Genomic DNA, 58,309 nt, shown 5'->3' with positions numbered 1-58,309 from the left:
ATGAAAGCAGTAGAGAAGAATGGAGAAAAACTTCCAACCAAACAATCATCAAAAAGTTCTTCCCATAAGAAGCCAACATATGAGCCACCTTAAAAACAAAGTTGATTATCCAAAAATAATAAAGTTACATTAAAAAAAATTAAAATTTTGATAGGAAAAAATTAACATCACTAAGAGCATTCCCATCAAAAATCTTAAAAAATTTAGCATTTAGCATCTAAAAAACCAACTTTATAACATATAACACATCACTTTACAATATACCCTACATTAAAACTTCTATTTTTTTAACACTTCATTTAAATATTCTTTTTTTATTATTTTTAATTCTTTCTCTCTCCCTGTCTCTCTCTCCTTTGTCTCTCTCTTTCTCTTCAACCCAACTATTCTCAGCACCATCGACCATCACAATACCAACAGTCACCGCAAAACCCACCACCCAACCACCCACCAAAAACTCACCACCTATACCACAACCACCACAAACCTACCACCCATGCCACAACTAACCAAAAAAAAAACCTCTACATCCACCTACCACATGACCTCAATTCACAGCATAACCCACAACAACCAACCACTAAATCAATCAACCCATACCTATAAGCCAAAGCCACCCCAATCAACTCATACCCACGACCATAAAACCACTAAAGGCTACCAAAACCCACCCACAACCCAGATCCGATTCTACGACCCAGACCAGATCAACCCATACCCACAACACAAAACCACAAAATAACACAACCGTTGTAATCGTGGTGGGCAACCTCACCTTCTTTACCGATCGTGGATGCTTACTGAGTGAGTTGAGTATCACCAACCATTCGTTGATGGTTTTGCCTAGGAGGATTCAGTGAGAGGAAATGGGGTGGGCCAAGGCGATCTTGAAAAGTGCGAGGCTTGCGGTGGCTCCGACGAGGCAAACCGTCACTATGAGAAAGAAGAAGACGAAGAGCATAGAGAAAAAGGGAGACGAAGATAACAAAGAGGCAAAGAGAAAAAGAAAAAGAGACCTGGAGAGAGTGAGAAAGAAAGAGACATGAGAATAAAAAAATACTTTTTTTTTTTACAATTGTACTACAGTGAGTTGTTATTGTTAAAATTTTTAGCAACTGAGCGATAGTGGACTGCTATTTATGATAGTCCACTGTAGCTCAAATCTTATAAAAATAATAATTTTCAATACTTCTTTAATTAAAATATCTTCTCTCTCTCTCTCTCTCTCACATTGGTTCTCTCCCTTTCTTCCTCTCTCCAATCCTCTCGCCCTTGCCCTCTCTTGCTCGTCCCTCTCTCTCTCACCGGTTTCTTGTAGGTGTGAGTCACAGTGCATTAGCAGTCTCTATGGGTCGCCTGGTCACGATGGGTCGTGGGTCATAGTTTGGTGGTGGATCGGATTTAGTGGTAGTTGAAATTTTGTGATGGTTGGGTTTTGTGTTTGTGATGGTGGTTGTTTTGTGAATTGGAGGAGGAAAGTCGAAGGTGGTGGCTGGGTTGTGGTTTTGTTTTGTTTGGTTATGGGTGGGTATGGTTTGTGGTGGTGGTGGATAATGGTGGGTTGATTTTAGGTTGGGGTTTACAGTGGTGGCTGCCTGGCAGGTGGGTGGGTGGGTGAGTGGGTTTTGGTTTATGGTGGTTGATGGTTGGTGGGTGCAGTTTGTAGTGATGGGTTGATTTTGGTTGGGGTTTACAGTGGTGGCAAGTGGGTGGGTGATGGTGGCTGGTGGTGACTATGGGTTTGCTAGGTTGAGAAGAAAGATGTGTGACTTTGTTGATGATCTTGGTTCAGAGAAGAGGGAGAGATGGGTTTGTGTTTTGGTTTTGGGTTTGTTTTTATTTGTGATTTTGGTGGTTAAGGGTTGGGTGGTGGTGTTGGTGGCTGTGGCTATGGCTATGGTGTGGGCAATGGAAGTGGATATTTATGGGTTGTGGAAAAGATAAGATTGGGAATTAAAAATAATAATAAACTAATATTTTAATGAAGTGGTAAAAAATATAAAACCTTTAATGTTGGGTGTATTGTAAAGTGAGTTGTTAAAATAGATAAAATAGGTTTTGAGATGCTAAATGCTAAATTTTTTGAGATCTTTAATGTGAATGTTCTAACCATAATCCCTAAAGATGAAGTAGTTGGTTGCTCAAAAACCCACTAAGAAGTTGACCAGTTTGGTGAAATTATTAGTGTCATCTAGAACTGTAAATGAATCAAGATGTTTACAAACAATTTAAGCTTGGCTTAGGGAAAGACTTGTTTTTCTATTTGTTTTTTTAGCAAATAAACCAAGCTTAAGCATAAGTTTAGGCTCGACTATTAAACGAGTCAAACATAATAACAAGCTTGTGAACTTGGGACTTAATTTAACTATGTATTCTTAATTTAACTATGTATTGTACGACATACAACAAGAGGCACATTTCCCCCTAGGCCCAAATCTGAATCGGCTAATGAACAGTACCCGGCCATAGGCCCACCATTCCTCATGGTTAGCCCTAAGCGGCCCACAGGCATCAACCCATCATTTAGGAATTTAATGCACGGCAAAATGGTCTTCGTAAGCAGTAGTGGGCACACCGTTGTTGCTCGGTTATACCTCAGCATGCCGGGAGTGCCTTGGGAAACCCCGCTGCTGAGCGATTTTCGGCGGCCAACACCAGTTCCAACATCACAGCTCTTATTCCAAACGCAGAGCATATTCTTGTCAAGAATAATTAAATTGGGCTCCACCCACACAAATGGTGCCAAAGGGCAATCATTGTTCAGCCCATTATTATCAAGTTATAAATATATGAAGAAAAGGGGAAAAAGGGGTTAGACACTTGAAAGGTAGGATTGGGAGAATAGCCAAGTATACAAGGGAAGGCTTCTAGTGAGAGAGGCTAGCTACTCTACCAAGCACTTAAGTGAATCTGCCCAAGAGCTACCCATTGTAGGATACTCAAAAACCCACCAAAACAAGTAAATTATGAGCCCAATTACTAGGTTAGCCCTTCAGTGGAAAATCGGGTATGTATAATTGGCGCCGTTTATGGGAATCTCTTACACAACTGTAGTTCCAACGGAATTTGCTTAACGGAAGATGTCTAATCATCGTTTAGAAAGCTATGCTAGTAGTGGGTGCGGGGGCTCGTCCTAGAGTTCTAGCTAGCAAGAAAGGAGGTATAAGCGAAATGAAGGCCAAAGACATGAGCGGGGTGAAGAACACTCTAGCTTGGGGGAGGAATTGTCGCAAACGTATTGGTCCCCAAGCAAGAGCATCATGACAAGCAAGATCAAGAGTTAGAGCGTCTACACAGGCTTGTAAAGGACCTGGAGTTTGAGGTACGAAGCAGGTGCCGAAGAAGGAATCATAATGACTCTCCTGAAGGATCAGTAAGTGTGGGGGACAGTCATGGAGAAGCGTCCTGCCAGTTTGGTTCCGATCGGTCCAGGGACAGATCACGGGATTTCGCTGATAGGGATTCAGTTTCCCTTGAACGACGTAAGCACTGGAGTGCCAAAATGGATGCTATGAGCCATGCATCGCACAGAGCGACCCAGTCACCGTTCTTGGATGAGATTGAACGAGCTCAAATGCTGAGGAGATTTAGCAAACCACCATTCATCTCGTACGATGGAAAGACAGATCCCGTTGAGCACGTCAATCATTATATTCAAATGATGTCTCTATACAATCAAAATGATGCGCTTGTGTGTAAAGTATTTCCTTCTAGCCTCGGGCCTACTGCTTTAAGGTGGTTTAATGGGTTAAGGAAGGGATCAATTCATAATTTTGGAGAGCTAATTCAAGAGTTCGGAGTCTGGTTTATGACATGTAGCTGGGTACTCCAGCCAGTGAATGCGTTACTCTCTATGAAGATGGGAGCCGGGGAAACTCTTCAGAGTTATGCTAGTAGGTATTGGGAGTTGTATAATGAGATCGGTGGAGGTAATGAAAAGGTGGCAGCAAGTACTTTAAGGCTGGGTTTGCCTGAAGATTCGGAGTTACAGGAGTCATTAACTAAGAGGCCTCCTGAGAATATGCGACAACTTATGAGACATATTAAGGAGTATAAAAGGCTGGAAGATGATCTGGAGCAAAACAAAGGAAATGCACCTATCGTGCCGCAATACTAGAAGGAGTCTCGATTAGGGGGCTTCTAGCCACAGGCTAAGAAGGAATTAAGAATTCAAGAGCCCAATGCCCATACTAGGGAAATCAATGTGGCGTTTAAGGAGCCCGTGCATAAGATTTTGGAACGAATAAAAAATGAGCCTTATTTTCGGTGGCTAAGCAAAATGGGGAGTGACCCAACGAGAAGGAATTAGAATTTGTACTGTACTTACCACCGAGACAAGAGGCACGCCACCGAGCAATGCAGGATATTGAAGGACCACTTAGAGGAAGGAATTAAGGATTCAAGAGCCCAATGCCTATACTAGGGAAATCAATGTGGCGTTTAAGGAGCCCGTGCATAAGATTCTGGAACGAATAAAAAATGAGCCTTATTTTCGGTGGCTAAGCAAAATGGGGAGTGACCCAACGAGAAGAAATTAGAATTTGTACTGTACTTACCACCGGGACAAGAGGCACGCCAACGAACAATGCAGGATATTGAAGGACCACTTAGAGCAACTAGTGAAGTCAGGGCACTTGAAAGAATTTGTCACGGAGCCTGGGAGTGGCGAAACTAGGAGAACCACAAGGCCGCAAGGGAATACACTTCCACCCCTATTAGGAGTGATAGAGGTTATTCATGCAGCCTCAATGGGCACCTCGGCAACCCGACGAAGGGGGGTGTTAACCGTAGTATCAGTAGAGGGCAGGGGCGGCTCTACGTTGTAGTCAGGTGGTTCAAATGAATCCCCTGACCCAAATTCTTTATATATATATATATATATATATATAATATTTTTATTAAAAAATGTTTTGAACCCCTGACAATACAAATTTTCACCCCCTCACCTTTAAACCTGACCCTTTTTATTTAAAGCCCAACTTAAACTCTAGGAAAAAAAAAATATCCAATAGAAAATTTCGGTTTTTAATTTCAGAAATACAAAGCCCATAAATAAAATTTTGAAAAATCATAAAAATAAGGCCAAATAAAACCTAGTAGTTGTCGCTGCGTAGCCTCAAAAATTCCCACTATCCTTCTTCACTCTCCAAACCCAAAGGAAAAAGGCTAACTATACTTCACACACAAAATCTACCACTGCTTAGCCCCACGATCTGTCGTCGCAGCCACTTAATTGCCCCTTGATATGCCGCCTGGATCTGGTTTTGAAAATCTATGTTCTTAATCGCCGCCTCCATATCTCTCTCTCTCTCTCTCACTGTGAGTGTGTTTTTGCTTTGTCTTTATCTCTGTTCATGTGTCTTCTTCGAAGCTCCACCTCTTACTCACATGTTTGATGTCTTGCCATATGGTGTATATGGGTTATAGTGTTTTGTATTTTTTTAATTGAGTTTTGAGCCATATACGTGTCTGATTGTGTAGTCACTGTTACTGCAGTTTCTATGAATTTATGTGTAGTCATAATTGAGTTTGTCTTTTGCACTTTGACTGTTTGACTGAATTTGTGACTTGTCAGTAGTTGTTAGCTATGTGGGTGGGTTAATACATTACAATAACAATATCAAATATTTAAAGAATTGTAAACTTATAAATTAAAAAATTGCAAAAAATCAATTAACAACAATAATTAATATGTTTATTACATTAGAAAAAAAAAATATGCCAAATGATCTTATAGTTTATTTTTTATTCTTTTGCTAGAACTATGGACAAATTTGTAATAAGTAAACTCTGTAGGCCGCAAGATTCATCTCTTACTCAAAATCTATCTTCTACTCAAGTTTCTTATTGACCCCCCTAGACAAAAATCCTGGACCCGCCCTTGGCAGAGGGTAACTGAGAAGACTGTCCACATGGAAAGAGAATGGAGCCTACTCAAGAGCCGATCGCGTTTAACAACGATAATTTAGAAGGAACAACTCAGCCACATGATGATGCGCTCACGGTTACCACTCGGATAAATGGTTTTATAGTTAAAAGGGTGTTTGTGGACCAAGGAAGTGGAGTTGAAGTAATGTATCCTGATCTGTTTAAAGGGCTGGGTTTGAAGACTAAAGATTTGTCCAAATATGACACACCTCTAGTGGGATTTGATGGCCATATGGTGGTACCTGAGGGGCAGATTTCACTTCCCGTGAACATGGAAGGAAAGGAGGTCATGGTAAATTTCATTGTGGTTAGTTCATTTTCTCCCTATACAGCTATACTCGACAAGCCATGGATTCACGCGATGGGGGCGCTATCGTCCACTTTGCATGTTAAGGCGAAGTTTCATACTGACCATGGTGTTGGAACAGTAAGAGGAGATCAGTAGGCAGCAAGACAGTGCTTAGTGGTGGTCGTAAATTAGGAGATAAAGCAAAAAGAATCGGCCGAAGAGGTCCCTTTATAGCAATTACAGGAGCCCTAAGAAGGTCAGGGGGCTGACAATGCCGAGGACCTGAATAGGGTAAGCATACTGCCTTGTGAAAATAGGAGCTTTCAAATAGGAACAAGTATGAAGCATAAGGATCGTGTGAACCTATTGTTGTTACTAGTCTAGAATCTGGACGTTTTTGCATGAAGTCCTTACAAGGTACCCAGAGTGAATCCGAAATTTATAACTCACAAACTCAACGTGGACCCATTGTTCCCACCTAAGAAGCAGAAGCCAATAAGATCGGCTAAAGAGCACATTGAAGCTGTTAAACAGGAGGTTAAAAAGTTGAAGGAAGCCGGGGTGATAAAAGAAGTCTTTTTCCCGGAATGGTTATCCAATACCGTGGTAGTGAAGAAGAAGAATGGCAAGTGGAGGATATGTGTGGACCTTATCGATCTCAACCGAGCATGCCCTAAAGATCCATTCCCGGTGCCGAAGATTAATCAGTTGGTGGACGCCACGTATAGACACCCTAGGATGAGTTTTCTAGATGCTTTTCAAGACTATCACCAAATTGCTTTGGCCACAGAGGACCAAGAGAAAACGTCATTTATCTCCCCTGAAGCTAACTACCACTACATAGTAATGACGTTCGGCTTAAAGAATGCAGGGGCCACCTATCAAAGGATGATGACCAGAATGTTTAGAGAGAAGATCGACAATACAGTGGAAGTCTACATTGATGACATGGTGGTGAAGAGCAAGGAAGTTCAAAGGCATGTCGATGATCTCGTTGATATATTTAAAGTACTTAGGCAGCACAAGTTACGTCTCAATGCCGATAAGTGTGTTTTCGGTATGGGGGCTAGCAAATTCCTAGGGCACATGATCACCCACTATGGAATACAAGTGAATCTTGATCAGATAAGCACCATAGAGCAGCTTAAGCCACTAAGTAGTCCAAAAGAGGTGCAAGTATTGACCGGGATGTTGGCTGCACTAAACCGATTTGTTTCAAAATCTGCTAATCAGTGCCATCCATTTTACCAATTACTGAAAAAGTGGAGAGGCTTTCAGTGGACCGAGGAGTGTGAGAAGGCTTTTCAGGATCTGAAGAAGTATCCTGATAAGTACACCAATATTTTTTGCCTCGGAGGCTGGTGAAGATTTGTTTATGTATTTGTTGGTGTTTGAGCGCGCAGTAAGCAAGGTATTGTTGAGAGATCCAGGAGTTCAAAAGCCAATCTACTACATCAGTAAGACCTTGGTCGATGCAGAGACAAGGTATTTGCCCCTGGAGAAGTTGGCATTGGCATTAGTGCATGCAACTAGAAATTTGCCCCATTACTTTCAAGCCCATACGGTGTATGCGTTGACCAAGTATCAATTCCAATCCTTGCTTAAGAGGTCCGATTTCACTGGCCGGATAGCCAAATAGGGAACCAGACTTGGTTCATTCAATATATGGTACAAGCCCAGAAGCTTGGTTAAAGGTCAAGTTCTTGCCGACTTCGTTGTAGAGTTCACCCCACGAAGGGAGTTAGGGATTGTATGCAATGTGGAAGCCCGGCCTTGGAGGGTATTTGTGGATGGTGTGTCCAGTGTAATGGGAGCGGGGGCTGGAATTGTTATAGTGACACCAGAGGGAATAAGAGTGCAACATTCTTTCAGGTTGGGCTTTAAGGTGTCAAACAACGAGGTCAAATATGAAGCCTTACTCGCTGGATTGAGAGTTGCTCTCAGCCTTGGAGTGACCAACCTAGAAGTGTATTCGGATTCTCAACTGGTAGTCAAAGTTTTCAGAATCGGACCAGACTAGGAGGTTGGACCATGGAAACCGGGAACCGGGATGAAAACTAGTTTTTTAAGCCTAAAGAACCAAATTTTTTGTTAATTCCGTGAACCCCTAAAACCGGGGTTGGACCGCACGAACCGGTGAGAACCGTGCGGTCCAACCCCTTAGCAATTAAAAAAAAAAAACAACAACAACAACTTAACACAATTTTATTCTACTTAATTAAATTATCCATCTCTTACAAGGAATAAAAAAAATTATACTTAAAATCCTTCAAAGATATTCAACTTTACTTCAAAAATTAATCATAAATTTTAATGTTTTCATGGTTATTATTTTATTTTATTAACCTTCTTATTTAATTATTAAATATATGCTTGAAAATCATTAAATTTCCCTCACATATATAGATATATTGTCAATTTTGCTAGTTTTATAAATTTAATATCTATATTTAGGCTTTAATTAATTATTAAATTAATTATGACGTTATCACGATTCGACCTCGGTTCGACCTCAATTCAATCTCAAAAACCTTAAACCTCTCTCTTTTACAATTCAATGAACGGTCCGGGTCTGAAAACCTTACTAGTAGTTAGCCGAATTGAGGGTAGCTTTGAGACTAAAGATCCTCGGATGATCAGTTACTTGAAACTAGTAAAGCAAACAATGAGTAAGTTTCAGAAGATGAGGTTGGTTCAAATTTCCCAAGGGCAGAAAAAGCATGCAAATTCCTTAGCAACTTTGGAATCATCATTAGTCGAGGAGGTGCCGCGGTTGATCAAAGTGGAGGTGGTGAAGGAGCGCAGTATTGACAAAAAAGTGAATGTCTGGGCCATTGCGGTATCTGAGCCATGTTAGATGGACCCAATTATTGAATTTCTGGTTGAAAACCGTTTACCAAGTGAAAGGAAAGAAGCTGAAAGGATGCATAGAGTTTCTGCTCGATTCTAGCTATCTAAAGATTGCAGACTGTACTAGAGATCTTTATGAGGACCCTACCTGTTGTGCCTCCATCCCAATAAAGTTAATGAGCTTTTAACCGAGCTCCATGAAGGAGTCTGTGGCAATCATGTTGGAGGACGGTCGTTGGCTCATCAAGCAATGATCCACAGTTTTTGGTGGCCCAAAATGCAAAGAAACGCTACCGACTTGTCCGAAAATGCGAGTAGTGTTAAAAGCACGCCCCGTTGATACATCAGCCTACAGGAAGTTTGAATCCCATTAGTAATCCATGGCTGTTTACATAGTGGGGGCTAAACATCATTGGCCCATTTCCCCAAGCTACAGAGAACAGAAGGTTTGTCTTGGTGGCAATGGATTATTTCACTAAGTAGGTCGAGGTTGAAGCATTAGCTAATATTCGGGATGTGGATGTCAAGAAGTTCGTGTGGAAAAACATAGTGACAAGGTTTGGAGTATCGGAATCCCTAGTGTCAGATAACAGGGTGCAATTTGATAGTAAAGTTTTCCATAAATACTGTAACGACCTCGACATCAAGAATAGATATTCAACCCCGGCATATCCTCAAAGCAACAGTCAAGCCGAAGCGATGAACAAAGTAATTGTTAATGGTTTAAAGAAAAGGTTGAAAGGGACTAAAGGACGGTGGACCGAGGAGTTGCCAAACGTATTGTGGGCGTACCAAACAACGCAGTGGAGGTCAACAGGTGAGACCCCTTATTCAACATACAGGTTGGAGGTAGTTATACCAATGGAAATAAGTTTGTGTAGCACCAAGTTCTCGGATTTTTCCTCGGTCAAGAGTGAAGAATTAATGTTGCAGCAATTGGATTCATTAAAGGAGCGTCGAGAAGCAGCAACTATTCGCAAATTATCAGCAGAAGTTGGATCGACAGTATAACAAGTATATGAAGACAAGGGAGTTTGGTGCTGGTGATCTTGTGTTACAGAAAGCAATGGGGAGTGCACAGGATATCAATGCCAGGAAGTTAGCTCCGAATTGGGAAGGTCAATACTGAGTCACCGCTATAGCAGGAGTAGGAGCAAAAGCATACTATCTTAAGGACATGGAGGAGATATCGCTTCCCCGGCCATGGAATGTTCAAAATTTAAGAAAGTTTTATCATTAACTGTGTAAGGCATAAGGATTTAGACTGTGTATGAACTGACATGTGAACGATAATGTATGTGTATGTAATGTTTGGAATTTGCTGCTTGTAACTACTTATCACGAAATATTTTAAGGATAGAAGCCTTAGCTTGGTTCGATCCCGGTCACTGACCAAGTGGAAACCTTATACTTGAAAATTATCTAAGGACAGAAACCTAGGCTCGATTCGATCCAAGTCACCGACCAAGTGAAAACCTTATACTTGAAAATTATCTAAGGACAGAAGCCTTGGCTTGGTTCGATCCAGGTCGCTGACCAGGTGGAAACTTTATACGTAAAATTTTCTAAGGATAGAAACGTAAGCTCAATTCGATCCCGGTCACTGATTAGGTGGAAATCTTATACATAAAATTTTCTAAAAATAGAAACTTTAGCTCGGTTCGATCCTCGTCACCGGTTAGATAAAACCTTAATCAAAATTTTCCTAAGGTTCGAAACCTAGATTCAGTTCTACCTTGGTCACCGACCAGGTGGAAACCATATTCCCTTTCTTAAGACAGGAATCTAGCCAAGAAAATCTCATGAAGTATAAAATACCGAGCACTACAAGCCATGTACATGGAATAAAGAAAAGGAAATAATCTAAAATAATTCAAGTTTAACAAGCCATGGTAGCATCCAGTATTTATCAAATAGTAGAAGTATTAGTTTTCCAAACTAGATAATCCTTTCTTGTCACCACATCCCGGTGACCATAGGCAATTAAAAGTAAAGCAAATAGAGAGAAATAACAATGGAAATAAATAAAAGTTTTCTTTTTTCAAGTGTTGGGATCGCATGGTTGATCTGGCTGAGCTGGAGTAACGTCCACGGCAGGTTGGGCATCAGGGTTTGGGAGCTGAGGTTAAACTGAACTCGGCACAACATTCGAGTCACTAGTGATCTCAAGATTGACCAAGTTAGCATGGGAGTCAATCTCCTACACCAACTCCCTCATACTTGGGGTATCTTCTTCTTCTTCAGCATCTGTGGGATTTTGAACTAGAGGAGGGGGTTTCGGGTAAGGGATCTTATCAGGATTTCTGAAAGGTGAATCTTCGGGCACTCCCATGGCCAATACTGCTGCCATCCATCCCTCACCAAACCCGTACCGTTGAGATTGGAACACGACTAGCTCGACTGAGCTCTCGACGTCTGCAAAACCTACGTTGTACCATTTGTTCTCACTCTTCTCCAGGGTGGCCTTTAACTCAACAATTTCCTTGTCTTTGGTCGAACTTATGCTCTCGGCCCTAGCCAATCTGAGCTCAACCTCCTCCAACTTGGCTACCATCTCTACCACCTTTTGTTCAGCTAGTATTCAGGCTCCCTCAACTGCTTTCACCCTCTCCTCAGCATTCTCAATGGCTACATTCTTCTCCCTCATTGTGGCCTTGGGAACTTCTTTTAAGGATTTTTCATTGTCAGCCTCCTCCACTACACTTTTCAGCCAATCTTCCACCATGTATGCCAGTTGTGCTGCCTAACAAGGTTACAAAGATGTGTTAAAAAAAATGAAGAGAAAAAAACCATAAAATACTAAAGCAACAGTTCAACAAGTGAAGGTTAAACATTACCGCAATGGTGTGCCATTGAAGTCTGACCGCTACTGCCTCATCATTACCGTCTGCGAAATAGCGCACATCATTTGGTAGTTGCAAAGCTTGCCCGAGACTCCGAGCAATCCAACCACCCTCCTCAACAAACCAATTCCTTATGCTAGAGGTCACGGGAAGAGGTTTGTCCCCGAGCATTAAAATGCTCTGCCACCCAGTAACAAGGGGCTGAAGAAGAAGTTACGTTAGACCTCACCTGCATGGGTGGAAGGGCACTTGAGACAAGCTCTCGAATAGTCACAGTAACTGTGGTCGGTGTAGGAGGAGTTCTCGGGGGTGCATCCTCTGGCCTCTCAGAAGGTTGACTAGCATTAAGAGGTCTTTTCCGACCTCGAGAGGCAAGAGGGGGAGAAACCTGTTGTTGCGCATTGGGTAGCCCATGGAGCAGGAACTGATCAATGGTCATGGTTTCGGCGTACCACCATTTCTTCACCTGGGTCCTTGGCTTCAGCCTCTGAAGAGTCAACTGATTCAACTTCTACTTGCTTAGTAGCCTGAACTCCTTCGAGGGGTTGCTCGACTGGTATATGCTCGACATGACCTTGAATGACATTAGCTGCTGATCTGTCCCTCACAGGTAGTAACGATCCCACTCTGATTAGCCGAGTATTGAGATCTTGGGCTTCACCTACTATTAACCCTGGTGGCAAAAACCCTCGGTGTCAGACGTCAATGTATGATAATAGAGGACTATCTACAGTCAAAGCCTATCCAAGATCCTAGTAGCTTGTGTAAACTGGAGTGCAATCGAAGATGAGGTGGGAAGCCTGCAACTGGCTGTCGTAATGTACGAAAATTTCTGACTTGAGCATAAATTTCAGGTCTCGTACATGCATTGCGTTGATGTCCAGTTTAAACTTTTTACTGTCTGCATCACAGTAAACAAGAGTTATAAGCACAGATAAATATAGAAGTAATCATAAATAGATGGTAAAACACTGCATAATAAAAACAAGTCTAACATGAACAGTACCGACCAATATCTCGGGGCGAGGTCGGGCTAGTGAGCTCATTAGCATGCCAATTACCGCTCACCCGAACAAATTCTCCAGCCGAGTTTCTGTTAGATTCAGGGAGGCATGATATTAACCGCACTCGAGTATCCCTAAACTTTAAATAGTACCCCGACCTTTCTTTACAGCACAAGCTGTACATGTAGTTTATATCAAGCTAGTCTAAGTGCAGCCTATATAAATGGTTGAGACACAATCCATAAAATCTAAATTTCCTAAGTATCAAGGGATCTACGGGAAACCTAACCCCACCCTCTAAAATAGACATTAAAGGGAAAAACACTACTTGAGGATGCCGCTCAAGGGTGATAATATCTTCATAACAGTATGCTACATTTACATCTGGAGGGATGGCAAACGTAGCCCTAAAATTGGCCAGGGCAGCCTCAGTTCTAAGAAGATGAGAAAAACCCATTTCTAATGATAGTATAGAAAAGGTAAGTAAATAAAGGTCAGGGAGTGAGCAAAGGGACTTACAGTAGGCTCTAGGAAATGTGCTCTCGATGGGAGAATACATGCTCGGTGATGATGAACTCAGAAAGATGAGTAAGTGAAAAGATGGTCTGGCAAAAGGAGGGTTATTATTTATAAGAGAGAAATGATTAATGAATGTTGGGGTGGGAAAACCTTTTCAAATCACTTTTTGTAACCTTCACACACGTGGCCTCGGTACGCGAACCATTAGGTCATAATTACCGTCGAATGTGATAGGTTGTCATTACGTTTATTCCAAAAAATTAACTGCCGTCTTTTCTTCAATTAATGACTGACGATTCACATCCTCGAGGAATAGTTAACAAGGTGACGTAGGTCCTTGATTCGTCCCCGAACACCAAGAAGGAATCAAAGGAGGCCTATTGTACAACATACAACAAGAAGCCCATTTCCCCCCGGCCCAAATCCAAATTGGCCAATGAACAGTACCTGGCCATAGGCCCACCATTCCTCATGGTTTGCCCTAAGCGGCCCACAGGCGTCAACCCATCATTTGGGAGTTTAATGCACGGCAAGACAATCTTTGTAAGCAATAGTGGGCGCATCGCTATTGCTCGGTTATACCTCGGCATGTTGGGAGTGCCTTGGGAAACCCCGCTGCCGAGCAATTTTTGGCAGCCAGCAACAGTTCCAACGTCACAGCTCTTATTCCCAACACAAAGCATATTCTTGTCAGGAATAATTAAGTTTGGGCTCCACCCACACGAATGGTGCCAAAGGGCAATCATTGTTTAACCCATTATTATCAAGTTATAAATATACAAAGAAAAGGGGAAAAAGGGGTTAGACACTTGAGAGGTGGGATTGGGAGAATAGTCCAGTATACAAGGGAAGGCTTCCAGTGAGAGAGGCTAGCTACTCTACCAGGCACTTAAGTGAATTCGCCCAGAAGCTACCCATTGTAGGATACTCAAAAATCCACAAAAACAAGTAAATTGTGAACCCAATTACTAGGTTAGCCCTTTAGTGGAAAATTGAGTATGCACATGTATAATATTATATTTTTGTATGTATACATACTTCTCTAAAAATGTACTTATATAAACTTAAGATTGGATTATTTAAGTTTGTAAATAGATTTATATGATATCAAATTATTATTTTTAATTTATTAATAATATATATAGTTCACTCGTACTGAAAATCCATAGATTTATGAAAAGGGAAAATATTTAGTCACGGTATTATATATGAGAAAAAAATTAAATAAATAGCTTATAGATAAACTCAAATTTGAATGTATAATATTGTTTGGTGTTATATTTAAAATAAAATTAAATGAAAAACCTAAACTTGTAATGATGGGCTTGACATAGACACATAGTTTTTTTTTTTCTTTTTTTTTGATAAGGACACATAGTTTGTTTACGGCCCTAACACCAACACCGTCCAATGAGGCCTCCATCAATGTGGCACCATCAGCAAAGGACAAATCAAAACAAAGGTTGGCTCGTAAGAACATTAAGCTTGCCATGCCACGTCACATTGTAACACATGGGCAGTAGCCACACAAAGGCCAAACTTGTCACCATCCGCCGTCACTGTGATATTGGTGACAGCTGGCTCCCTGACAGAAAACCGTCGCGAATTTGTAACATAGTCTGATCTAAATATATTTTATATATTTGAGGTTTTCTCTACCCTTATTTTTAACACATAAAAATTTGTATTTGTAAAATGATTATTATGTCAAGAATGCACAAGACGACATAGTGGTGATCTTAGATATCCTTAAACACAAGATATATATATATATATATATGTGTGTGTGTGTGCGCGCGCGCGCGCTTGTGTTTGTGTGTATTATTCTTCTACATCATATGTATTCCAACTTTAATTTATTTTAAGCAAATAATAATAATAATAATTTTACAACTTTATCCAACTTTGTTTGTGATTATTTATTACTAAAAATTATCATGGAGCACTAGATACTTAGATAGTTTATTGGTCCTTTGTCCCAAAATAAAGTTTTTTTATAATTAATAAATAAAATTTCAATCTTATTCTTTAATTTATTTAAAAAGTAAATATATATTTTTTATAATTTTAAAAAATACATTAAATGATGTTCTCTTAAAAAATTAAAATTTTTAAACAAGACCAACATTTTAAAATGGATAAACAGAGACCGTATGTATTAGTATATATGTATTGCGTAGGGCCACATGCACTGCCAATGTTACAGCATAATTATTGTCAACGCATGAAAAAAAAAAAAGAAGAAAAAAGAAAGAGAGAGAGAGAGTTAAAACAAAAAACAAAACAAAAAAAAGTTTGACTATTTGAAAAAAATTTGCTAGTATGTTTTGTCAACAGCCCTTATGATTCCAAAGAACAAGGTTTTTTTTAAACATAGTTTCTGACAAAGACATGCATGAATCATGATCCAAGAACAAAGACTTTAAATTCTAGTATTGTGGATACGTAGTAGGCACGGACTACTTGTTGATGTAAGAAGACGTATTCAAGTGATGTACAGCCAAACATCATAGCTTTAATTCAATACATGAAGACAGTACCCAAAAAATAAATAAATAATTAAACATAAGAAATCTACATTTTAAATTGGGTTGTTATTATATTAATAATTCATCTATTGGCTTGGTATGTCAAAGTTATGTATAAATTATTAAATTTTTTAATATTATTTTGAAATTCATATGTGAATAATTTTTCTATTGGCTTTAACCCAACACAATTTCATCTGTACTGATAGTAGAGACTGCAAGTTTAGAGTATTTTAAAACTCTCCTGCAATTACATCAATTGTAAGGTTAGATTATTAGAGAGTATGAAAAAAGTAAGAAGTCTTTTTTTTTTTTTTTTAATAAATTTTATAGATAGCTTAACTAATAAGTAATAAAGAATATTGCATTTTTTTTTATAATGTGGTCCCAAAAAACAACCTTCCTCCCATGGCTCTTTTTTTCCTCTTCTAAGTCCTCTTCACCTTGATGACGAGGGAAAGAGGGAGAGAGAAACATTTTTTCATTTTAAACCTTAAAATAAGGACGTAATTTTGGGTTAGTGTTATAATTGGTTACGCATGCGCTTACAACAATGTACACATATGATTAATGTACTACATCTACATGTGTTTGAACCCTAACTTAATAAAGTCTATCTACTAGTAAACAACTTGTAACTAACCATAACATTGCAAGTATTGTAATATAATCCAAAAAAACATGCATGGGAGTGAGAGGAAGCTGCCACAGAAATTTGGGAGTAACTGCATAAGGGAGTGCCAATTAAGTCTCCAATTAGGGATGAAAGTCCCATTGGGTCTCTCGATTTGCCAATCACGCTTCCTCCAATATTAGGGTTTGTCATATTTTTTTTAGTTTCTCTTGGGTTTCTAACATCAAAAATTATGCTTGATTATGTTTCTTGACTGTTTGACTTAAAAAATGCATGTTCATGACGATTGAATTATTAATTTATATTGAATTTTTTAAAATTTTAATTTATACTGATTAGTATAATATAATAATTAAATGTTTTCCTTTCATAATTTATTTAGTTCGATGACACTTACTAATCTATTATAAAAAACGAGGTTGTTTGTTTTAGGGCTTTTATTAATTGTTTTAGAGAATTAATTTCTTACATATTATATTGTTTAAATATTGGCAAAACTAGTTGACTTCACTAACTAATATAAAATTACTAATCAAGTTGCTCCTTTAGAAAAAATCATGAATTTATTATTTTTATTTATTTATACTTTTAACAAGCCGGAGGGGAAGATGCAAAGCTAAATTCTCGAGAACTTAATAGTACCAGAGAGTTTACAAAACTCTTGATTTGTAAATTATTAATTACACCTTTCAAAATATTAAATTTTATCCAAAATTATTGATTTGAAACAAGAAGTTAAATAATATACCATATTTAAAAGTTTTATAATTTCCCCCCTTAATTTGAAATTTGACAAGGCATTATTTCTTTATTCTTTAGATGGCAAAATAACTTTTTATAATAGTAAAGTTTTAGTTGTAATTCAAAATTAGAGTTTATCTTCAAATTATTTGGAAGAAAAATTCATTCAATTCACCATATAACAACTCAAACAACCAACAATGTCTACCTAGCTTGTAATCATATGATATATTTAATAAGTCATGTGTCACGCATCATTTGGGCAAAGATAGTAGTACCTCCCCAAGTTCTAAATTCTTGAAGTAAGGGATAAATGCAAATTCAAGCTGCAACGACAACATATTTAGTATGTAAATATTTTTAACCATCTAAAAAAACATGTAATTGGGGTTTTTTTCTTTTCTTTTCTTTTTAGAATCCAAACCCAGTTGCCAAGTTGTAATTGGGGTTTAGTAATGTTGATTTTTTATGATTATATGAATCATTAAATAATTGGTTGGGGATTTTTTTTTTTTTCATTTATAGCTAAAAATCAATGGAAGAAAAGAAATTTTTTTTTTTTTGGAGAAACAAGAAAAGAAATTTAATACAAGTATACAAAGTAGTATTTAGCCCCAAAAAAACACCCTATACAAGGTTCCGCCGTTACATAAAAGAAAAGGCAAAAAATAAGTACTAAATATACTAACTTTCTGAAAAGGTAAAGAGGATTAAATAGAGCGAGTGTGCGTGAATTGTGTACAAGAAGCGAGTAGAGCAAAAAGCGGAAAAACAATCCTCTGGTACAAATCACAGTACCCAGTAATATGATAAACTAAACAAAAATAGAGTTGTCCTTGACATCCGAGAAAGAAAGAAAAGCCCAGCCCTACCATTCCTATGAATTTCAAAAAAAAAAAAACGCACACACACTAAAAAAAAAAAAAAATCTGAAACCAGATAAATACAACAAGGAGCAACAAAAGTAGGTGTGTATTGGCCAAAAACCAAAGCCACAGAGCCTAAAAACCATACCAAAAGCCACAAGACAGAGAGAGAGAGAGAGCTATTTCTGTCTGTCTGTCTTGGGGTTAGGGGCTTTTTGATTAAGGCAGCTGAGAGTTTGTCAATCCCACTGCTCCAACGGACTTCTTCTTCTTCTTCTTCAGTGGTCCTCTTCCTCTGCCTCTCTCTCCAACCAGGTCTTGCTCTTTCTCTCTTTAGCTCTGTGACTCTGTCTCTACCTTTTTTGTGCTTTGTTTTTAAATTTTGGAATGTGGGGTCTGGTTTATACTTGGCTATTTGGTAAAAAAATATTGGAACTTTTGGATCTGGGGTGGCTTGTTTCCAGGTAATTTGTGATGGGTTTGTGTTTACTTTTGGTGTTTTTGTTGGTTTAGGGTTTTTTAGGTGATGGGTTTTGGTGCTTTTGTCATTTGGTGGTGATTTTGGTTCTTTTCACGGCTTTTTGCAGATTAAAAAGGTTTACAAAATTGACAGCTTTTTTTGGCTACTTTTAATCAAAAATGGGATTTTTTTTTTTGTTCCTTGTTGATATGGTAAAAATTTGAAATCTTCAATTCTGTTATGAGCTTCACTTGCAGCTTTACAAGTTCAAATTGATATTTTCAATGAATTTAATGTTATATCAGCAAATTTGCCTAATTGGGTTTTGTCTTTGTTTTATTTTTGTTGGCTTGTAATTTAATCTGAAAAAATAGATGATGTGAATCTGAACATTTTTGCATTGTGTTCCAGATCCGGGTGATCCAGTTGGGGTTGAAAAAAAATTCTCAGCTAAGGGTTCTAGATTTTGTTTTTTTTAGCTTTACTTCTAGTACCATGTGGTGTCGTATTCTTCACGGTAAGGGTTGCTGTCAAATTCAACAACTAGCTTTTGGAAACTTCTTTCAATTTTGACCTGTAAATGTGGGTTTGGTAAATGTATTTTTAAGCAAAGAGAAGAAAAAAGAGAAAAAGCCAATATTTGATTTGAAGCTTAGCTGAGATTCTGAAAAGGTCATTGGGATCAGAACCCATAACCATAGAAGCATAAGCTGGTCTTCTGATTGGTATCTTTGGATTTGGTTGGGGGGAGCAAGAAATTTGCAATGACTATTGGCAAGACCAACAGCAGTAGCAGACCATTCACACATCCATGCAATTGTTATAAAGTAGAGAGCTTGACTGAAACCATTTTGGATGCAAATCAGACCTCGAATTTGAAAGATCGGTACACTCTTGGGGAGCAATTGGGTTGGGGGCAGTTTGGTGTTATCAGAGTGTGCTCTGATAAATGGACTGGAGAGTTATTAGCATGCAAATCCATTGCAAAAGATAGATTGGTTACATCAGATGATGTGCGGAGCGTGAAGCTTGAGATTGAAATAATGGCAAAACTATCTGGGCACCCGAATGTTGTAGATCTCAAGGCAGTGTATGAGGAGGAACACTATGTTCATTTGGTTATGGAACTTTGTGCTGGAGGGGAGCTTTTTCACCAGTTAGAAAAGCATGGACGATTCACTGAGTTTGAGGCCAGGGTTCTCTTTAGGCATCTGATGCAAGTGGTGTTATATTGTCATGAGAATGGGGTTGTTCATAGAGATTTGAAGCCTGAGAATATCCTATTGGCCACAAAAGCCTCATCTTCTCCAATCAAATTGGCAGATTTTGGTCTTGCAACCTACATAAAACCTGGTACTCTCATTTTTATTTTTGTTTTCTTTGCAGATTACTGGTTTTTATTTTATATTAGTCAGTCTTCCCCTTAGAATCTGAGATATTCTGTATTCTAAGCATTTGGGTTCATTGAAGCAGGGCAGAGTTTGCATGGGCTAGTAGGGAGTCCATTTTATATAGCTCCAGAGGTACTTGCTGGGGGCTATAACCAGACTGCCGATGTTTGGAGTGCTGGGGTTATTCTTTACATTCTTCTTAGTGCGATGCCACCATTTTGGGGAAAGACAAAGTCACGAATATTTGATGCCGTCAGGGCAGCTGATCTGAGGTTCCCATCTGATCCCTGGAATCGCGTATCAGAATCTGCTAAGAATCTCATCAGGGGAATGCTTTGTACAGATACTTCTCAAAGGCTTACTGCTCAGCAGGTCTTAGGTAGGTTGGATACTCACCAAGTCATTGTTTGTTTAAGGGTAGTGGTGTAGTGTTCACTTTACTATCTGAACGTTCAAATTCAGGCACATTGTTTTGGATTCTGGTGACATTAGGAATGCAGAGGGTGATACCATTATAGTTATAAAGTTTCTTTAAGAACATCATTATTTCTTAAAAGCCAAAAAGTCTTTATTTGAAGCATCTAGAACTGAGGTAGAGGATCCAGACATTTATATCTTGAGCACATCCCAATCCTATCACTGTTGCGTTACAAAATGGAAAGAGATTATTTTCATTCAAGTATGCCTCTCCTTGCATTCCATCTTTTAAATATATTGTTTTTCATGAGGCAGTAATGTATGTTTTGAAGGATGTCTTTAAAGTATCAACAAATACCATTATTCCATACTGTGTTGTTAATGGTCTTTAGCTAGCATTAGAAACCTAATCACATAGATGTGGTCTTGCTGTTGTTGCAATTATGGGTTGGTTAACTAGTATGGGTAGACCCGGGGATTTTGTTTACCTTCTGACTTATTAATTGGTGTCCTTTTCTCCCTTGTTTGAAGACTTTCTATATCCTCCACGGCTAGAAAACATAAATTACGTCACTCGTCTTTTGTAGATCACTCCTGGATGAAGGACAGCAGTCCCGAAGATCCAAGTGCACGTGAAAACCATAGTTGTGGAGAATTGGGAATAGGCAGTGGCTCTTTCTCTAACTCATTTATGTCCAGGAATGAAGATATCAGCTTTGGCGCTGGATCACCTGTTACATGTGACGTAGAATCACCTACATTCACATGCAGATCATCCTTTTCCACTTTCATGGCAGAACCATCAACACCACTCACTGCATCTGGTGGATTTTCTTTCCGTAGCATTGGTGATTCTAATGACTTGGAATTCTCTTCCCCCATTCCTTCAATGCCAAGTTTTGCATTCTTTAGTCCTGGTTCTGCGATTGAACAAGGGAGTTGTGCATTAGAGTTTTCAACTAACATACCTAGAGTGGATGCAATTCAAGGAGGTATTTGGGTTTTACATTTTCCAATTCTTTACACCATCTCATAACCTATATCTGAAAATCCTATTTTGCGTCCTATTATGCAGAGGCAAGCTTGGGGAAGCTGTTCATGTTACCGGATTCTACTCTTTGCTTTGGACATGAGGCAAAAGAAGTGGAACACAAGGCATCTGAAGTTAGAAGGGCAGGAGGAACGATTGGGTCTAGGATGTTGGGCATCGGTAGCAAGAGGAACCATACAATTGGACTTGGTGAGCACGAGCAACTTGATCTCATGGTGTCTGAATCAGTCATTCGATGGTCGTCATGCACACATCTTCCTACTTCTCTTAGATCCTCTCTCGTATGTTGAAAGTATGGACTGGCTGACCTCATTAAACTAATTGGTGGTTCTGATGAAGTGTCTTAAGTGTTATGGGAATGGCATACCAAGATGGAGTTTCATGCTAGTGTGTTGTATTATACTTGTGCCCTAGTTGCTAAATCCCGGTGATTTAGTGCCAGTTTGAGTTTTGCTTTAATCAGTGTTGGTATGAGTGATGTCTTTCTGGTTTGAAGAGTTAGTGTTAGGTTCTTTTTTTCACCGGTAGTTAGTGTAACTTGTGGCTAATGGACTCTTACCTTGTGTATAAAGTTGCTTCTTTGCTATATGAATTTTTCCAAGTTTCATATTATTGCCTTTCGGAATTGCAACTTTTTTTCTTCGGAATTGTGCAACTTTCTTTCATTGTCACTTTCTTAGTTAAGCACAATGCGGTTCTCTGTCAGCTTGATTGCTTTCTCCAGGTTAAAATTTAAGATCATTTGTTTTAATCAAAGATTCAAAATATCATTCCATCGTTAGGTGAAAAGGTTTTACATTGCTTTCATGAACACAGTTGCTTATTACATAATAGATGTGAGGTTCAGTGTATTGTAGAAATTTGGCGATTCAATTAGCTCAATTACCGAAGTCATTTGTTGCCTAATAAGGAACATGAGTTCGAATCTTGTCTATATCAAAAATAAATATATTGATATCTTGGCATTCTAGTATAAAACAATAATTATGAATCCGCTTATCTCCAACTCTTGAACTTAACTGATACAAAGTTATAAGATAGTACCCAATTTTTCCAATAGGTTCTTATTGGCATTCATTCAGTAGTAATTGAACCTATGAATTCGCCAATTATGAGTTGAACACCATAGGTTTATGTTCAAAAATTAGTTATGGAATGGACACCATAAATTTAGACTTTTATTATGATAATTTCCATTTTAGATGAGTCACAAATTCACAATCAAGTTAATAGTTATAGAATCTATGTCTTCATTTGCACAACTAATACATGTTTTGCAAGAATTATATTCCAGGATTAATTAAATTAGTTGGATGCTCAAAACGTGTTACGCATCCATTCTCAATTAGAAAGAAAAAATGTAATTATCAAAAAATAAAAGAAGAAATATATAAATATAAATCTGGGATTAATTAAATCAGTTAAGATGCTCAAAAACCGTTTGGACATTGGTGGGTATTCCTATAGATGTGGGGTACGGCCATTGGTGGGCCACTCCCACTCATTCCTCACCAAAATCCCACTATATATCTCAATGATCAAAACATCCTCATTACATAAGATTCTTTTGTGGAGAGAGAAACAGTGCAGAGAGAGTGATAGCAGGCCAAGGCAAAAGAGTTGGTGTTGGTGACTTGGTGTGTTACAAGCTAGAAAAAATTTAGTACCACAACATTTTTCACTTTTTTGCAACAACTGTGATATATGGCAAGTGTAAGTGGTGGAGAAAAAAATATTGGTCATGTGTAAGTGATAAACAGTCATTTATAACCTACAATATCAAAATTGTGACAAAAAAGTATAAAATAATTTGTATTCCTAAAACTACTCATTACAAGCTAAGGATTGCTCCACATCCCATATTAGTGATTGCCATAATGCCATTAAGATGTTGGAAAAGAAATTAATATTATATTATTTATATATAACTAGACAACATGAAGAGTTGCAAGATTCCAAGTTCTTTATATTATATATATGCTTTGTTTTATAGACAACTAGATAAAGGAGCTATTCATTAGAGTAAAAGGGTCTCACAGTCACTCTCACTCTTATTGGAAATGAGGTACAACAAAGACTTCAAGTTCATTGGTCAGAGGCTTACAAAAAAAAGATGGCCACATTATTATCCTTGTGCTGAAGTAAAGAGCTAAAAAGTTGACTATGCAAAAAAACACTTACCACCTCTCTATGTTCTAGTATCCCCATTTTAAGAGACACACAAACCCCCACCAATGCATTTTGATGTCTGCTCCTAGAGAATTTGATCATCATTATGTCTTTCAATGTTTGCATCAGGACCCCCCAAAAAATGGAAATGACAAATGGATGCTATTGTTTTGCAATTGGAAGAGAATATTGATGTTTGGAATGTTGAAGTGAATATATACTCTTTTTTTGCCTTTTTAATGAATGAAGTGAATATATACCTATCAGAATTTTTTACTAGGAGGTACTGAATACATATTTGACTATCAGATTTTTTCAAAAAGGTTGACCACCAACTTCTACCATAAATTGTTGACCAGTTCGAATTTAGGTCACAGAGAATGTAACCCCCCAAAAAAAAAAAAAAAAAAAAGTTACCGAGTAAAGCAAGTACATTAGATTGTCCTCCAGGGTGAGCTAAACGTTATATACATAACAAACTGGAAAGGACATTAATATGGTGTTGTGTTTTCTTGAAATTCTGGGGGAGCATAGTAATGTTAATTGTATTTAGTAGAGGTATGGGGCTCATTCTAACAGTCCCCTTTTTTTTGTCTTTTTTTTTTAGATTAGTACGTAAGAAAAATAGCGTTAATAATGAATTTATAAGAAAATGATGACGTGTTAATCAAAGTTTGTCAACTTAATTAATAAATAGTGAAAAGTTTTGTGTCCCTATTATTAGTCTCTTCTAACTTCTTAAATGTATATTGAAACAAAACTCTCAAGTATCTAACAACTTTAGTTTTATTTTTGACAGTATTTATTTCACACATCTCACACATTATATGTTTTTTTTTTTTTTTTTTTGAAAAGAGAATGTTCATTCATTTAGATAGATAAAAGATCATGATAAAGAGCATCCAAGGCTGGTGGGGGAGAGTCCTCCAACCAGTACAAGTCCTCATCTAATGTTTGTCTAGCATGTTGAGCCAAAACATGGGCTACCCTATTCCCACCCCATCTAATACAGCATACCTCAGACCAAATCAAACCCCTTATCAAATGGCGAATATCATCCACTACATTGCCGAATGAAGAGGTGTTTTCCTCCGACGAAGAGATATCATGAATGACGTTACTATTGTCACCCTCAATGATCAACCTGGAAAAGCCAGCATCCACAGCAAATTCTAAAGCTCTTCGGCAAGCGAGCAACTCCGCTTCATCACTGGTTTGTACAGCCGGTCCACAGGCAGACATTGCAGCCATTACCTCTCCCTTTTCATTTCGAACAATTGCTCCAATCCCAGTTCTGCCTAAATCCGGAAATGTTGCAGCATCAAAATTGAGTTTGTACGCCTCAGAAGGTGGTGGTTTCCATACATCCTCATAAGGTTGTTGTCTCGGCTGAGCATTAAGTTGTGTTTGAGTCCGTTGGTATTCTTCCATGCATTCCTCTACCCGTTTGTTCAAACAGATTGGGCTCTTCATTTTTCCACCATGCAGCAATGAGTTTCGCTGATTCCAAATCAGACAAGCTTGAGTCCAGAACAGCCCAAGCTCTTTCAAATTCAGTCGCTCCAACAATTCCTCCGTCAGTTGCACCAAATCGGACTGACCATGCTTGTGCTTCTGTAGTTTACGAACACTACCAGCCCAAATGTCCTGAGCTACTGCACAGTCCCACAAAGTATGAATGGTGGATTCCGGTTCTCTTGTACATAAGACACATTTATCTTCATGAATAATCCTTTTTTTGGTCAGGTTCACAACTGTAGGCAAGATCTCATGGCAAGCTTGCCATGCAAATACTTTAATCTTGTTAGGGATCCGTAACTTCCAAATTGCAGACCAAACCTTTTTAGCAACACCACCTCCAGATGTTCCAACCCGCGCTGCATCAGTAAGGATTCTTCTCGCCACATGATAAGCAGACTTGACAGTAAACATACCTCGTGAGTTATGCATCCAAATTATAGTATCAGCCACATATCTTCTGCTCAATGGAATTTGGCAGATTGCATCCGCTTCTTGGCTGTGAAAGATGGTTCTAATATCCTCATATCTCCATGTATTAAGCTCCGGATTGATCAACTCACACACCATCAAATCATCCCAATTCTCTTGGAGCGGATTAAGGACCTTGTTTGTGGGAAAATTAAGAAGCCACTTATCCTTTAAAGCATTGATTGAGAATCCATTCCCAACCCTCCAACAGTGACCGGATTGGAGAATAGGCATTGCAGCCATCAAACTTCTCCACACATATGAGCAATTTGGTGATTCTTTAGCCTCAAGGAAATTTGATCTCGGAAAGTACCTTGCTTTAAAACATTGGTAGAGCAACGAATCATTGTCCTTTATCATCCTCCACCCTTGCTTGGCCAACATGGCTAAATTAAAGGCTCTCAAATCCCGAAATCCCATACCACCTTCTTTCTTTGAAATAGTGAGCTTATCCCAACTTTTCCAATGAATTTTCCGTTCATTGCTCACTTGACCCCACCAAAATTTTGCGCACAATGCATCTAGCTCATCACAAAGTTTCAAAGGTATCTGAAACACACTCATTGTATAGGTGGGTATGGACTGTGCCACAACCTTGATGAGGATTTCTTTGCCAGCTCTAGACAATAAAGTGCCCTTCCATCCTTGGAGCTTCTTCCAAATTCTATCTTTCAAAAATGAGAAAGTGTGATATTTAGCCCTCCCAATCAAAGTTGGTAGACCAAGTTATGTTTCAAACCGGCTAACCTCCTTCACTCCCAATGCGTCCAAAATCTGACCCTTCTGGCTATCTGAGATGTTGCTGCTGAAGTAAACTGAAGACTTTTCTAGATTAATACTCTGCCCAGAGGCTCTTTCATAGATTTGAAGGATCTCAGCTATGGTTTCCCCCTCATCCCTAGTTGCCTGACAAAACAGTAATGAGTCATCAGCAAACATAAGGTTCGTGACCTTTGGTGCCTCTCTGCAAATGGAGACTCCCTTAAGCCGCCCTTCTGATTCTGCTTTGTTCAACAATGCAATAAAACCTTCAACACATAATAAGAAGAGGTAGGGTGATAATGGATCTCCCTAGCGGATTCCTCTAGATGGATGGATCATTCCATAGGGCTTTCCATTTATCAGAATAGAAAAGGATGGTGTTGTCACACAACTCATCACCCTTTCTATCCAAACAACCGGAAATCCCAACTTCTCCATAATCCGTTGAAGAAAGTGCCACTCCACACGGTCGTAGGCTTTACTGATATCCAGCTTCAATGCCATGGAACCCTTCTTCCCTTTTTTCCTGGAATGCATGGTATGGAGAGTCTCGTATGCCACCAACACATTATCAGTAATCAACCTCTCCGGTACAAAGGCACTCTGAGTGTGTGAGATGATCTGAGGCAGAACCTGTTTCAACCTGTTTGCCAACACCTTGGAAATAATTTTGTAAATAACATTACAAAGGCTTATTGGTCTAAACTCAGACATTCTCTCTGGATTTTTGATTTTAGGGATAAGCACAATATTTGTATGATTAATATCAGGAAGCATATTATCATTATTTAAAAAATCCAGAACAGCAAGAACAACAGAGTCACCCACAACATGCCAGAATTTTTGATAAAAAAGGGCATTCATACCATTAGGTCCTGGAGATTTTGTTGGTCCCATTTGAAACAGAGCCACTTTAACTTCTTCAGCAGTAAACTCAGTAGAGAGAAATTCCCGCATGTCATCAGTCACCATAATCTCCACTGCATTCAGGCGCTCCTCCATCTGATCCCCCACTCCTGCATGAAAAAGGTTGTCAAAGTAGGCTGAAGCTACCCCAACCACCTCCTTCAACTCTTCCACCCACTGCCCATGATCATTCCGGATACCCTTGATATAATTTTTCCTTCTTCTTTGTGTTGCTTTGGCATGGAAAAATTTGGTGTTCTTATCTCCATGTTTTAGCCAATTTATTCTAGACCGTTGGGCCCAATAAATTTCCTGCTTCTGTAAAAGTTCATCCATTCTTTTGCTCAAGCCCAAAAATTCTGCTTTTGCATCTTCAGTCAATTCGGCCTCATTCAATCTGTCTAACTGTTTTTGAACTTCTTTGATGGCTATGGTATCTGGATCAATTATGGGAGAACCCCAAGCCATAAGCTCCGCTCCACAAACCTTTATTTTTTCCTGTATTGCTGCCAAACCAACCCTTTCCTCCCCTGCCTTCCCCCAAGCCTCCTGAATAACTTCTTCATAATCCGATCGGAGCAACCAAGCTTCCTCAAACTTGAAGCTTCTACCACGTTGCTGCCTCATCTGTGAAAAGGATTGAACATCTAGTAAAATTGGCAAATGATCCGAAGCATGAGTTGACAAATGCACAATTTTACTCAATTGAAATCTATCTGTCCATTCCTTGTTTGCAACACCTCTATCAAGCCGAATCTTGGTATTAGCTTCCCTGGGTCTCTTATTGCTCCAAGTGTATGGATACCCCTTGTATCCTAGGTCATAAAGATGACAAAAATTTAAAGCCTCCCTAAATGCCTCAATCTGAGAAAATTGTGGCTGCCTAACACTTTTTTTTTTTTTTTTTTCTGAAGCATGTAAATAAGCATTAAAATCCCCAAATACCACCCATGGGCCCACTACAAAAGATTGTAAATGTTTCAACAACCTCCATGAATTTTCTTTCTGCTGTGCTTCTGGCCACCCATAGAAACCAGTCAAGAACCACACAAAACCATCATCTTCCGTGACTTTTGCTAAAACATGGTTAACCGTAAAATTAATTAACTCCAATCTAACTTCATTCTTCCACAAAAAGGCCAACCCTCCTCCAGAGTTCGGATGTTTAACAATGATCTTATTTTGATACGGTAAATTTCCATACAAACTATCAAAACCATCTTTATCAAGTCTAGTCTCCATAAGAAAACATACCGTGGGAACTTACTCCCTCACAAGCTTGCGAAGGCTTCGACCTGTTCAAGGGTTCCCAAGTCCTTGGCAGTTCCAGCTTAGCAGCCTCATTGCTCCCGGCAAGGGTGACTCTCCACCCTCGCCGATACATTGTCTTTGAATTCCTCTTCATTGCTCAATCTGCCTTTCTTCAGAATCTCCTCTTCAAACAGCCCCCCCTGTGTTTCATGTGTGTCTCTCTTGCCCAGGCCAGGTAAGGCAATGGGCTTGGTGGATCCACTTGGCCCAAATTCCATTCGGTTTATACGAGTCCATGTGCTTTTGGGCTTTTTTGTATTAGTCCCAATCATGTCCGGCTTGGAAGTATGACTCCCAGATTCGAAAATCTGGTTTTCTAATAAATTAGGCTGCACGTGAATCCCACTTGCCTTATTAATCTTCACCTCCGCTCCCTTCACTTCAGGAAAATCTGTGACTGGCTGATTAGGATGCTGAAATTTAGGACCGGTTACATCTAGTATAACTGTTGTGGTTGTAACGTCTGCATGGCAATAACTGTCTAAGCTGTCAACGTGCAAACATTCCGCCTTTTTTCCTTGAATCACGCCCTTTTCCTTGAATCACGCCGTCGTCTTCCTCAACTGATCTCCTTACTCCGCCTGGACAGCATCCTTCCCTGCCTCACAGCCCGTATCTTCCTCAACTGATCTCCTTGCTCCGCCTGGACAGCATCCTTCCCTGCGTCACAGCCAGTATCTTCCTCAGAGATAGCACTCGGACTTGCTGCTTTACTCCCCAGAACTTTAGATCGGCTCCCTAGTGCCCTTAGATAGTCACCATATTGATATTCTATGTGGCCTCCTTTTTTCTCCATAGCATAATGGCCTGCACAGTGCTTCAGATCATGGCCTAAAATTCCACAATAGTGACAAAACATGGGCAATCTCTCATACTTAAAGGTCACCCATGACTTCAAACCATCTGAGCCAGCTATAAAACCACCCCTTCGAATAGGTTTAGAGATTGGTAAGGCAACTCGGACTCGCATAAACATACTGAGATCATCCTTTTTTTTCTTCCATTCCACCTCCTCTACCTCCCCCAATCGACTACCAACTTCCTTCGCCACTTGAGGGGAAACCATATCAAAAGGTGCCCCCTATATTTGGACCCAGAGTGATGCCGCCTCCAGTCGAATATTTCCTACAGTCATGCCCTTTTTCCACCTTTGCAATAATAGTAATTGATTATCAAAGGTCCAAGGACCTCCTCTCAAAATCCGATCCAAATCAAACTCGAATTGAAATTTGAACTGGAAGAGATTCGGCCCTACTTCAAGGATTTGCATTGAATCATTTAGTCCCCAAGCTCTCCTTATTGTATTCTTTGCAGCCAATTTATTAAAAGACTTACATGTAAGGAATTTCCCAATCAAACTCAGGTTACAACTTTCAATTACTTCCTTTCTTCCTTCATCCGAAATAGCAATGGTTTCCTCCTCTTCAATTGTCAACTTCATCTTTTCAAGACTATCACACACATCATCCTCCATTTTTCTTAAAAGATTGAAATGGTTACCCTTCGCACATAGCCAAGGGAGGGAGTACTTGTACTAATACGAGAGGAAGAGCTCCACGTGAGGGAAAGAGAAAGGAATTTATTTTCAAAAAACTATATCCTATTTTCCTAGTTTAGAATAAGATTTTTATAGAAACACTGAAATATAGAAAATTATTAGGTACTTCTACAGTACCAAAAATACATACTCTCTCCTCTCATATAAATGGTGAGTTCTACCATGAATTTAGTTAGTGGAACTCACCATTCATATGAAAAGAAAAAGTACACATTTATGATATTCCGAGAGTACACAATAATTTCTACTGAAACATACCGTGGTGTGAAATAATTTTTCTCTTTTTAATTTTATATACGTATTAATTCAGTTTTAAATCTTTGTATTATAATTTTCATTTCTTAAATGTGTGTGTATATATATATATATTTATCATTAATGTTTTGCTCTAAAAATGAAATCCTAATTCCGTGTCACTGTAAGTTATTTTCGGTAGCTACGTGTCTCCCAACTGGACCTTATCCATACACGAAACAGGTGTCACCCCCACAGGCCACAGACCCCACTAGTCATGTACATGTTCAGTCAATTTTTTAAAAGCATAGTTCTTCTGTTCTTAGGGTCCACCACTACTGTATTTTTCGTAGCACCTTTCTTGCTGTTAGGTACCAGTGGCACACAAAATTTCATGAATTAGTAGGTAATCAACTAATCATAGATAGATTTTCCTAAATACTAAGAGATAAGGTCTTAACTAGCCTCATATTTTGGTAGAGACACAATTTCACTAACAAGATAGACTTGTGCTTTTGGTTATTCCACATGGACTTCCTTATCACAAAACTCCGTGTATAGGATCCCAGTTCCTTCTTTTACTTCATTAGATTCAAAACAAACTACGCACCAAATGTGGTGTAAAATAAACTCAAACCCTCCAGTTCTTTGGAAATTTCCCACACAAAAACCAAAGCTTGGACCAAAAATTATCACCTTCTCTTCCTCTTCCAACAACCAAAAACAACAAGAACTTGGTTCCACCACTGCAGTTACTCAAGTCCAAGTCCCAGAAAGTAATGATTACAGTGTTAAGTTCAAGACTCTTGGAGGTTGCAAGCTTGGCATTTCAAGGTATCCTGATTTTGAGTATGATGCTGAAGGTGGATCAGGAACTGGGTCCGGTACAAAGGTCCCAGATAGTGAGTTGAATGGTGTAATTTCAGTTTCATTTGCCATCAAAACACTTTACATACCACCATTAACAAGTGCAACAACTAAGTTCTTGGGTTTACCATTGCCACCATTTCTAAAGATTGATATTGTCCCAGAATCCTTTCAAGGGAGCATTGACCGAGAATCCGGCAAGGTAATTTCACCATTTAAATGAGCAGATGTGTTTTGCCTTCTGCAAGATTGTTCTAGCATTGTCATAAGGTAGTTTCTCTTAAATTTGATTGCATGACAACCCCACTTAATATTGCAGCTATTGTTCATGCAGGTTGATCTTGAATTCTTGGCTAATTTCTGGTTTTCTGCTGGTAGTATATATAGAGCTCCACCACTGCTGGTTAAGACAGTTTTGACATCTGAGGAGTCAAATGGAACTATAAGAAGTGGAAGAGGAAAGAGGTTAGATAAAGAAGGCAAGTGCAGATTGGTTGGGGTGGCAACTGTTGATCCTATTGATGATTTCCTAATGAATTCATTCCTTGGCCTTCCTACTGAATGCCTTGCCAATCTGAATGCTGTAATCTCCATTTCTAATTCTTCTTAAGATTTCAAAACCACAATTTTTCCGATTGTGAAATCTGTTTTTCATGCAGTGCCAAAATCATCCTAAATGAAATGGAGTAATTGATAAGTTTTTTCTTTCCAACCAATTACAGTTTAAGATTCAAATTGCGGACAGAAAGGAACCAAATTGTTTAGGAAGTAAACTTGTACTGTTCTCATCAACACCTGAGACTTGTTTATGAGATATAGTGGCTCATAAGAAAGTTTGTATGCAATTTTCTCAAGCATAAACAAAGAAAAACAAAAACCTAAGAATACACCAAACGTGAACTACGGCTTTGAACACTCAGCATTTGCTGCATTGTGAAAAAACCCAATTATTCTCAAGTATCACATTGTTTTACAACATGATGCCTTCAATCTATAGACATCAGGCTCAATGGAGTTGTGGTATGAGTCGTATGACTATATAATAAGTTGTAGCTTAAGAAATCTATCAACCTGTAAAAGTGTCTTATTATATCAGTAAATTTACAGAAGCTTTTCTGTTGTTTGTTGGAGTCACCAGCTGTACTGTACTGTAATCCTTTGGCAACTTCTAGGCGTTATCTGCTTTCAGAATGGCATAATCAAACTTCTCTGCATGAAAGAAAAGAATTTAAAACAGAAGTAAATGTGAGTGAGGCATATAAAAAAAAGAAGTAAATGTCAAGCAATACCATCCAATTCTGCACCTCACACGTACACCAACACATGTTCATTTAGAACAACTCTAAATTCAAGCAATGTCAAGGTCACTTAAATGCCAGCCTTTGAGTGCCAACCAATGAAGCATATTGACCCCCCCTTGCCAATAATTCGAAGTGGGTACCAAGTTCTGCAATCCTCCCATCAGAACAGAGTGCAATTTGATGGGCATTTTGAACTGTGCTTAATCGGTGAGCAATCACCAATGTTGTCCTGCTTTTCATCAGATGGTTCAGAGCATCCTGGACCAAACGCTCACTGACTGCATCCAAGGCACTGGTAGCCTGCGGAAAAGGACATTATATATATTATTTAAGTCCAAAACTGTTATGGGCCTATGGGGCCAACACAGTCTCATGCCAAGTGGAGGGAGCTTTCAGAAAAAGCATGTAGAACTGGGATTTATGATAATTCCAATCTCATTTTTTTTATGTTGACTTGGAGAAGAAATGTAGATGCACTGAGAAGCAAATAAAGAGCTTACCTCATCAAGTATCAGGATTGGGGCATTCTTTAGCAGAGCTCTAGCAATAGCAACTCTCTGCAGATCAAAAACAGGAAGAATCAAGCACCTCTCTCTCTCTCTCTCTCTCTCTCTCTCTCAACTTTATAACCATACCTGTCTCTGGCCTCCACTCAGTAGGCCTCCACGCTCGCCAACAAGTGTGTCATAACCCTTTTGAGAAAAATAAACATTCAGAAACAACACAAACTAACAGGTGTAGAAGACTTGCGTATTGAGAAGACAACAAACCTTTGGCAGTGAAATTATGAATTCATGAGCATTTGCTGCTTTGGCTGCCTTTATCACATCATCCTTGGATACATTATCGTCTGGAAGCCCATATGCAATATTTTCTCCAACAGATACCGAAAAAAGAACAGGTTCCTGCATCATATATTTATAAACTTAGGAGAAGAACAACAATAAATGTGATATAATTACTCTTGTTACCACTTATCAGCACCTGTGCAACTTGGTTTCAGGTTGGGTTGGTTTGGTTTGACCACAAAGCACAAACAAAACCAAGAATCTAGAGGGGAAAATTGTACTGACCTCCCCTGAGGTTTTCGTTAGTACACTTACCTCCCCTCTGTTTTAGAATGAGACATTCAGGGGTGGTTAGTCTAAATAGTTTGCACTTTAGGGGAGGTGAGTGTCTCATTCTAAAATAGAGGGGGTAAGTGTAATTTTCCCGTATCTAGAGCATCAATCCAACACCCAACTCAACCAGTGTGGACAGTGTCAATACAAACCTAACTAAACTTTATATTCCTTGATCCTAAAACCAACCTACCCAATTTTCAAATTCTTTCAGAAATAAAAAAATACTCATGAAACCTTAAGTTAATAAAAATTTTATCTGAATACTCAAATACACAAGTATAGAACATATGTTGCTTTTAGGATACTATATTGTCAATCTGAAACCAATCCAATGTAACCTGGGAACCTAGAATCTGGTATAGAGTTGGACCAAGTTGTATCCCCACAGTAATTGGCTAGTCAAGCTATATCTCAGATTTACTAGAAAACAGAATTATGCTATGCTGAGATGAAATGATAATGAATTCATATATACAATACATCTGTGCATGACATGCTTGTAGCAGATGTATGGAGATCCAAGAATAGACCTGATTCACTATAGAGACAACCCGTGCCCATTCACTCTTGTCAAATGTTCGAAGATCCTCTTCTGCAACTGTTATACGACCTCTGGTTGGCTGCAAAAGGGATACATAAATTGATTCTTCACCATCCAAGACAACTAAATGAAACTTCCATTTAACAAATAGAGCTTTAAGTAAAACAACAAAAGGAGAAAACCTCATAAAAACGTGCCAATAGCTGTACTATTGTACTTTTTCCTGCACCACTGGGGCCAACTAGAGCTGTTACGGTTCCACATTTGAGAGTTAAATTTAGACCATTTAGGATTTCCACATCAGGTCTCAAAGGATAAGAGAAGTGCACATCTGGCCATCAAAATGAGAACACTCATTTACAGTGGAACAAATGGCAATAAATTTGTTGTGCAAAAACAAGAAGATTTATTATGACATCCCATTCTATAGCCAACTAAGAAAGGATTTATGCAAGCTTGCTCTTAACCAAAAGAGGGGGAAAAGAGAGACACTTAAGGAGAAGCTTGAGATTCACAAGCAGTTAGATATAGCAGAACAACATGGCACATAAAAAAACTACACTCACAAAGTCAATTTTCCATAGACACACAACCATTTAGAATCCTTATGTTACACTTTATAACAAGCAGAAACTTAATAGAAAATTTCATAAAATGGACTAGGACTTCTTAAAAGGATAATACTTAGACACGTGTGTATAAAATTGATAATGTAAACAAAATGAATAAAACTGCATGATTGATACCTTCAAGACGAACATCACCAGACCAAGCTAAGCTACACACGTTGCTAGCTGATTTCAAGGCTGACATATAATGCATATTCCTAGAGAGGATTTTCTCATCATAATCATTGATGAAGAACAATTTATAATTGTCACTGTGCAATTCTTTTTGCTGCATTTCTCTTTCTACACCATATGCAAGGGCTTCATCAACTTCAATCTCAGATAAAACAGAGTTGATTCTCTCAACAGCAGCAAAAGTTCCACGAAGATCTCCAAATGTGTTCACAAGCCCTTGAACCTAAAAGATGTATCAAATCAGACCGGAGGAAGATGATGGAAATAGCATGAGTACACAAGCAGCACAGAAGAACTCACAGCGAATGTTAATGTGAAAGTATATCCAATAAAAGAAGCCACAATTCCAACAGAGAGCTCACCCTGTAAGCAAAAAATGTGAATGATTGAAAAAGAAAAACCTTAAGACTTTGGTACAGATAAAATCACATTTGACTGTGCCAAATAGGTATGCTGGTAAGTGAATGAGTATGACAATTTTTCACAAGGATGCATGCATTAAAATTAGCACTCACAAAGATCAAAGCCCTAAGTTGTGCCACAGACAACAGTACACCATAGCCATCATACATACCTCAAAAATATGATGGTTTAATAATCTAAATAATCCTTCAATAAGAAATACTAGTTTGGTAAAGTAGTCATACTCAAACACTTCATTCAATGCAAGATTAATTCAAAAGTGGCTTAAAAAACATATGCAATATTGTGTAACATTATGATTACAGAAAGAAACAAGCATAAAAATAGCTAGGAACATGAAATCTACCATGAAGGGAAGCTACAAGACAAAAGGACCATGAGAGTGCCTCAAACAGAGAAACCATGATTCTTCAGCCATAGAAACTGTAAAACATCAATGGGGTACATATACTTTGGGAAATTGAAAAACATCTCTTCCCTTTCTAATTGGAGTTCTTATACAAGGCAGAAAACTACTTTACTAAGAAACAATGAGAATCCTAAATTGAATATTTTGGAAAACTTTATAACATAGCTATTGATATTCAAAGGTGATATTGTTAAATATAGGGGAGCATAGTAGTTGATGCACTGAATTTGAATTGCATACGACATTTCAAGGTCTAAGACAATAGTCAGCACAGATTCACAAGCCAAATGTGCTTACCGCTTTCACTTTGCTTCCTCCAAGACAATATAAGGCCATTAGAGAAATATAAACAGCAATTCTTGTCAAAGATTCATTTATGGATTTAAAAGTCCCAAGCTTTATGCCAGTAGCTTGATAAGAAAGAACCTGCCAAGCTCCATTAAATAAATGCTAAGCATAATGATGAACTTTTCACATCTCCATGACAATAGCTATTAATGCTTGAATTATCTTACTTGTCTACCAAACATTGACATTTGATGCTTTTCACCACCAAAGGATCTTACCTGTAATAATTATGTTACAATTTCAATCATCGAATGTATATCCAGCTTTAATTACTATGTCATCTATAGAGGTGAAAAAGAAAAAAGTGTAGCAAAGTATTGATTAAGAACTTACAGTACGAATAGCAGAAAATGTTTCTGTCACACAATCAGATATCAATGCCTGGGCCAACCCATGAGCTTTAAAAACGGGCACAGTTGATCGCTTGTACACAGCTTCAGAATATTAATAGCAGTCAACAGAAGGAAAAGAAAGATTAAACAAACAATGATAAGCAAATTTTTTTCCAAATTACCACACACAGAGCAAGAGGTAACAAAATCCACAAGGGGAGAGAGAAGAAAATAGAAAAGAGGAGTGATTAACTGACAATAAGATACATTTGAGTGATCTAAAATATAGGGGATGAATAAAAAGACGAGCTTATGAAATTTCCAAAGACAAATATGTGAAACTGATTGCGAAAAAAGCACCAAGATGATGTAGAAAGAATTCCTAACCCCAAGCCAACTTGCAATATTGGCACTCCGCAGGTCAACATTGAAGCTCATGTGATCATGAAAATTTAATTGAGATGATCTACCTCTAAGATACATTAAGCACATATCAAGAATCACATTTAAAAACAGATTCCTTTGTTTATTTGTTTCATGAGAGGGGGATGGGGGAGAGGGAGGTGTCAACCATACTTTTATCAGCCTTATGGATAAGAACAGAACAAAAACTTCTAACATCAAACAAGCTACACAAGCTAAAACATCCAAGATAAATATTTACCAACTGAAACAGACACAGTAAGCATCAGAAGGCCCAAAATAGGTGCAAGTTGAGGGGACAACGCAAATAGTATGCATATTGTCCCAGTGACCTACAAGAAGAAAGAAAACAAGAGATATGATGACCCTTAGTGAAAATAGGTAATAAATTGAAAACTGAAACACAGATAGGAAATTATAAAAGAAAAGTGATAAGGTGAATTCTATATTTGAGGAGGGTAATTACTAATTAGCCTCTAAAGCATTCTGAAACAACATTCAAATTGTAGTATTAAAACAGAAAATTTATGTTACTTTTGAATCATACGTAATTATGTACTTGCTTAAATGTAGACAACACAAAGCTCACTTGTGCATGGTGTAGAGTTGCTTGCCTCAGAAAGTGCCCTGAATCCACGATCCCTTGAAATGTTCTCACTCACAACATCTTTAAGAGAACCCAAATCAGATGTTAGCAACCCAGTAAGTTCACCTACCTATAAGGTGCAAAGCCCAAGTTAATCCAGTAAAAGGAAATTGCTGGGACAGTGGAAAATGTAAATTAGGTGAAATGAATGACAGACAAAAAAAACGGACAGATAGATGTTGATGTGAGTAACCACTCTGAAAAATTATTTTAAAAAATAAAATAAGAAGAGAGGAAAATAAATTCACCAGCAGCTAACAGAAAATTTGTAAAACTAAATGAGACATAAGAGTAAAAATGGTAAGAGAATGTGGGCAGTACCAGTTATCCTTTCCACAACAAATTGTTCTTGCTCTCTCTCTCTCTCTTTTTCTTTTTTTACCATGCCGATCAGCCTATTTCTCAATATATTTTTCTTAATTTTCGGTACAATAATAGGTCATTATGTTTCCCTAATCTCACGTGTATCAATTGCAATCTTCCAAAGTTTTATATTAGTTTGAAACCAGTATGAGTAGATTGGCGATGGGCAATAAGCTGAGTGACTTCTTTTCTATCAAATGTTACAAATATGTACCAGATTGTCAGAAAGTGAGGTGTGACCAGTGTCAGTTTAAAATATAGGCATGCAACAATAGACTATCAGTGACCTATTCCTTAAACATTACAATCCTATAATGAACTAAACAACACAGAATAATAGCTACATACGTAAGTTTTTTATACAGTTTTCCAAGTGAAGCAATTTGTAGCCTAGGATACCAGTTGGCAAACTGCATTCCAATCAGCAAATTGCTCCATTGGGGGTAAAATGCAGTCAATTTGCGAATTCGACAAATTTAAACAATGCAAACCGCAATTGGACCAAAATTCTAATTTTTTCCCCAGTTTCCACATATGAAAAACAAGAAAGCAAGTGCAAGGTTCAAACCTGGCCAATTCATTGGAGATGTGGGCTTATTGCTATTTTATTTCTATTTAATAAAATACAAAAAATAACATTTAATTCATTCAAATACGCAAATTATTTAAATAACTTGAACACAAGAATTTATCGAAAACTTATGAGAGAAAAATATCTAGTAAATTGAATAAGAGATGACAAAATGCTCAGGATCTAAATGGCATCTAAGGAGTATAGGCAGTAAATTCCAGCATTCTACAGACAGGGTGAAGCATACAGTAAATTGCACAAGCTGAAATTGAAACAGAAGCACCATTATGCATGATGAGGATGATATGCCTGCACCCTGAACATATTAGGTTGCATATAAAGCAATTTATGGCTCATAGGCTTAATAAAATCAGCATGTGAATTTTTAAACTACCAAAATCTTCCATAACTTTTTTTGAGAAACACACACACAGGGGAGAGGGGATGGGGTTCTAACCCTAAGGCACACCACAAACCTTCCATAACTTTAATAGAAGGCTTAAAAGTCTTGACAGAAGCTAATGAATGAATCCATTCAAAATTCTACTAAAGAATACAATAAAATACTTGATCTAGAATTAGAAGATTTTGTTTTCTAGAAACATATGGTTTACTTGACAAATATATAATTTAAAAATACCATGACAACAGTCAGAGTTAAGTGTCTACCAACTTTGATTATGATGCAAGAGTGAAGCCCTTGCCATGATTTAACAAAAGAAGAATGTTCTGAGACAAAATCGAATATTTGTTGCTGAAGCATGAGGCGCTTTTTGGGATTCTTACTTCGGGGTTTTTGAAAGTGTCTGTCCAGTAAGTCAATAGTCCTAACTAAAGGTGATACACAATCGCATTTTGAAAAACATTATCATACCATTATCAGCATAACATAAACTTGCAAAGACCAGAGGTTATAATTGCCAGGACAAGCTAGACATCTCTTAGACACTAATAGTTTCTTGAGTAAGTCAGGAACAAAAGAATTCATTGACAGATTATCTCATAATTCCATTCATGAATCATGAAGAACCATATGAATGCACTTGAAAAAGATGTTGTAAAATGAATTAAAGGGTTTCATAAATATACCTTGTATCGGTCAAAAAACTCAACCTGTATAGAAAATAACAGAAAAAATATTAGAAGACCAAGTATACAAGTAATAACTTTTTCTTGCAAGTTTCAAACCCAATAAATAGATAACAAGCACAAAAGGAAAATACAAGTTTATAATTAAGCATCTATATCATTATCTGAAAATGGATTTTCTATAAATCAAAGTAGAAATGGCACACCTCTTGCATGACATGCGTGTCATACCAATGCATATCAGCCAAAACATGACATGTTTTATGTTTTGAGCAACACTACTGCACAATTGATTACTTTGCAAGAACCAGATAAGTTTAAGCATAATCAAGCAGTACTATACACCCCCACCCCCAAAACAATCTTTTTTAAGAGTTAAATTGGAAATTTAATGTTACCTTCTGAATCAGCACCCTTCTGAAAATATGGGCTCTCAGTTTTGACATAACCTTCTCCCATACAGTATTCAAGTTTATAACAAAAATAACGGTTAGAATTGGCTCCAGTGCATACAAAACTCCCACTTTACTGAGCAGCCTCCACAATGGCTCTGGTCTAGCTCCGATAAGTACTTCAAAGAATCTACCTACAAAAATCATTGACGTAGACACTAAGCTCTATTCTCTAACACAAATGAATTATCACTCTTATATTTTTGTTGGCTAATGAGATTAAATGCTAAAAATGTTTATTGAATTCAAAATACAATTAAAATGATGCCCTAGCCCTTATTTAGATTATAACAACTTGCAAATTTTGAATATACTTGTTAGTACCCAATTAAGCAAAAAATCCTTCACCTCCATAAACTTTTTTTTGCAACTTTTTTTCTCAATCAATGAAACCATTATTTTTGCATTAGTAATGCTACGAATACAACCTTTTTCACAACTGTTGAAGTGGTTGATTGTGAGGATACAACATTTTTCACAAAAAAAATTCACAATTGCTGAAGTGGTTGATTGTGATTGGTGGACACAACTGACACTCATAAACCCATCATTTTATTTATTTATTTTTCTCTCCATCACTTTGACCAATTCAGCAATTGTGAAATCTCTGGTAGGAGAAAAAAAAGCGTCCATAACATTGTTGTGTTTGTATGAACCATTTGTCATAAATAATATAAACTTTATTGTTTTGAAAAAGTAGAGTTACATTAGTTGTATTTAAGGGAATTTCTTTTTTCTTTTTCTTTTTTAATTAGGCTTTAAAAAGTTGATACTAGCCTCAAAATCAATAAATAATCCAAACAAATATTCGTTTTCCATTTTTACCCTCAATTTTCTAACAACCAAACAACAACACCAAGTCTTAATAATAAAATTTTGGGTGAGGTTTGAGTTCATTGTTGAGTTGCACTGGTCCGTTGAGATTATAACACGACTTTAAAACACATGTTACCGTCTTAACGGTCCAGTGCACTACATGTATTCTTTTTTACTCCCTTAATTGATAAGTCTTTTTTTGATTTACTTTTACTTGTGTTAAGTGTTAACTTGTATCAACTCGCTCTTTCTCTCCAACCAAACATATTACAAGTAGTCAGATTTTCTTTTCTTTCCATCCAAACAGAAAAGAGTACAAACTAAATAAACGGCGAAGATGAAAATTTCAGAATTTGCTTACCTGAAAATATGGGCATAGAGAGAGTACAAGTGGTGCAGCCAACGAGAGCGAAAACCGAAATCGCGAGCCTCAGCTTGTGCCTACTCAACAGAGTCCACAATAGCCCCCAGCTTATCGGATTCGGCGCCGGTGCCCGGTCTTTTTCGGTCAGTGGACCCGACCCGTCGATTCTGGGCTCGGGCTCGCTGACACTCGGGTCGGACGCGGGTGCGGACACGTAAGCAAACGAAATTGAGCTCGTCTTCTTGGGCAGCGTTGTGGTTGTTGTGAGTGGGAATGGCGGGAAAGGGTGTGATTGGTGGAGAAAAGTAAAGGAGAGTTTGGGATTGAGTGCGGTTGCGCGTGTGCGGACGCGAGTGGGAGTGCGAGTGGGAGAGAAGGAGAGAGTTGCAGAGGCCATGGATGAGTCAGTATAAGTGCGTTTGTGTGAGTTCAACTGCTAAAAGATACTGAACAATAAAAAAGGGAGGGAGAGAGAGATAATCAGATAAAGGCGCTTTTTCTCTATTCTTTTTCTTTCTTTCTTTGTTGTCCAAAGAGTTTGAACTTCACGCGCTTAAATGCGAAAGGGAAACAAAATTGCATCTTTCCTTTTTCTTTTTCTTTTTTAATGGTATTTTTATCTTAGGAAAAAATAAAATGGTATTTGATTGAAAAATATTTTGTTATACGTTGAGTCTATTGTGTATATTCTACGTTGACAGTGCAGGTTTGGTTGGCACTTGGCACTTGTCCATTTGATATCCTTATGTGTATCGGGATTTTCAATTTTTTTTTTTTTTTTTTTAAGGGAAAGTTTGAACTTTGAAGGTATTTATTTAGTCTAAAGTTTTTATTTTTAATTTTAGGTTCTAGTAACAGGACTTAGCACATTTGTTAATTGACTATTTTAGAAGAAAAAAATTATGAAATTATAAAAATGATAATTATTTTTTCTTTTCTTATAAAAATATTTCTAAAAATATTTCTTAAATCAATACTTTAAAAATATTTGTTAATTTTTTCCTTAATTTTAATTGAGCTAGAAACATGAAATATACTACTCGAATTTCAACATTTGTTGAAGTGATGCCACACAATTTGCATGTGATTAAAGAAATGTAGAAAGCAAAATATCCCACCTAACTAGGTCCAAATTTATAATATACCTAGCCGCTAAAGAAGTTTGTCTCAATTTTAAGAGGTTCATGTGAAAGTACATCAAACAACATTTTGTTTTTATCAAAATAAATATATAAAAACAACATTTCATTTTGTAACGCTTCATGCTTTTCTTGTGATTGACCAATGATTTTCGTATTGCCAAAAAGTAGGGATGGCAAAAAGTTTACTTGCCCCGCTTGACTTGTTTTACCCAATTGTGTATCTACCCCCCAAATGAGTGATGGGGCGAAGATCAGTAATTGGTTTTGCTCGCTTTTTCAACGAATATATATATATATAATATATAGCTCAATTAGATATAGAGGTAAATTTTTTTTCTCCGTGCTCTTTTCTGTAGCACCCCTCCCCTCTGACTGTCCCTATCCTACCTTTTAAAGAAAATCTTATCCTGTTTTCCCCAAGCCTGAGCTCTTGTCTAGTTGTGATACAATGAAGGACTCGGACCTCTTTACTCACACAGAGAATACATGGATAGATGCATGCCTTGAGCTCCTTCCAAACCAATATGACACAAAAAAAAAAAAAAAACACACACACACACACACACACATCCTGGGTGCTACTAGGAAAGCGCATTACCTATAAAGTCGTAGGCACATCCACAGTCTCCGATGTGGTGAATAATGTATGGAGACCAATTTTCCCAATCCAAGTGAGTCGACTAAAGAACAATACCTTCATGTTCCATTCCCATCATGAAGCAGATATGAACAATGCTTATCACAGGAGGCCCTGGTCCATCCGAGGAGGACACTTGGTCTTAAAGCCATGGAATCCTTCTCTCAAATGGCAAGAGATACCCTTCACATCATCAACATTTTGGGTACAAGTGCATGGCCTTCCAAAGCTATGGAGATCTCCGACTACTTGGAGAAAAAGCCAGGAACGTTATTAAGGTTAACCTTGCCGGAGAGGGCGGTGGATCCTAGAAGAGGTTTATACGCATCTAAGTCGAAATCAAACTCAATTGACCTCTAATACTAGGTATTTTTCTGCCCTGACAAAACCTACCCCATCTCTAGATTAGCTTGAGATATGAAAAGTTGGCCGACGTCTGCTACCGTTGTGGGATTATTGGTCATAAGGCTCATACATGCCAAGGAAAAGTGTTCTTCATCCAAAACCCTTTCGGACATGAGTTCATTAACTAAGGGCCATGGTTGAAAGCAAAGAATTGTACCATACCGTTGGAGTTATTCCACAAACCCAACCGCCTCGCTCGACCTGTGTCACCCAACAGAGCTAGCCTTGATGCAACAGAACCTCAAGCAGCCTTGCCAGCACATCATGCCACATCAGCAAGCTAGGACAAAGCACACATTCCCAACCAAAGCAGTGTACCTCAGGTGTGTAGCACTAGCGAGGCAGAGCTGTACTAGACCACTAACCTGTAGGAAGGTACATCTGAGGGGACCAGCACTCAACAGCTAGTGTGTCCACCCACACACGTATACAAGCCTTCCTTTATCCCCTTTGAGCCAATCACTAACCCTAGCAAGGTCCACACCAATCCCATCACAATACCCAAATATCACCAACCCACCCCACCCAGATAGACAACCCAAGCCCACTATTCCCCCTAGGATTCGACCCAACCATTTTTAGCCCAAACCAAAGCCCATCACCCCAAGCTGAAATACAACCTAAAAAGAATACTTCCCTGTCCCAAGACAACGCCCTTTCTCCCCAAATAGTATCATCCCAATCAATTTCACCGCAAAAGCAATCCGAGAACCTAAATGTCCCTCAACTACCCTAATCCCCTCCGCCACAACAACCTCAAGAAGAAAGCTCTAACCCAAATCCCACACACAAAAGAAAGGTGACACGGCTAGGGCTCGAAGTTTTTGCCAAAAGAGTCAGGTTTGACGACCACGACCTTAAAGCGGTATGTCTCAATCCCAAGACAGTCATCTTCACCCCCAAATTAAGAATGGACCATTTTACTCTAGAAGAAAGGCTGCTAGATGAGCCTAACCCATCAGATCAATGCATCCTAGCTCCTCAAGGTGAGCTCGTCAAGTCTAATTTTGCCTTTTTCTGCTGCTCCCTTCAAAATCAAATCATGCTCTGTTTTTACCTCATGCTTTGTTTCTACTGTTATGGTCGAGGAGGCGGGCCTTATCAAGCCCCCAACCTCCCCATGAAAATCCTAGGCTAAAACTATCGCGGTATATGCAATGCCGCGATAATTAGAGCCCTTAAGGCTCATATAAAAGGGAATAGCCTAGATATTGTTTTTCTTAGTGAAACTAAAGCTTCTATAAATAGGATGAAGGAAGTGCTAAGATCAATACATTTTTTTGATATGTGCGTTGTTGAGGTCAAAGGTGTTGCAGGTGGTATTTGTGTCATAAGGAAATCTGGGCTCTCAACCAACCAAGTGGAGTATGACAAAAATCTCATTGCAATCAAAGTGTTTGATGCTCTCTACAAATGGCTTATGATGGGGTTCTACGGCCTTTCCTACCCAGCCAAGAAACAAAAAGCCTAGGAGAATCTAATAGCCCTTCTAAACTCCTGTTAAAGCCCTTAGGTCTACATTGGTGACTTTAACTTCACCATTAATGATAACAAAATTCTCGGAGGGAACAGACGTGAGGACTCCTCGACCACAAATTTTTTGAAAGAGTTGATCTTTGAGTTCGAAGCTATTGATCTGGGTTTCTTTGGTAACATTTTCACGTGGGCTAGAGGAAGATGGGGAAGCTTCACCATCAGGAGAAGATTGGACAAAGCAATTGCTAGTATATCGTGGCACCTAGCATTCCCAAAGGCTGCAGTAACTCATTTGGGCACTCTCGAGTCCAATCACACCCAATTCTATTAGATACCAACCTAAAGGATAGCTTTACCCATAGACCATTCTGGTTTGAAGCCGCTTGGATAAGAGACAATGAGTGCAACTTTGTTGTGGAAAAGGCTTGGAACGAGGAAGCTTGTGGTCTAGCTTTCATAAAGCTTTACAAAAAGCAAGCTAAAACAAAGGAAACACTTTGAAAGTGGAATAAAGAGGTGTTGGGCACTGCCAAGTCATGATTAACCTTCTTATGGATAGGATTACTGAAGTTCAAAAGAGGCTCCAATTTGAGGATAATGGCAGAATTAAGCAAGAACTCCAATTAGAGCTGTCAGAATGGTTCCTTAGAAGTGAAATCCTATAGAAGCAAAAGTCCCATGAGCTATGGCTGAAAGAAGGAGATAGAAACACAAAATTTTTCCACCTCTCCACCATTATAAGGAGAAGAGGAACAATATCGATGCAATCAAAACAAAGGAAGGCAGATGTGTTACTAGCTCAAACCATATTAAGCATCTTTTTTTCTCATCTTTTAAGAATTTGTTCATTGAGGAAAATGTGTCCTTTCCTGAAAACCTTGACAACCTTATGACAAGTTGTATTACTGAGGAGGAGAATGTTGTTCTGAAGAAAATACCAGCTCGAGATGAGATCAAAGAAACTTTGTTTCAAATGCAAGACCTAAAAGCCCCTGGCCTCGATGGTTGCCCTACCTTGTCCTATAAAGAATTCTGGCCCACTGTGGGGGATGCAGTAACAAATGCTGTCATATCTTTCTTCACACATAGAAGCTTGCCTGGAGAAGCAATTAACTCACTGATTGTTCTTACCCCAAAAACTACCAACCCAACATCAATAAATAGCTTCCATCCTATAAGCCTCTGCAATGTCATATACAAGATCATATCCAAGTTGCTTGTTACAAAGTTAAGACCTTTACTTCATAAGATCATCTCCCCTTGTCAGTCGGCTTTTATACCAGGTAGATGGATTGCAAAAAATCAGGTAGTTGTCCATGAGCTCCTCCACAGTTTTAAAGTAAGGAAAGTCAAATATGGTTTTATGGCCTTCAAGCTCGGCCTCTAGAAAGTTTATGATAGGTGCAACTGGAAATTCATCCAGGCTGTGTTCACCAACCTTAGGTTCAATTTTGTCTTCACCAATTGGATTTGAATCTGTATTTCATCGGTATCCTTCGAAGTCTTGGTTAATGGAGGCAAGTCAGACCAGTTTAAGCGAACCAGAGGACTAAGGCAAGGCGACCCACTATCGCCATATCTTTTTATTCTGGCCCAAAAAGTCTTATCAAGAATGTTGGATAATGAACTTAGAGCTGGTAACGTTAGTGGCGCTAAACCAAGTGCAAGAGGGCCTGCAATTACGCATGTTATGTATGCGGATGACATTGTCCTTTTATCGAAAGTAACAAGGAACGATGCAAAAAGGCTAGTTGATTGCCTAGAAAAATACTATACATGGTCAGGGCAGAGCATAAACAGGGACAAATCTGGGATTTTCTTTTCAAAGCACACAGACCCTAATAGCAGATAAGCCATAAAGCAACATCTCCATATGAAAAGGCTTAATAAAGATGCAGTGTATCTTGGAGCACCAATGTTCATGTCCAGATTGCCTTCAAAAGACTTTAAATTTCATCAAGACAAAGTGGAAGCTAAGCTATCAGGGGAGAAGCAGATGCCTCTCTTGGGCAGGTAGATGTACACTCATAAATTTTGTATCTCAAGCCATACCCACCTACACTCTATTGTCTTTCAACATCCCTACCAAAATTTGTGACAAATTGGATTCAATCTCTAGAAGGTTTTGGTAGAAACCCAAAGAGAAAAAAGGAAGTTTCATTACCTGGAAAAAATGGGATAAACTTTGTCAGCCTAAATGTGTAGGAGGCCTTGGCTTCAAAAAATCCAAAAAGTAAATGTTGCAATTCTAGCCAAGATAGTCTGGATGGTAGCTTCTGGCAAACAAAGCCTTTTTATGGAAGTTTTGCGATCGAAGTATAATGTCAAAGAGGATTGGCTTAGAGCAGAACCTAGGAAATCTGCCTCGCCCACTTGGAGAGCAATTGAAAAAGGAGCGTGTTTCCTTTTGGGAGATGGCAAATCTATCAATGTATGGGATGATCCTTGGGTGCCTTGGATTAAAGGTTTTAGGCCGAAACCTAGGATTGATGACTATCTTCAACTCCCAATCAAGGTGCATCATCTCTTAGACCACACATCAAAAGCATGGGATGAAGATATGGTGATAGAAATCTTCTCATCAGAAGCTGCGCAAGCCATCCTTACCATCCCAATCCCAAACACCCCCAGGCAAGATAGACTCATCTAGCTGCCCGACTCCAAAGGATCCTTCTTTGTAAGGTCTGTACATCAAGTGGCTTTCCCCAATCCAGTGACGACAATCAAGATATTTCTCATTGGAAAAATATGTGCAAAGCAAGGCTTCCAGAATGGCTGAAAATGCCATTATGGAGGATTGGAGCCAATGCCATCCCTACAAGGGAAAACCTCTATAGAAAAATCCAGCATATAGACCCGTCCTACATTCTTTGTGATGAAGATATTGAGAGTAGCATACACCTTTTCTTTTACTGTCATTTTGCAAGAGCTCTATGGGCAACTGTAGGATGGGATCTTAGGATTGATTCTGCATCGCTTGCATCTGGCAAGGACTTCCCGAAACTGATCATTAACCCTCCAAATGCCTCTATGAGATTTGGAAATCAAGAAACTTCAAGCTCTTTCAATAAGATCAAGCCAATCTGACAAAGGCCAAACTAAACGTGCAAGCAAGGTATCAAGAAATTTCCAAGGTATTCTCCCCAATCATCCACCGCACTCCGAGGTCTGGAGCTACATTCTAGACTCCTTTGCCTCCAGATCACATCAAAATTAATGTGGATGCAGCTTTAAGCTCCTCTAAGTCTACTAAGGTCGTTGTAGCTCGGAATCACCTAGGTGAGGTGCTCTTTGTGTGAGGGTAAAGGTCACCACCTCTGCCACCCCTTGTAAGCAAAAGCTTTGGCTTTCCTATGGGTAGTCCAAATCACCATCCAAAATCATTGGTGCTCTATAATTTTTGAGGGAGATGCAAAAATCTGCTTTGTCGCTCTCCACCATCCTGAACTTGTCCCTAATTGGAATCTAAACACAATCATCAACAACATTCGTAGCCTTTCTTCTGGTTTTTCATCATGTCTGTTCTACTGGGTTTGAAGGGACTGCAACCCATGAAGCTGCGAGATATGCATTGAACTTCATGCACCCGTTTTGTTTTTCTAATGGTAATCTCCCCCCAGCCATTGAGGCAGCTTGTAAGGAGATACCACTGCATGTTTTCCTCCTTAGTTTTCTTTGAATGAATATGTAGTTTATCAACCAAAAAAAAAAAAAAAAGCTCAATTATCTATATATATATTAGATTATCATCTAACAAAAAGTTGCTTTCTCTTTCTCTTAGCACTCTCACAAATTACATATCTTTAGGTTTTTTTTTTTTTTTTTTTTTTTTTTTGTTTGTTAATGTTGAAGCTACCTCATTAGACCATTCACAATAAGGTTGCTAAAATGACTATTTAGTCATTTTAGTAACCAAAACACTAAAACACACTATATAGCAAAGATGTTAAAGCTAAAAAAATTTGAGTGATAGCTATAGTGAGTTGCTAGAGATAACAGCTCATTGTAGTTGAATGGTATAAACAAAAAATATTTTTTTATTCCCCACAAGCTCACTTCTCACTCCCACACACATATTTTTTCTTTTCTCTCTTTTCTTTTCTTTCTCCTCTCTCACTTCTCCTCTACTCTCTCCTCTCGGCTCTGGCTCTAGCCCATGTGAAATCGGATTGTGGACATTGGTGTTGAGGTGGGATCAAATTCGTGGGTTTGGGTTGCCGATTTTGTGATTTGTGAAGTGAGATCGGATTTGTGGTTTTGTGTTTTGTGACTTACTAAGTCTTGGTATGGTGTATGGGTTTTTATTAGTTATGATATGGGTTTGAACTTTGTGGTAGTCAGATTCGTGGGTTTGGCCATGCTCGATGGTGTTCCCATCGGTGTGCGGTGTTGGCGTTCTAGGTTGGTGTTCTAGGTTCATGGGTACGGTGGTGGGTCCCTTCAATCTCAAATCTTCTCTCTTCTCTCACTCTCATGGGTTTATGGTTAAGTTGATTTTGGAATGGTTCACAGAGGGTTCACAATGGTTGAATTTTTGTTGGTTTTTTTCTTTTCCTTCGGTGGTGGTGGTTGGCAATGGCTGGTTGCAGGTTGCTATTCGTACCACTAGATGTGGCTTTTTTTTTGTAGGATATATTATTTGATTGTATTGTTTATATAATTATAATGTGATGTATGTTAAAATAAAGCATTTGATATTAGGTATATTAAAAAGTAAATTGTTAAAATACATCAAATGACTTTTTAAGTTGGTAAAAAGTAAAAACTAAATTTTTTTTTTGAGAGTCAAGTAAAAACTAAATTGTATTGAGGCTTTTGGTGTAAATGCGCTTATAATAAAACAACCCCAACAGGCCAGACCACCTACCTGTCCACTCCCACCCCCATGCAGTTTTTGTCTATCTCAAAGAGTGAGAGAGGACAAAACATAAAGGGGACCCCCTCGATTAGACTCCATCTCATTTTGTTGTCACTTGCATAAAAGGGTTGGAAGGATAAAATCTAAGGACATTATTTATGAGCTACCCGTACTTATCAACTTTATTTGGGAATATACTAATATTCACTCTTAAATTTTTTTTAAAAAATTATAAAAACATACTATACAAAACCTGTATCTCTCTCTCTCTTTATGTCTTTGTGTCTTTGATTTTACCCAATAATATAATCAATTAATTCAGTTTTACCTACAAATATTTGTATATCGGATTCCATTCATTCGGTATATTAACGATGTTGACCTTTCATAACTGGAGCTAAAATAAAGCATCCATAATTCATTATAAAAGGAAATGAACTAATTAAAAAAAAATCGTGTTTTTTAAGATTAAATAGATATGTAGAATCTTCTCCCAAAAAAAATATGTAGAAGATTAAAAACAGGGCAAGGTTTCCTCAAAAATAGCTTGGAGCTCAACTCATTATATGACGGTTTATAGTATTGTTCACATGTATTATTTAAGCGAGTTATATAACTTATTAAAAATTTCTTATAACTAAAGGTAAAAAGAAGACAAATGGTATTTTTAACCACCATATAGGGGGTTGAAGGAAATTTCCTTCAATCGGTGTGAAGGTAATTTTTTTTCCTAAGAAAACCAATGTTATCATGTTTTGTTTGGTAACATTTCTTAAGTGAGGGAAAAAAACTGTAGTTTATAACTTGAACAAAATTTAGTTACGAATTTAGTTGTAACTTTAAACTATAACTTTACTCAATAAAATAAAAATTACTATATATTTAAAAATCTAAATGTTGAATTGCATGTTCTTTACTCTCTTAATATACATGTCAAATTTTGTGTCAATCGGATATTATTTACTATATGATTTATAAGTTTATATTTTATGCATAATTTTAAATTACAAAAACTTTAAACAATTTATTGATTATATATCTATTGATATTTAATTTTCTAGAAATTTTGCAAGCATAGAGATTATAAGAAGAAAATGTAATTCAATGGTAGATTTATCAAAATTTATCTCCAATAAAAAGATACTTAATAAGGTTGTAGCCTTAGGCTATAACCAATTTTATAGCTAAATTTTGTCTTTATAACTTTATGGACAAAATTTGACTACAAACTTGGTTATAGCCTAAAACTATAACTTCACTCAATATCTTTTTGTTAGATGTGAATTTTGACAAATTTATCATTAGATTACATTTTCTTTTTATACCTTCCATACTTGCAAAATTTATAGAAGATCAAAAATCAATAATTGTGTTATCAATCAATTGTTTAAATTACAAGTTTTTATTGTTTAAAATTATGTATAAAAAAATAATTTTATGGATCATATAGTAAATAACATTCGATTGGCACAAAATTTGGCATGTGTGTTAAGAGCGTAAAGAACATACAATTCAACGGTTAGATTTTCAAATATGTAGCTGTGTTAATTTTTTAAATGAAATTATAGTTTTAGGTTACAACCAAATTTGTAACCACATTTTGTCATAACTTTATATATGTAACAAATTAAATCCTATATTTTTTATTTGAGATCATTCAAACCATATACTTTTAACTTTGCCAAAAATAAACCTACACTTTCATTAGTATGCCAACTAAAACCCTCCATCTCACTTTTTTGACTATAAAAAATGGTGGCATCAATGCACACAAAAATTGCATTGTTTTCTCAAAAGACACAATTTGGAGGAATCTTCTCCAATTCATTACATAACTCTTTTTTTTTTTTTTTTTTTTAAGAAACAAACACACAGACATACACACACAAGGCAGAGAGAAAGGTGCTCTAATAAAAAAACACATCACAACTCCACTCAAAAATCATAGTAACTTTTAAGGGAGGGTGGGAGAAGTTATACGTTACATAACAATTGATAATACCATATACATGTATTATTTAAACAAGTCACAACACACATAACTCATTAAATATGTCATCTTAGTAAAAGTACACATAAATAAGTATATCAATTGTCATTCAATGGGATGGAGGAGTTTTCCTCCAAATTGGTTTGAAGATAAACATTTTTTTTCCCTTTTCTATAGAAAAGTAGACAATGATAGTGTTTTTGAGAGAGAGAGAGAGAGAGAGAGAGAGAGAGTTCATAGTTTTGTCAAAGGTGTGGTATTTTAAACGGAAAAAAAACAATGTAATTTTTTTTATGCATTTTGTCATTTGATTTTCGTGTATAATTTAATGTATTGGAACGTGAGTTATTGATTGCGATGGCAATGAAAGTGTAGAACTTAAAATAACAAAATAGAAATGATGTTATTTACTTTTGTTTCTCAAAATTATATTATTTACTTAGTTAAAGTTCATCCAAACAAGATTATTTATATACTAAATAAATTAAGAAAAAGTTAATGAATGTCTCGATTATATTAATTTAACAGCTTTTTATATTTTCAATAAAAATGATATAAAAAATTTCTTAAAAGGGTTTATTAACAACTAACCTAATGGCATTAGTCAACAACACCAGATAAGTTACACCTAAGTAACACACATTATCTATATATATATTTTTTGAGAAACCATATATATATATATATATATATATATATAAAGATAACGTTTTACAATATATTTTTAGGCCCAAAAAGTAAAATGACGAACAGCATCAGATGTCCACGCGTCACCTCGTGAATCGCCTCTAAGATCAGCACCTCACGAGATTCTGCTCTCTCTCTCTAATTGAATTGAATTTATGATACAAAATCAACAACCAACCCACACCACCACTACTACCATTCACTCTCTACCAAAACAAACACCCCATACTATTAACTTCTCAACTCGCTCCCTCCAACCCCAACTCACTCACTCATTCATTCACTCCCTCCAACTCGCTTCCAAATCCGAAACCCTCTGTCTCTGATTCCATGGAGCTCAACAACTCACACTCTCATTGCAACCCTCATCACACTCCGTTGATTCTCTAGAAAAATCTCCACCGAAGAAGAAAAAAAAAAAAACCTTTTTCTCTGTTGACTTTTTCCCATTTTTCGACGAATCGGATGGCTCGGCTTCATTGGACTCTGTTCCCCTCCTCCTCACTCCTCCTCCTCCTCTGTCTCCTTCCTCTTCTCCACGCTAGCACCGGTGACTCTGATCCGATTTACAGGCAAGTTTCTTCGTTTTCACTGTCCAATTTTCCATGGTTTCAGTAACTTTTAATATTTGAATTTTAAGTTACTTTCACTGTTTGATAAGGAAGCTAGGTTTGGTGATTTTATAGTTTGTGTAGTAGCTGTGGTAAAAAAGTTATAATTGATTTCTTTTACCGTCACAGTAAACCAAAAGGTACATTTGGTTTGGTTTTTGAGATAGTTGATAACTGCTGGTGTGGTATCTAGAAGAAGCTTCAGTACGAGTATGAGTATGAATATGAATATGACTATAGCTGCATTAACCTATGGTTTAGCTAAATTTTGTTTGATATGTTATAAGGCGATGCGAAATTGATCTATTTTTGATGATTTAAGATATGATACTTCCTACTATGTAACGATTTTAGATGGCGGTTTTTTTTCATTAGTGGCACATAATAAACTTGACTTAAGGTATCGAAAGACGAACGAGATATAGGGGATCCTTGTATCCTATAGTCTCCGAGTGTTATTAGAATGATAATTTTTGTCGTCTGTGTTGTGATAATTCAACATGCAATTTGGTGTTTTTTCTAATGCTTAGTGTGCACGTGTCGCTGCTTGTTAGATTGAGTAATTTTTCCCCTTCAATTAGTCATTTGGTGCTTTGGGGTGGAACTAAAATTTCAAGAATGAAGGGGGGGCCAATGTGGAACTAAAACGCTTGTATGTAGTTCCGCCCTTGCTGGTGCTTATTAAGTGTTGGCATTTTATGGATTGTTGTCTTCTCATTGTTAGTTTGTTTAGTCTTTTGAAGTTTAATTGTAAATAGAGGCTTTAGCAGTTTTTTAAATTAAGTGATTCTAATGGAGTTATAACGAGAGAGAGAGAGAGAGAGAGAGAGAGAGAGAGAGAGAGAGAGAGAGTTGGGAAGGTAATGAGACAAATAGAAGCAAAACATGTAATAAAAATTTCCCCTGACCATTTCTTGGGACCTAAGAAGTACCGATGTACTCTACAAGTTGGAAGAATTAGCATCTACACGGTTTAATTTGCTAATGGGGTTCGGGTAATTTGCTTATGTGTACCTTTTTTTTCAGCATCTTAGATTTATTATGGTTATAATTTTTTAGTATTACAATCGTTGTTATTGTCGCTGGTTTTCTAGGGCTTGCGTGGAACAGTGTGAGAAAACTGGATGTGTGGGGAAAAATTGCTTCCAACATTGTAAATTCTCATCTGATGGAAAATCTATTGATGGTCCATGGTATCTGCAAGAACCACTTTATCTGAGGTGGAAACAATGGGACTGCCGCAGCGACTGTAGATACAACTGCATGCTAGCTAGGGAGGAAGAGAGAGAACAACTCGGTCATAAGCCTATCAAATATCACGGGAAATGGCCATTTCGGCGTGTTTATGGGATCCAGGTTTTTACAATTGTGTTTGAGGAGCACAGTTTAGTTGTGAAATGGTTACCTTGACTCTAGTTACTTATGTTTTCTGTAAAATTAAAGCCATTCTATTTTTCAGGAACCTGTTGCTGTTGCCCTGTCTGCCCTCAATCTTTCTATGCAATTTCATGGTTGGCTATCCTTTTTCATCCTCTTATACTACAAGTTGCCTTTGAGGTCTGATAAGAGGACATATTATGAGTATACTGGCTTGTGGCATATCTATGGGATTTTATCAATGAATTCCTGGTTCTGGAGTGCTGTTTTTCACAGTCGGTAAGCAGCCCCTACCAAATATCCTTACATGTACTTATTAAAAAGAAGTCCATTTATTATTTGAAGTGTGATCATAGATCCCTATTAAGTTAAAATTAAGTTTTTTTATAAAACTCATATAAGACCAACTATGCTCTAGGGTACTGAATATTTATCCCAAAAAAAAAAATGCTCTTTGTTTTTGAATGTTGGGAAATAACAAATAACATGAGCTTGATTTTGAAAATGATAGAATAGTGGAGAAGATACATGTAGCCAACTACGGTAACTCTATCAAGGAATCATAGCTGATTGCAAAATTTTGGGACTAAGGCTTTGTTATTGTTGTTGTTGTTATCATCTGAAGCATGTGACTTGCGTTATAATTTTCAGAGAAAAGCTCTTGAAGTGGGCTCTAGGTTTCTTCTTAATGTCACTGCTAGATTTACATTCTAATTTGCCTATCCAAAAAAAAAAAAAAAAAACTTCTATTTTTACATGATGATGTATGTTTGTGCCTAAAATCATTCAGGAAATAAGGATAAATCTAGTTGCTTTGCACAATGGTTAGATTATAGTTGAACTCAGTTACTTACCATATTTTACCTATAAAAAAAAAGATTATAGTTGAACTCAGTTTATTATTCACTGTACAGCTTTCTTGATGCTCTATGAAATGAAGTTGGTTATGTTTCACGGTACAAGAGTTCTAAAATGGAGATGGTCTTGTCCCCAATTTGTTTTCATACATGAAAGGCCTGGAACCTTTCATGTTAGAGGGAAAAGCATATATGGTCCTTTTCTTTGTCACTCCTTTTGTTTTAAGCTTACAAAGCTATTTATGGTAAGAAAGAAATTATTTTTATTGCACTACGCTGTTAACTGTTTGTTAATTTTATTATTTATAGAGATGTGGAGTTGACAGAGAAGCTGGATTATTCATCTGCTGTGGCCCTACTTGGGTTCAGCCTCATTCTATCAATACTCCGAGCTTTTAATGTGAGAGATGAGGCTGCAAGAGTCATGGTTGCTGCTCCACTGATTGCATTTGTGACAACACATATCTTGTATCTGAACTTCTATAAACTTGATTACGGTAAAGTATTTTCCAAATAGTCTCCCTCTATTGAATGATGTTCCGGTGACATTATTAATATGGAAAACTATTGGTACAGTTATGTAAAATATGTTTTTTAAATATTCATTGCATATGGCTTGGTTACTCTACCCACAGTTTTAGAGTTTCTATTCAGTGGAGATTGCATCTTTGGAAATTGCTATACTGGATATTTTAACGCACAGTTTGATCTAACAAAGCCTTATTTCAACCATTTGGTATTGGTGCTGCTTACTTTTGTTACTGCTCCTCTATCTCGGTCTATTTTTCCTGCAAAATAATTTCTTCTATTGTAGGCATTGTTTTTGTCCTTTCTGGTGCTGTTGTTGCTCTTTTATTACACAATTCACACTACTTTGTTTGGCTGTCTCAACTTTTCCTGAATTACTGAGATACCCCTAACTACTCACGAGTGGATTTGTATTGTCATGTCTCTCATCATCCATATCAACAGCCTAGCTTAAACTAATTCTGATATTGCAAGCTACCTATGTGAGGAAATGTGTTGTTTAACTTTCTTCAATAGAGACACCCTACAGAACACAATCAATAATTTTCTTCATGAGGCTACCTACGTAATTATATTCGTAATCTCAAGATAAATGATTCTGGAAATTGAATAGTCAAAACAGATTTCTTAGTATGACTTTTTATTTTTGAAATGTTTAAAATATGTTTCTATATCTTGGAGTTCCCTGTGAATTGGATCTGTAATACTCTTATGCTAGGACATTATAACTGTGAATTGTCAAAATATCTTTTGCTCATGTTATTTAATCCTTCTACTCACAAAAATTATCTCATTCTTTACTTATATGACTATATCCATGCAAAATTCACAGAAAATTCAATCTTTGGACAATTGACTGTGTAATAGACACTAACTCTGTAATAGACACTAATAACATTTGACCAATACAAACATATTGCTTGGTAGCTCACCAAGGAATTGAATGAGTCAAACTTCCCAGAAATTGTCTTATTTGATTATCAGGAATTGAAAACCGACAGTTCTCACATATTCAAATTCATGTGGCCGGTGGCACATGCCACTAGTGTTAAATGATATAGAAGCAAATTCCAACTGTCTATCAGTAATAGTTGAAATAGAGTTAGGAATAGGTTTTTGAGATGAGTAATTATATGTAACTGACTGCTTTGAGTTCCGCAATGAACTAATTTCTATCGAAATTCTACAAAAATTTAATGTATCTGCCTCTTTTGAAGAACTAGTATTCACCTATCAACAAAGTGTAGAAATAAAAATATCTTAAGAGATCAATGCAACATGCCTAATTACTTACCTAAAACAGGAGAGGAGTTATGCTGGAAATTAATTTGTTTTAGTTTGAATACCTACGTCATATGACATAGTCAAATGCGCTATTTATTTAGTGATCTTACACAACATCATTTTGCAGGTTTGAATATGAAAGTGTGTGTGGCCATGGGTGTGGTTAAGCTCCTTGTATGGGCAATCTGGGCTGGTATCACTCGCCATCCGTCCCGCTGGAAGTTATGGTTTGTGGTTGTAGGGGGAGGCCTTGCTATGCTGTTGGAGATATATGACTTCCCACCCTACCAAGGATTTGTTGATGCTCATGCTCTTTGGCATGCAACCACCATCCCTCTATCATATTTGTGGTGGAGTTTTATCAGGGATGATGCGGAGTTCAGGACATTGATTCTCCTCAAGAAGATAAAATAGTGAATATAAATCTAATGCTTGAGCGTTTCAGATGGTCAATTGCATCAATACATGACATGCTCACTCCTGTAATTACATCGAAACATGTTCACTTTTTCCTACCGGGTATGCATTTCTTTGAAATTGCTTACCATGATAGGTCTCCTTGTCTTGCACTTTGTTTTGTAACATTCAAATTGTTTCCATATATTAAGTGGGATACTTTTCTGTATTGGAATCCAAATTTCCTCTTCGTTTTTTCTCCTCTTAGAAAATAAATAGCTCTTAGATGTAAGAATCAAACAAACCATGCAACTATATTTTACTGTAAAAATTTTGTGTAGTAGCCAGCTCATTAGTTTGTTAGTTTTATGTTTACCTAGTATCACTGATTAAGTTTACGCTGGAATGATGGTTCAGCAATTCGTGCTGCTGAAACAATAAGAGAATCTGTAAGGAGAGCCCTTGCTATTACTTCTGTCCTTATATAGTAGGGCAGAGTCGGCAGACCTTCTTGGTAGTCCGTAAGGGAAGTACAATTTTTGAACATGATCCAGTCCAAAGTCCCATGGCTTGGATTAGACCACGTTTGATTTGTCGTTGAATTGAATAATTGATTACTACTTAAAAGTGCTTTCAATTTCTGAATCTCATTATTATTATTATTTTTTTTTTTTGTGGTAAAAAAATCCATTATGCATGATCGCTTCACGTAGATGGAGTATAGTGAATGTGTTAAAAA

General features: G+C 37.6%; 6 protein-coding genes across 10 annotated transcripts; 4 read left to right on the top strand and 2 right to left on the bottom strand.

Moving 5' to 3' along the window:
• The first annotated feature begins 3,502 nt into the window (after nt 1–3,502).
• Nucleotides 3,503–4,117, top strand: LOC126700781 (uncharacterized). Its single transcript, XM_050398967.1, has one exon. The coding sequence runs from the start codon at nt 3,503–3,505 to the stop codon at nt 4,115–4,117; it is 615 nt and encodes a 204-aa protein (XP_050254924.1).
• A 14,104-nt stretch (nt 4,118–18,221) lies between these two features.
• Nucleotides 18,222–22,133, top strand: LOC126698201 (calcium-dependent protein kinase 26). The gene is made up of 5 exons (XM_050395248.1): nt 18,222–18,517; nt 19,074–20,015; nt 20,136–20,432; nt 21,058–21,462; nt 21,546–22,133. The coding sequence occupies exons 2-5, from the start codon at nt 19,427–19,429 to the stop codon at nt 21,809–21,811; spliced, it is 1,557 nt and encodes a 518-aa protein (XP_050251205.1). The 5' UTR covers nt 18,222–18,517; nt 19,074–19,426; the 3' UTR covers nt 21,812–22,133.
• Nucleotides 22,134–29,739: 7,606 nt separating this feature from the next.
• LOC126700780 (uncharacterized) lies at nt 29,740–30,132 on the bottom strand. The gene has a single exon (XM_050398966.1). It carries the CDS (start codon nt 30,130–30,132, stop codon nt 29,740–29,742), a length of 393 nt encoding a protein of 130 aa, XP_050254923.1.
• Nucleotides 30,133–30,919: 787 nt separating this feature from the next.
• Nucleotides 30,920–32,014, top strand: LOC126698210 (uncharacterized). 2 transcript variants are annotated; one of them, XM_050395284.1, is made up of 2 exons: nt 30,920–31,519; nt 31,637–32,014. In XM_050395284.1, exons 1-2 carry the CDS (start codon nt 31,064–31,066, stop codon nt 31,925–31,927), a joined length of 747 nt encoding a protein of 248 aa, XP_050251241.1. In that variant the 5' UTR covers nt 30,920–31,063; the 3' UTR covers nt 31,928–32,014. The 2 variants fall into 2 exon arrangements, with proteins under 2 accessions (XP_050251241.1, XP_050251242.1); XM_050395285.1 differs by having other exon boundaries at nt 30,927–31,519; nt 31,652–32,014.
• A 204-nt stretch (nt 32,015–32,218) lies between these two features.
• On the bottom strand, nt 32,219–41,818 carry LOC126698209 (ABC transporter B family member 28). Of its 4 annotated transcripts, none has more exons than XR_007646408.1 (17): nt 41,320–41,817; nt 40,089–40,276; nt 39,691–39,714; nt 37,636–37,737; nt 37,263–37,353; nt 36,600–36,700; nt 36,434–36,484; nt 36,216–36,344; nt 35,387–35,449; nt 35,030–35,309; nt 34,466–34,614; nt 34,273–34,362; nt 33,389–33,523; nt 33,254–33,310; nt 33,119–33,175; nt 32,607–32,918; nt 32,219–32,526 (listed from the first exon to the last, which is right to left on the bottom strand). XR_007646408.1 is itself a non-coding variant. In XM_050395283.1 (17 exons), the coding sequence occupies exons 1-16, from the start codon at nt 41,717–41,719 to the stop codon at nt 32,682–32,684; spliced, it is 2,154 nt and encodes a 717-aa protein (XP_050251240.1). In that variant the 5' UTR covers nt 41,720–41,818; the 3' UTR covers nt 32,219–32,526; nt 32,633–32,681. The 4 variants fall into 4 exon arrangements, 1 of the variants encoding a protein (XP_050251240.1); XR_007646410.1 differs by having other exon boundaries at nt 32,219–32,521; XR_007646409.1 differs by having other exon boundaries at nt 32,622–32,918.
• Nucleotides 41,819–52,676: 10,858 nt separating this feature from the next.
• On the top strand, nt 52,677–57,820 carry LOC126698332 (uncharacterized). Its single transcript, XM_050395481.1, has 5 exons — nt 52,677–53,089; nt 54,223–54,484; nt 54,588–54,784; nt 55,672–55,859; nt 57,302–57,820. Exons 1-5 carry the CDS (start codon nt 52,983–52,985, stop codon nt 57,586–57,588), a joined length of 1,041 nt encoding a protein of 346 aa, XP_050251438.1. The 5' UTR covers nt 52,677–52,982; the 3' UTR covers nt 57,589–57,820.
• The last annotated feature ends 489 nt before the right edge of the window (nt 57,821–58,309 follow it).

The sequence above is a fragment of the Quercus robur genome, chromosome 9 (assembly GCF_932294415.1).
Source record: "Quercus robur chromosome 9, dhQueRobu3.1, whole genome shotgun sequence".
Lineage (NCBI taxonomy): Eukaryota > Viridiplantae > Streptophyta > Magnoliopsida > Fagales > Fagaceae > Quercus > Quercus robur.
This window is presented reverse-complemented; position numbering and strand designations above follow the sequence as displayed.

What these genes read in the sequence shown, in the direction of transcription:
- LOC126700781 (XM_050398967.1), top strand. Translation starts at nt 3,503, where the DNA reads ATGGATGCTATGAGCCATGCATCGCACAGAGCGACCCAGTCACCGTTC.
- LOC126698201 (XM_050395248.1), top strand. Translation starts at nt 19,427, where the DNA reads ATGACTATTGGCAAGACCAACAGCAGTAGCAGACCATTCACACATCCA. An exon ending in TACTGCTCAGCAGGTCTTAG is followed by an intron (nt 20,433 to 21,057) that starts GTAGGTTGGATA and finishes CGTCTTTTGTAG; the next exon opens with ATCACTCCTGGATGAAGGAC. An exon ending in AGTGGATGCAATTCAAGGAG is followed by an intron (nt 21,463 to 21,545) that starts GTATTTGGGTTT and finishes CCTATTATGCAG; the next exon opens with AGGCAAGCTTGGGGAAGCTG.
- LOC126700780 (XM_050398966.1), bottom strand. Translation starts at nt 30,132, where the DNA reads ATGGAGGATGATGTGTGTGATAGTCTTGAAAAGATGAAGTTGACAATT.
- LOC126698210 (XM_050395284.1), top strand. Translation starts at nt 31,064, where the DNA reads ATGTGGTGTAAAATAAACTCAAACCCTCCAGTTCTTTGGAAATTTCCC. An exon ending in TTGACCGAGAATCCGGCAAG is followed by an intron (nt 31,520 to 31,636) that starts GTAATTTCACCA and finishes TTAATATTGCAG; the next exon opens with CTATTGTTCATGCAGGTTGA.
- LOC126698209 (XM_050395283.1), bottom strand. Translation starts at nt 41,719, where the DNA reads ATGGCCTCTGCAACTCTCTCCTTCTCTCCCACTCGCACTCCCACTCGC. An exon ending in TGGTGATGTTCGTCTTGAAG is followed by an intron (nt 34,615 to 35,029) that starts GTATCAATCATG and finishes TTTGATGGCCAG; the next exon opens with ATGTGCACTTCTCTTATCCT. An exon ending in TCATAATTTCACTGCCAAAG is followed by an intron (nt 33,311 to 33,388) that starts GTTTGTTGTCTT and finishes TTTTCTCAAAAG; the next exon opens with GGTTATGACACACTTGTTGG.
- LOC126698332 (XM_050395481.1), top strand. Translation starts at nt 52,983, where the DNA reads ATGGCTCGGCTTCATTGGACTCTGTTCCCCTCCTCCTCACTCCTCCTC. An exon ending in GGCGTGTTTATGGGATCCAG is followed by an intron (nt 54,485 to 54,587) that starts GTTTTTACAATT and finishes TCTATTTTTCAG; the next exon opens with GAACCTGTTGCTGTTGCCCT. An exon ending in CTTCTATAAACTTGATTACG is followed by an intron (nt 55,860 to 57,301) that starts GTAAAGTATTTT and finishes ATCATTTTGCAG; the next exon opens with GTTTGAATATGAAAGTGTGT.